This window comes from Pelmatolapia mariae, linkage group LG9 (assembly GCF_036321145.2).
Source record: "Pelmatolapia mariae isolate MD_Pm_ZW linkage group LG9, Pm_UMD_F_2, whole genome shotgun sequence".
Lineage (NCBI taxonomy): Eukaryota > Metazoa > Chordata > Actinopteri > Cichliformes > Cichlidae > Pelmatolapia > Pelmatolapia mariae.
This window is the reverse complement of record NC_086235.1, coordinates 36,248,361-36,320,449: the sequence shown is the minus strand read 5'-3', so window position 1 is coordinate 36,320,449 and position 72,089 is coordinate 36,248,361. Positions and strand designations below refer to the sequence as shown.

Sequence of the window (72,089 nt, the reverse complement as noted above, 5' to 3'; positions counted from 1 at the left end):
TGAAGGATTCCACCTGAAGTCCACCCTGAGGTTCTTGTAATGAAAAGAAAGAGAGCAAGGACTAGAAAGTGTCAGATCCACAATCCAGGATGAAACATTGAGCATTTATCCATACATCAGGAAGATACCGCCCAAGATGAGCTGAACCAACAATGGCTCAGGCAACTGAAGACTAATGAACGAACAGGAAGAGGAACTGTTGTGGACAATCAAGTCCCTATGTGGGATGTACCATCAACAGATAGAGGACAGGGGCTGACATCACGGAATCCTACCAGTGGCAGGAAAAGGTCATCCTAAATAACAACATAGAGGCTCTGATCACAAGAACAGGCCCTAAGCACTAAATCCATAGATCATCTGTAGAAGTCTACCAAAGGGAACAGGATTCATGGTACCCCAGAGACAATCAACACATACTTTCAGGAATTGAAAGACGTATAATCCAAGTAACCATGTAACTGTGTATACTGGGAGACACAAGCCTGGGATAGTGTACAGGAACATCTATGCCCCAAATGGACTACAAGTCCCAAAGTCCCGATGGGCGACACCACCAAAGGTGGTTTAGAACAACAGTCCTGTGTGACTTCAAGTACCAGACAGACATGCAGCTACTGTCCAACCAAACAGACACAGGCAAGGTTGACAAAGAGCCGAAGACTACAGCTGTGACAGCTTTGGCAATCCCATCAAATAGCAGCATCAGGACAAAGAAGCACGAGAACACAGAACTGTGACCGTATATTGTAAGGAAGGTGGGATTGAAAGAGACTGAAGTCCCCCCAGCTTACCTCTCATCACATCTGAGAGAGGATAAAGGTCTTAACATCAAGCTTTTTATGTTTAAAATGATACAGAGTGCAATAACAGATTTTATCTATGTGCTTGGTAATAGTTACCATCTTTATTCATTATCAAAGACATAATGAAAGTATATCTGATTAACATGTTGAATGAGAAATGAGTAGAGTAATAAAAGGTATTCGAATGTCTGGATTTCCTCTCTGTGTGCATAGACATGATCCAGTTTCAACCTCTGCATATCAGTGTCTGTGTGCGGCTGCAGAAATGCGGTAGATAAGAAAGGTGTCACCAATTCTGAATAAGAGAAACGGTATTAACTGCAGTAGTGGTTGATCACAGAACCGTCATTTATAATTGATTTTGCTGATAGTTAATTGTGGTTAATTGCTTAATACTGAACAAAATATAATCACATATAAGTTTAATCACTATAAGGACAACGAAAGTATGGTTCTAATGGTTCTAGTAATAGGCCTCCCCCTGAGAATCCGTATGAAGACAGCCTTGGATGCTATGCATGCATGTGTGTTTGTGGAAACGCTGGAAGGGGCAGTGAGTGAACGACACCAAGGTGCAACTAATCTTAGATAAATGTCTCAATTTAAATGTATGATTTAATAAAAGAAATTGTATCGAGTATATTGTGATCATCAAACACAGAGTTTTGAAGAGAAAAAGTAAAAGAAAGTATTCCTATGTAACTGGATTAAAAAGAGCAGAAATGGATGTTCATGTGAGAATGAACTGAAGATAAATTGCACGAGCTGAATGAAACATGAAGTATTAATATGTGAATTAATGACAAATTATGTTAAGTATAACACAAAATAGAAGAAAATGTAATGAAGCTATTTCAAAGTTTAAACTGTGTTTTAAGTTATGTATATAAAAAGTCATATAAGGAGCGGATTATGTGGTGTTGCTGGACATTGGAAGATTATATGTCGACAACTGTGATTGGATGTCCAGAGGGGAGAAGAGAGAGGGAAGGAAAATGGGCAGATGAGTATAAAAGATAGCACCTAGGAACACTCTGGGATACTTCCTCTAGTTCTCACAATGAGCAGACTCCAGAGAGTCCACAAGCCGAATTATAGCAAACAACGCCAGAGGGGTTACCAAAACTGTAAACCTGAAAATTATTTTTGTATTCATTCTTTTTCCTGTCTGCTCATTTTTTGCTGTATTTAAGTATAAATTCAAGACTCTGAGGATTTTCATTGTTCCCTGCTGGACTTGGCTTCTCTCCTATTGGAGAGAGAGAAGGCATTGGTGGCCAGGGCGTGTTCATTCTCTCAACCTGTCTCCTCACGACAATAAGAACAAGGTCAACACTGAGTCAGAGTAAGTTAATTAGATAAGTATAATTCAATTCAATTTCAGTTATACAGCACCAAATCCCAACAACAGTCACTTCAAGGCCCTTTATATTGTAAGGTAGGCCGTACAATAATAAAAAGAAACAAGAGAAATCCCAACAATCATATAAATATTAGAAAGAGGTTGCAGATATCGGTAGCTGAAATTAGCAAAGATGCTCTATATACATATATATAGCGCGAGGTGCCCACAGCAGCACCTGCTGCTTGTTGAGAGTAAGAGCAATACCTGCTTTCACATCAGAAAGTCGTCATAAGTCTCCAATAACACCAGCAAAAGTCGCCAGATTTGTCACTAGTTGCTTTTTAGAAAAAAAGTTGCTAAGGGGGTCTGAAAACTCGCTAAAGATAGCGACAAAGTTGCTAAGTTGGCAACACAGCTTGATGAGTTCCAAGACTTGGACAGTATTATACAGACCGAAAAGACAAAAGTCAAACTTTTTGGAATGTTTGAATCCCATTAGGAGGAATGGGAATTTTGTGCAACAGAATGGTATATAATGTGGTTGCATCACCCCCACCTAGGTCTTCTGTGCAGACTTTGCTGCTGTGCAGGACAATTTATCTTCATCACTGATTATCTCTGTCTTTGGCATTTTGGATACAGAAAATAGGTGATTTATTTTTCTCTTTCGTTCCTTTTTTGCCATGCTCTTACACCATCAGTCACAAGAGACACGCACACACAAACACACACACAGTTGTGTGTGTACCGAGCCCCCAAAAGGACATTGTTGCCCTTAATCATCACTAGTGATGCAACGCAGCTTTCATATCTTTTTAGTCATTTTTTTATATAACCATTTAAAACTATTTACAGAACAATCAGGTGTTCTGCATCAATTAAGCAGTCACACAAATTATTTGTGCGCAAATTACAAGCCTGATACCTGCAGAGCTGAAAGCAGGAGGTGTATCACTCCTCCTGCTTTCGAGTCTGACTTTGGTGGCTTTTTGGCTAGCAACTGTGACATTTAGCAGTCGCCTCACTGTTTTGACAGTTTTACTGATTTTACTGCTGGCAATACAGACCAGGTTCTCGGTGCAGTTGTGCAGGGACCAAAACCATAGCAACCCTCTGATCCTCTGGGGAAAACCCCTTATGTAGAGAGCAAATTGGGGGGGATACAAGAATACCCACCACTGCCTGCTGCCTCTCACCCAGGAGGCGTCCTTGTCAGATGCCCGAACCACCTCAGCTGGCTCCTTTCGATGTGGAGGAGCAGCGACTCTACTCTGAGCCCCTCCCGAATGGCCGAACCTCTCACCCTATCTCTAAGGGAGAGGCCAGCCACCCTTCAGAGGAAGCCCATTACCGCCGCTTGTATCCGCGATCTCGTTCTTTGGGTCACTACCCACAGCATGTGACCATAGGTGAGGGTAGGGGCGTAGATCGACCGGTAAATTAAGAGCTTCGCTTTTACACTCAGCTCTCTCTTCACCACAACAGACCAGTACAGCATCCGCATCACTGCAGCCGCAGCACCAATCCATCTGTTAATCTCCCCCTCCCTTTTTCTGTCACTCGTGAACCCCGGGATACTTAAACTCTTCCACTTGGGGCATGAATTCGTCCCTTATCCAGAGTGGGCACTCCACCCTTTTCCGGCTGAGGACCATGGCCTCAAATTTGGAGGTGCTGATTCTCATTCCCACCGCTTCACACTCAGCTGTGAACCGCTCCAAGGTGAGCTGGAGGCCATCACCCGATGAAGCCAGCAGAACCACAAAAAGCAGAGATGAGATCCTGAGACCACCCAAGTGAAAGCCTTCCGCCACTTGGCTACGCATAGAAATTCTGCCCATAAAAATTATGAACAGAATCGGTGACAAAGGGCAGCCCTGGTGGAGTCCATCACCCACCGGGGACGAGTCCAACTTATTGCCGGCCTGTAGAAATGGGCCAGACACCCCATACTCCCGTAGCACCTCCCACAGGACCCCCCAAGGGACACGGTCAAATGCCTTCTCCAAGTCCACAAAACACATGTAGACTGGTTGGGCAAACTCCCATGTACCCTCAAGTATCCTTGAGAGGATGAAGAGCTGGTCCAGTGTTCAGCGACCAGGATGAAATCCGCATTGTTCCTCCTGTATCCGAGGTTGGACTAACGGACGGACTCTCCTCTCCAGCACCCTGGCATAAACTTTCCCAGGAAGGCTGAGGAGTGTGATTCCCCTGTAGTTGGAACACACCCTCCGGTCCCCTTTCTTAAAGATGCGAACCACCACCCAGGTCTGCCAATCCAGAGGTACTGCCCCTGATCTCCATGCAACTTTGTAAAGGTGTGTCAACCAGGACAGTCCTAAAACATCCAGAGCCTTCAGGAACTTGGGGTGGACCTCATCCACCCCAGGGGCTCTGCCACCAAGGAGTTGTTTAACTGCTTCAGTGACCTCGCCCCCAGAGATTGGCGGGTCATCCCCTTCGTCCCCAGACTCTGCTTCCTCCATGGAAGACGTGCCAGTGGGATTAAGGAGGTCTTCGAAGTATTCCTTTCACTGCCCGACAATCTTCTCAGTCGAAGTCAGTAGCGCTCCACCCGTACTATACACAGTGCAGGTAGAACACTGCTTTACCCTCCTCAGTCGCCTGATGGTTTGCCAGAATCTCTTCGAGGCAGTCTGAAAGACTTTTTCCATTGCCTCTCCAAACTCCTCCCATACCCCAGTTTTTGCTTCAGCCATTTATGGAGCCGCGTTCCACTTGGCCTGTCGGTACCTATCAGCTGCCTCCAAAGTCCCACAGGCTAACCAAGCCCGATAGGACTCCTTCTTCAGCTCGGTGGCTCCCCTCACCTCTGGTGTCCACCTTTTGGTTTGGGGATTACCACCACGACAGGCACCAACCACCTTGCGGCTAGGGGTGAGTTTTGATTATCGATTTATCAGTTAAAATCGATTCTAGCTTGGATAACGTAAAATCAATTCATTACAATCCTGAATCGATTTTTAAATATAAATTTATTTTGCCCGAAACGCCAGAATCTCAGGTTAAACCTCACAAAATTTCAACAACCACCAAACAGCTAAAACAGTAAATGAGAGCAGGAACACGGATTCTGCACAAAGACATAAACGCAAAGCGCGGACCCGCCGACGGATCAGAATCAGTGAGATGTCGCCTTTCTCACCCGACGGCACGGACACGGTCGAGGCTGAAAGCCGACAGCTCGCTGATTCTGATGCGTCGGCGGGACCGTGCTTTGTGTTTACGCCCTTTTTGCGATAGATTCAGAAGCTGCAGGTTTTATCTCTCTCCAAACAATATTGACTGAACCAGCAGCAAAAGAAGATCCAAACTACGCTTCACATTTCGCTTCACGTAAACATCGTCATGAATTCACTCTTAGTTTTGCTGTTTTGCTTCCACCACAATAAAGTCACACTTCATGCAGAGCTCGCTGTCTCTCTCACTCTGTACTTCAAGAACTTCCATCTAAAAATCTTTTTTCTGCATTGTTCGCTTGCTTATTATGCACCAGTCTACCGTTGTTTACTGCGCTGTCGGACGCTGTTTTTTTCCTTTTACTTACTTCCGAAAAGAAAGCCTCATTTCTGCTGCTCAATACTGAACAAATTTAAACTTTTTAAAATTATGCAAAATTGCTAAACGCTTAGCTGTGTCTCTAATAAAACCTCTGTAACTTTGCTCTGCTTCACTTCAGCAGCATCAGCTAATGTTCATATATGTTGATTAATGGTTTTCTTTCGTTTTTGATCTACTGCAGAATATTTTTAAGGTTATTTGCTATAAATTCCCAGGCAAGGAAAGTCGCCTTCATGTTTTTCTGTGTTTTATCCTCAGTTACTTTGACACAAAGGCATCTGCTGTGATGCTTACACTTTTGATAAAGTCTCGCAAGTGTCAGCTTTCTTTTTATAGATATAAATATATGGAAATGTACTGATGCATGATCTGAATTATAATATTTCTGACTGAGGCAACATTTCCCCGATTCAAATCGAATCAAATCGAAACAAATCGAATCGTGGATCGAATTGATTCGGGACCTTGTGAATCGGAATCGAATCGATTCTAGAAATCAGTGATGATACGCAGCCCTACTTGTGGCCGCAGCTCAGTGCAGCGGTTTCAGCAATGGAGATGCTGAACATGGCCCCCAGTCTCCCTCGTAATACTGTTGAAGCTCTGCCGGAGGTGTGAGTTGAAGATCTCGCAGACCAGGGCCTCTGCTAAGTGTTCCCAGCAGACCCTCACTGTATGTTTAGGCACGCCAGGTCTGTCCAGCGTCCTCCCCCTCCCACCTGATCCAACTCTCCACCAGGTGGTGATCAGTTGATAGCTTGGCCCCTCTAATTACCCAAGTGTCCAAAACATATGGCCTTAGGTCTGATGATACGATTAATCGATCATCGACCTGTGGCCTAGAGTGTCCTGGTGCCACATGCACTTATGGACACTCTTATGTTCGAACATGGTGTTCGTTATGGCCAAACTGTGGTTTGCACAGAAGTCCAATAACAAAACACCGCTCGGGTTCAGACCCGGGAGGCCGTTCCTCCCAGTCACGCCCCTCCAGGTCTGGCTGTCATTGCCCATGTGAGCATTGAAGTCTTCCAGTAGGACAAAAGATTCCCCAGGTGGAGCACCTTATTCATAATTAAGAATAATTAAGTCATTCATTACGGAAACAGTGAAAAACAGCCGAAAACACATGAGCTGCTGCAACCAGCACAGTAGAGCACCATGGTAACTAATAGTGGTGCAACGGATCATGGTTGATCCGTAATCCAAACCGATCCCACTCCACGGTTCAGCACGCACGTGATCCGAAGATTCGAAAAAGAAGAAAGAAAAGTATGTGTATGGTGCGCGTGTTGGGTTTGTCAAGCGATAGTTATGGCCAGCGCTAGCGGTCCAAGTGGAGGAGCAGGGGAGTTTGCGGTATTTAAGCAGCCCTTTTCTGCCCAATTGTAAAGCTATTACAAAAGCTATTGGGGTGTTTAGCTGCAGACGGGAGGCCATATTCCGTTGTGCAAAACAAGGGGTTTAAACTATGATGAACGTGCTTGAGCCACGCTATGATATCCCGTTCGTGTCCATTTTAGTGGCAAGATCGTTCCAAGCATGTATGAGCAGGAAAAGATTTAAGTTGTGGCTGAACTGTCCCAGGCATCTTCTGTTGCCCTAACTACTACAAATGGGTGGACCTCCAGGGCAACGGAAAGCTACGTGACCATGACCGCTCATTATATCACAGCAGAGTGCGATGTAATGAGCGGTATGTACTATTGTATGGTCTACCTTACAATATAAAGCGCCTTGAGGCGACTGTTGTTGTGATTTGGCGCTTTATAAATAAAATTGAATTGAATTGAATTGAATTGAGTGGTAGATACAAAGCCCTGTATTGTACCATAATTTTTTTTTAATAATTGCGTGGAATGAGTCTTGAGTTTAAAATTATTCAATAAGTAAATAAGTAAACGTTAAATTTTTGTCTTTTTTCTTTTTTTGCTGATCCGAAAATTGATCCGATCCGTGACTTAAAACCGTGATCCGATCGGAACAGTGAGATTTTTGATCCGTTGCACCACTAGTAACTAATTTTATACATTTGTTGTATCAAAGTAATTGTAAATTGCACCTTTTCACCCACTTCCCTTAAAGTCTGAGGGGGCTCAAACAGCAGTGTTCAGCTTGCCTCTTCCTTGTCCTCTACAGCAGTCTTTTTCAAACTGTGGTACGTGTAACACTAGTGGTACTTGGGTTCTCTCTGGTGGTACGCGGGAAATCTCCAATTTTTTTTAAAGATTAAATAATATACCATTGTGGAGGTATGCAAAGACGATACAAGAGTTGCCGAGACTCTTCTGGAAGCCGGAGTCAACCAGAAAACATCTCCCTGAGTGTGAGTCCTCTGTGAAGAGCAGCCTTTCCTTATCGCCAGCGGCCGCGGCCCCTACAGAGCGCTGGCAGGCTCGTTTCCCTGGGCCTTAAAACTGCAAAGGCGGCGCTGTCACGCTGATGGTAAAAACACAACCCCTTTCCACTGTGCCGTCGTGCCGCGATCCCAGCCACCATCGATGAGTCGGAGGCCCAGGAGAATCATGGCGCGGGAGATGCCGTCAGTGAGTCGGGAACTATTGCCTGGATGCCGAAGCTCCTAGTATCCAGGAGAGTGCAATCCACTTCTTCTGCGAGTGAGCGGTAATCCTCCACGGCAAGCACAAAACCATGCACAAACCACAAAGGAGGGTCGTGAAGTCAAAAATCCAGCAGCTTAACTGCCACAGCACAAATTCAAACGTACAGCTCTGCTATCACTTCCAACATAAATGAAGACAGAAAACTAAACAGCAGTGACGTTTGTAGGGTTACTGAAGTTGGACTAGCTGGTATATAATGAGGTGCTGCGTGGTGGCTAGCTACACAGCTATGTTAGCATAACATAAACACAGTGAAGCTGGAGGATGAATGCTAACTTTTTTCCACTCGATGAGGGTTCCCGATGGTTAGGAACAAATGCAATCGCATGGCAAGATGCTGTAACGGACCAAACTTCAGTCAGGAGAACAACTGCAATATAAGGTTAGTCATTAATATACTGCTGCATGGGCTGGGCTGTAGTTACATCGAAAGGGTATAAAAACTGAGCTTTAAAATAATTAGCGGTAATAAAAACTGAGAGAGGCCGACAGTGATCACCAACAGTTTTTAGGGGCTTGTTGAGATTAAATAGAACAACACACCAAGCATTAAAACATGTTAAAAACACAACAGCCTTAATAAACACAGAGTAGTTTGGACCCGGAAGCAGGATTCACCAAGTCATCACTTAAAGATTGACTATCCCACCTAATATGAATGTTTTAATGCAGTACAGTTGTTATTATTATCACTCGTCACATCCTGTTTATGACACTTCAAACAAACAACATTCATATAAGAAACAAAATTGTCTTGTGTAAACTGTATGTGGTGTTAAATAGGCCCATACTACTGTACTTTAATGTCGGTCATAAGGGTGGTACTTCAAGAGCCATATATTTTATGAAGTGGAACCACTGCTCTACACTATGTATGTCAGAAAGCCTTTCTCCTGAAAATCAGCCTTGCACGCCCACGTTAGGGCCCTCCAACTCTCCCTTTACCCAGCAGCTTAGAGATGCAGTGAGCAGGTGGTTGAGCATTTGGATAAGATCTTAAAATCTATCATTCATAAGTTCATTTATAACAACAAACACAGTCAGAATTAATTGCTAGACCCTGTGTTGTTTGTAGTAAAGGAGATGAGCTGGTATTCAGTAGAAAACCTTGCGGGGCCTTTTTATGGCCTCTGACAGTGGACTTGTGCTCGTCCTGCTAGATCTCATTTCGATACTGTTGACCATAACATTTTATTAAAACGATTAGAGCACACTGTAGGTGTTGAAGGTACTTCACTACAGTGGTTTGAATCAAATGTATCTATAACAGACTTCAGTTTGAAGTTTCAGAGTCCTCTTCACACACTAAGGTTAATTATGGAGTTCCTCAGGGTTCAATCAGAATCAGAATCAGAATCAGAAAGACTTTATTTATCCTCAAGGGGCAATTAACATACAACAGAGCAGCATGGCGTTGAAGATAAGGATGCTAGAACCAATTCTGTTTACATTATACATGTAAACAGAATTATACATGCAGCATCATTAGAAGGCATAGCATACATTTTTACTGCTATGGGGATGACACCCAACTTTTTCTGTGCATGAAGCCAGATAACACACACCGATTAGTTTAACAGCAGGGATGTCTTGGCGTGACTTGAATGATCTCCAATTTTCTGCTTCTAAATTCAGACAAAACTGAGGTTATTGCACTTGGCCCTAAAAGTCTTGTCAGATGCTTACTCTGGTTCCTTTTTGATAAAGCATATGGTTAGGGATAGATATTGTTGTTACACTCTAATAGGCTGCTGGGGGATCCCAGTGATGCAATGAGTGTTTCTTCTTCTGTCACCTTTTTCAATCACTACGTATTTATACACCTCTCTGCATTTTATCATTAGTTATTATCAATCTCTGGCTCTGTTCCATAGCGTGGCTTTGTCCTGTCTTCCTTCTCTCACCCCGGCTGGTTGCGGCAGATGACCACGCCGCCCTGAGCCGAGGGCAGGGGTCTCGAACTCCAGTCCTTGATGGCCGGTGTCCTGAAACCTTTCCATGTGTCCTTGTTGAATAAAATTAGCAGGTCATTAGCAAGAGTCTATAGAACTTGACTGCATGCTGAAGTGGCAACCTCTAACCCTACTCAAGTAAATTTAAGTAAATGTACGTGTTTGGAAAAATGTACTTCTAAAAGTACTTTTATTGGACCATGTTCATTCACTCATGAGCTGCTATAACAGGAATCAAATGGCTGAATTGCCACCTCAGCATGCAGTCAAGTTCTATAGTCTTGCTAATAACCTACAAATCGTATTCAGGTTTGTTGCAGCAAGGAAGTATGGAAAAGTTTCAGGACAGCGGCCCTCGAGGACTGGAGTTCGAGACCCCTGGCCTAGAGGCAACTGTTGTTGTGATTAAGCACTATATTAATAAAATAAAATGGATGGATAAACACAGTGTATAAAAATGTAAAAATAATAATAATAACAAATGCATGCTCAATCATCCAGGTAAGTAAATCCCAAAAAGTTGACTTTCTTTATCCATCCTTTAACTTGTCTTTATCCTTCAAGCTTGGGTCCTCTAGCACAGAGGTCCCCAACCCCCGGGCCTTGGACCGGTACCGGTCCGTGAGTCGTTTGGTACCGGGCCACGAGAGTTGAGGCTCAGGTGTGAAATGTATGGTTTTCAGGGTTTTTATCGGTTTTCAGCGTTATTTTGTTATCGTTTTTATCGTTAACTCGGTTTTCCTGGGTCTTTTCACGTGTGTTATGAATAAACCTTCTTTTTTTCGGTACCGGTACTAGTTTTATTTTGTTGTATTTATCCGCGACACCTTAAAGGCCGGTCCGTGAAAATATTGTCGGGCATAAACCGGTCCGTGGCGCAAAAAAGGTTGGGGACCGCTGCTCTAGCAGACGAGTTCCTCTTCTTGCCAGAGATCTTCGATGATGACAGGATCTTAGCTTGGTTGTTATCAACCACCCTAGGGGGCGTATCCCAATTTGACCTCAGGTCTTCAGGCAGAAAAAAACAAGAAACATGAGGAGCAAGAAGCATAAAGATACCAAAAGCATCTTGCTGAGGTGTTACTTGCTATGGGAAACTTATTAGTGTGGGAAGGGTATATAGTTGAGCCAGTATATATTTGATCCCATGTAGATTGGAGAAAACCCCAAATAAATTCAAACTTGTGCACCCAGTTATTGTTTTTTTATAAACCCCCTGGAAAGAGAAGAGTAGGATGAAATCATTAATAGTGGATGCTCATTTATAGTGCTTTTCTACTCTATACAACATGCCACATTCACCCAGTCACACCCATTCACTTCCTTCTATTCCTTTAAGTGCTTACTAAGAAGCTAAAACAGCTTGTTTCATACAGTGGATGGTCTAATAAGCGGCACCAAAGCACAGAATAAAAATCATACAATGCTCTTCTACTCAAAATAAATACGGTGCCCTAACTTAATCATCTTAAGTAAACTTTACTCAATTTTTTTGAGGCAACGAGTTTGCATGGTTTTTTCCAGTCCTGTGAACTAATTAGATTTTACAGTGCAGAGTACAACAACACAAATATGAATCTGGGAAATTACAGATTATGTCTGTGAGATCAGATGATTTTCAGAGCTCACATAAAGCTCCTTTTTTGCTTTTCTTCTTTAACGTTTATGCATTTGTTACTACATGTGGTCAGAGTTTATGCTCTATCAGGCATTGTACAGTTTTGTGCTTTATGAGACATTGTCATCTCCCTTTGGAACAGAGATATGCCCCAGCCCTGCACACCTGCTGGGAATCAAAACAAATTTCTGTCCATTTGGGCAGAAACATTTAGGCCTATTGTACTACAGCGGGCCTGAATAATACACTATTTGCTGCTGCATTATCATTATGTGGGATGGTAGGCAGATGATGAAAAACAATGGGATAGTTAGGGAGGGGACAGCAATAGGAGTATGAAACAATTTGGTTTAGGAGAAAAAATGCGCTTCAACAGAAAAGGCCCTGTGGTCTGCATGTGGTCCTAATTAGAAGGCAACATTTTTTGACGGTAAATTGATTTTTAATTGTTCAGTCCCTGATTCATCCAGGTGGCCAAGTTCTCCTATTTAATCCCTCTCTCTATTTCTGTCTCCCTCCCTCTCTTTGAGTGGAACATGTTCGGAGCTGCCTGCCACGCTTAGCAGCAATTTCCTGAACAAGAGCAATTCATTCAGCATTAGACAGAGAGGAGGGTGGGAGGAGGGGGACACTGGAAACACACAAAAACAAGAGTTGATCCATAATTGTCAGTAATGCTTTTCTACTTTAGTCATTTTGGATGTGGTACAGGGGAAATAGTCACAGTGGATGTTTCCATTTACCTTCATTTTGTTGCCTTCTTACCAAGAAGCCACTCAGGCTTGTGCAGGCTAATGGCTGTGATGGTGTGTAAAAGCAGTTTGACTGCACTGATCTACATCAGCCATTGTTGAAGCAGGCCTGGGGATTTTCTGATCTGATTATTACACTGCCACTGGCTGCGCATGAAATCTGGTGCTGTGCCAGTTTATCTGGTGAATGGAGGGGAACACTGGGAGTCTGTGACAGTGGGGTGACACCAGTATCTCCCTTTGTCAACTCCGCTTTTTATTAAGAATCAGCTCTTGTCACGAAGTGATCTATGGTCAATACTTCTATTTTTGTGGTTACATACACACCATAGCGTGTAACTGCAGCCTGCTCAGTGTTAACTATGAATTACATGTATTTTGTCAGCTGCGGCATAACAAGTTACATTAGGATTCACAGCAGTTTCATAAATATATGAAACATAAAAATTCATTTTAAAGACTGGCAGCTTTTCCAGTCTGAATGTGACGTTGTGTCAAACACGTTTTGCTTTTCCAACATGAGCTCTATAAATTCTCTAAAGGCTCCACTTGTTTGTGTGTTACTTTTATTTGGTTATTTATTCAATTCGTGTTTCAATTTCAATTCGCATTATTTCTGTTATTACGGTGCATGAGCAATACGGCAATATCCAAGCTGACAGGCAGGAGGAGGAAAAAAAGACAGAAAAGGAAAAACATCATAATTCAACCTGGAATTCAAATGATTAAAATGACCCAAGCTCAGTTTAACTGTTCTATAAAATGAAGCTGCTATTAAATGTTTCTCCTTCGGACTAAACCTGGATCTACGGTTCAAAGGAGTTAGTATGACATGGCTGCATACTCTACATTACAGCCTGGATTCCCACCTACCCGGATGTATAACTCCATGTCACAGTAACATAGTAACACTGCAGTATATTGATTAATACAGCCATGAAACAGACTGTAAAATGAGGTGCATGCAAAAAACTCCAGGAGCAGCTCTCTGAATATCATGAGTCTTACTTCGTGGTAATCTTCTCAGCCACCTGTGGAACTGATTCAGTATGACTTCTATTTTTAGATCCAATCTGCGCATTTTCTCACTTTCAGTCTGCAGCTCTGAATACCCATGTGTTCAGCAACTGTTGTTAAATATTTATTGACCCCAAATCCAACATGACCTGCTCAGTATCCATTGCAATGGCTTTAAGTACTCGAAGGATGTACTTAGCAGCGGTGTGACCTGTCCCTCTGCTCGGACACACCGTGGCACCAAAATGAGGTTCATGACATCTGTAATCACTCATCTGCGTGCATTCCCTGGTGTTTAGGCTGCGAGTCTATTCTTTATATCGCTTTTATGTTCCCACCAAGTCAACCTCCAGTACAGTTCCTCATCTCTTATTATCGCTTTAAAAGTCGCAGAATTTTAAATTGTTAATTACGGTTTCATAGAAATTCACAGAAACTGTAATCCAGGTTCCTTTTTCCTAACATCTGTCTTGTTGAACATTCAGTGTTGCTCCATTATGATAGCAAAGATGTTGAAATGGAGACATGATTAAAAAGTGAGAAAATCCTTAGCAACGGCCAAGCAAATGACCCAAATCACCAGCTGCTGTCATCACAAAGCAATATAAGCACAATGCACAAACAAAAGAAACGAGTTCACACAACAGTTGGGAAAAAATGTCTGTAAAGCTGCGCTTCCATCTTTTCCTTCCACCACAACAAATCTCTCACTTTTTATACACCAGTGTTGAAGCCAGAGCGCCAACTGATGTGATGTTTGATTTTTACACCTGCGCTGACGAAACGCACAGCGAAACAGTGAACCCTGACAAAGCTCATCCACCCATACAGCAGGGAACGGTCATCACTGTCACCATCACAGGATTTCCAGTCTAACAGCCACAGAGCTACCCCCCCCACAGACTGCCTGTTTTTACTGTGAGAGAAAAGCAGCCACGCTGAGCCTGGGAGGACGTGCAGCTTTATTTTAAAAATCAATCAGACAGACAAACTGGTATGAAATGGCAGCGAGATAATGTGATGGTGTGGCGTGGTGACCTTTAAACACGGCCTGCCGCTACAGCCCAACCACCACAAAACCCTGACCTTTGTAGAAGCATTACAGAAGCCTCTAATCTGAGAGCTGGTTGGGGGATGGGGACACATGCACACATATGTACCTAATTTGCACAGGCATGGACACCACCTTGTATTTGTTTCATGCATATTTATGGATAAAGGCTGACACACGCGCAGCCGTGTATTTACAGGTAGACATACGGAAACATATCGTGCAGACACACACAAACACACACACACTCAGCAGCCTTCCAGTTGGCTGCAAAGGCCAGATGTGATAATGGCTTCCTGTATGTTAATGCTGCTGGCTGGAACGCCTCTGTCTGCTCCTCAGTATTCCGCTCAGGTGACGCTCGCATCATTTTGAATTGCAAAATGCCAGAAGTGGAATGACACATTGTTTTTAATGCCATTGCCAGTGTGCATTTAGAGAAAATACAGAAAAAATATCCTGTGGAGTGTTTGAATAGATAATTATGTGCAGCACTGTGTGTGCATATGTAAGTACGTACGTGTGCAGAGTGCAGACTGAGCAATCTGACCCAGGCAAGTGGAAGACTCGTGGTAATTGTTGGAAATGAGAAAATGGATCCATATGTATTGATTATCTTCGTCCATTAGGAAAAATTGGTGATGTTTAAGCAAGTGATGTGATGACACATCAATACAAGAGAGCCAGGCATAAAAAAAAAATAACATCTATGATTCCAAAGGAAGTGCACATTCTGGCAGTCTGTTTGACTGATGAATACAGTCTTATCAACAACTGCTTTGCTGAAGAGGAAATATGTGACTTTTTCAGCTGAATTATTTCTGCACAAACCGTCTGCAATTAAGAAACGGTAATTTATGGTTGGATGTCCTTTGGCAGAGGAGGGAGAAGAAAGAAGGAGGAGAAATGTTGTTTTACTATTTAAAAATGGGGATATTGATGCACATTGTTAGACAGTCTCCAAGGAGACATTGATAGTGCTGCACAGTGTTATTCACATGAATAGTGTCATGGTGAAAATGAAGCAGGATATATGACCCTGAGTGAACTACATGTGATCAGTGTGTAGAAGTGTCTTCCTGCACATTCCTGGTGTCATGGCAACATGAAGCCATCATTCATTATTTGAATACAATATCAGCAGTAACACTGCAAAAATTCCCAAGTGCTTCAAATAAAATACAAATAATCTGAAGTATATTTATTCGTAATGGAAGAACGAACAAAGAATTTCTTTGTAGTGGAGCGAAACTGTGAGTTTAAAACAATGAAAACTTTCTAGTGAACTCCACTGCAATCAACCTATTCTGCATATACACAGCATCATCACTGTGGTGTGCAGTGTTGGATCTGGGATTAAAGCACTCAGTGTCGTCTTCAGCTTCTGTGTTGGTTCAATACCTCTGGATACCTTCTCTACTTTTAATATTAGGCTGCAAGCTTTACGTTTCAATAAAGCTCATAGTTGGTGCTGGATCAGGTAAAACTGTCATCTCTCATTGCTGGCTCTTTGGTTCGTTGATCCAGTTCAACACAGGGCTGTGCATGGCTTTCCATTTACTTCTCCATCTGCTCAGAAAGCTGGTAGATCACAACCAGGAAGTGTGAGCAACTATGATGAGGATGAAGAGTGGCGATGACACACCTGTGGATGGAGATGCCTATGAGAGAGAGCCATGGACTGTTTAATTCACGCATGGAGAGAGTTTGCACAGGTGTTCCCCTGCCAGTAGGAGGTTCTCTAACATGAATGGGTGGGAGTAGATTGCCTGTGGCCCACTTCCCCCAGTAGATCATGCTCTCACCCCATTGATTGCACTCGCTAGCTCCCTTCTTGTGAAGGCCACATGCCTGAGCAGAGACTCTAAGGTTATGGATTCCCTGCTGGCTAGGCTACACAGGGCCATGTCAACTACTTCCCCCTTGACTTTTCTTCGGGCCAAGCCGGCCAGCCCTCTTCCCTGTCTGCCTTACAATGCAAGGCAGCTTGGTCTGCTCTGGGGGCAGAGCCTTGGTTTTAATTTTCCATGACCCAGGGGGACCACCTGCAGTTCCTCCGCAGACCCCGCCGTCATGACCATCCCAAACTTTACGATCCAGCGTCGACCACAGATCAGCCACTCTCCCCAGTAGTTCCCCAGACGAGGCTGATCAGCAGCAGGTGTGTGCCATCATCCCCCTTAGGTGTGACCGGCCTCCTGGGGGAACACACTCACCTGTGAGGACTGCTAGCCCAAGGCAAACCCATCAAATATATTCAAGTTCATAAACACTCATGAACCCTGGGTCACCAGACCCAGGCCCATGACACTCGGCTCTCCTGGGGAAATGTGCAATATGGGAGGTGGATGCTGGGGACCACCAAGCTGGGCTCTTCTCACACTATCTTTTGGTTCCCAAGCAGGATGCAGGACTGGGGACTCTGCCTGATTTTGGATCTCAGGGGCCTCAACCAATATCTTCAGTACCTGAGATGCAAGATGCTGAAGGTCCCCAAGGTAAGGCAGGCCATCAGTGCCAGGGACTGGTTTACCACCATCGACCTGAATGACAACCCTGCATTCCTACTGAAGGCCCTGTCTGAATTCCACCTGTTCCATTCAGGTGAGCTTCGAACAGCTCCCACTGAGAGGTTGGCCCAGGAGGCAGCTCAGCACCAGGCTGCCTTGTGCCCTGGCCATGCTTTGGCAGTGTAGTCAGTACCCGGCCGTCCATTCAGGGATCCTGAGCCGACAGCTGTCTAGGACCTGGTTGTCCCACTAGATCGTGGACACCATTTAGGAGGCATATGCTTCTTCAGGGTTTCCCCTCCCTTCTGGAATGCACGCCCACTCTACCCTGAGGGGTGGCCACATAGTGGGCCTCAGCCATTTGTGCGGCGGCAACATGGTCATCTGCATCAACCTTCCCTAGGTTTAACCACCTGAATGTGGCAGCCAGCCCCTCTGTCGGGGAGAACGTTCTGCCTCTTAGTGGTCGGTGGATAAGGGATCATTTGTGCCCAAAGCAGTCAGTATACTCAATAATGAGATGCTGTGACATATATTGTTTAATTGTTGTATTAAAGTTTTGTATATTAAAACTTATATTTCATTGTGTTATTTATTATATATATTTATGTTGGTTCGTATGAAGTAACTTGATTGCTTTATGACTTGGTGAAGCGAAGACAATTTTCCACTGATGTGAATAACAAAGTTATTCTATTCTAGTCCTCTAGTCAGGGCTGCTATGAAGAATGGTTTGGAGATGGTGGCTCTGACAGAAAGACAGGAGGCCAGCTGACGATGTTCATGTCTTCATGGGGTGTAAGAAGCATGGACATGACTAGTGTAAAGAACACACGGCAGATCCGTCCACACATTCATGCTATTCAGCATCTTGCTTTTATTCACTGGTTGCTGTTCACACGTGGCTGCAGCTTTCCAGTCGCCAGCCGAACATACACACCAACAACAACAATTCTCAGGACCCGGTACAGATTTTAAAGCCGGCAAGGTGTGATTGCAGATGGCACACTAGTGCGTCCGCCTCACTCGCAGGGGCACCTCAGACCACGCCCTGCCACAACTAGAAATTAATAGAAGAGCTGAGGCTGAGTGCTTTGGAGACAAAGTTAGAGAGGCAAGGCTGAGGTGGTTTGGACATGTGCAGGGGATGAATAGTGGGTATGTTGGACAAAGGATGATGAAAATGGTGCCAGGCAGGGGGAAAAGAGGAAGACCTCTGAGAGGTTCATGGATCTAGTGAAGGAAGACATGCAGAGGGTTGGTGCAAAACAGAAGAAGATGGTATAGAATGAGATGTGGGGACTATTAAAGGGAGCAGCTGAAACAAGTGGTTGCAGATAACAGATGACTCTGGCTCTTCCTGTAGAGTGCTATTGTGTCTCTACACAGACTCCAGGGATGGACACGGTTCTGGTCCTCTTCCTGTCCACAGCCCACTTAGTCTTTGGCAGGGTAACCTGCCGATGCTTCTGTTTGTATCATGTAACAGAGCAGACTGCAGCAGTCCTGCAGAAAGGTGAAATTTGGATATTGTGGTCAATTTTTCTGTACCCTTAAATTGTGTAGTGAAAGTAGACAGTAAAGGGAAAATCGAATCACAAAGAAAAAAATAAATTGCAGAGAAACTTATTTTTCATTGTGAATAAATGAAGATTCTCTCACATTCAAAAGGAAAAAAATAACTCTTTGTGCATGAGCTCCTTTTCTTCTTTCAAGCACAGCGTTTGCTGTAAAGTGTAGGGAGGGTGACTGTGTGAGCGTGCAGTAGTGGTCTAGCCTGAGTTGTGACACATTGTTGCACAGCCTTATGCAACACTGACATCTTTTGGTGCTGGTGGGGCTGACTGTCAGTGCAGCCTGTGTGCCAGCCACACTCCCCTAAATAAACACACAGTTTGCCTGTTTGTTGACAAAATTGCAGGTAAGTGAAAGTCTCGCTCAGACAAATATGCAGGAAATACGACCGTGTTCTGGGTGTAGTGCGGTGGCTGAAAATCAAATAAATTTTCACTGGTTCCTAAACACTGGATCCATAGTTCATAGATGACAGATCATAGTTAAAGGCAGGTGCAGGAATATCAGGAGGAGTCGAAGGTCTAACAGTATATCAGAGCTCACAACCTTTCTTCAACAGAATGATGACTTGAAATATATTTTGAAGCTAAGGCTTCTATATTGTTACTTAAGTAGAGCCATGGATGCAGAATTTACAGTAGTAATTGTTCTTTCATAAACTGTATAAAATTCAAATATGTATGCACTTCAAATAAATCTTTAAAAATCCATGTGAATGAAAATATAAATGGTATAAAAGTGTAAAAAAGGCTAAATACACAGAGACACATAAGCAAAGAAGACGTCATACAAAACAGGAGTCAAAGAGAAAACCACACTCTCTCTCTCTCTTGAAGACACGTGACAGCCCTGACCTTCATTATGATTATTATTGTTATTATTATTATTATCATTAGCACTTTATACAAATTGTCTTGTTTACCCATTCATACAAGCCATCAAAGAACAACTCGGAGTCAGTATCTTGCACAGGGATATTTGACATGCAGACTGGAGCAGCCAGGGATCGAACAAACAAACAGGTTGCTGTCAGTATTTTTCTTTCCTAGTTTTAAGTTTGAGTTCACTGGAATAAATAAGAATAAAAGGCTAAAACGATACTGCAGTGTTGCAAAACTAACTTGAATCAATCACATTATGGGGCAGCGTTTTTACGCTTTGACTTTGTTGGATCTGTTAAGCTTAACATTTAATAATACATGATAAATAGCACATATGTTATCATAATTGAAAAACTTTAAAACAAACAAACAGAAAATATAAAATGAAAAGAAAAATTAAAATGACTTAAAAATAAAAACTCCAGTGGTCCTGTTCAGACACGTTTCTGGCTAAATCATGCTCATGGCCTTTCCTTATGATATGAGGCAACACATTTACACTCAGCATTCTGGCCAAAAAACATGAACAAACTACAGCCAACACTCAACTTTACTGCGAACAACAAAGACGCATAACGAGAACTCAGCTTCCGGGCCAAAGTCAAACGTGACCGATCGCAGCTTTTACTTTGAAATCCGTTAGAGGAAGTGGCATCCTCGGCGGGCCTCTGAGTGCGGCTGCTGTGCGGAGTTGAGGTGGAAGTTTGTGTTTAGTTAGTCTCCGGAGCTGAGAGCGATGAGCGGGCACACGGTCCCCGCAGACTTCTCAGAACACATGCTGGACCTGGACGAGGACGAGGACCTGGAGGTTTTCACCAAGGTAACTCCCACAGCCGCGGGACTGCGCTTCCAACCGCTGCTCAAGTTTACTCTTTCCGAAGATTCACCGCCCACACTCACACATACACTCGTCGGGTCGAGGGGCAGCTTTTCGGCGCGTGTTTGCGCAGGCGCAAGAGCTGAAGAGCTCGAGCTTGAAACATAAAAGATGAAAGGTGGGGCTGCTGAAAGTTTCACTGTCATGTTGTCATCAGGTTAAAGAGTAGGAGACCTGTGGAGCCGGCTTCACGCGACTGAAGAAAACGTTTTTGATACTTCTCTCAAAATGTCGAGTTAGGATCTCAGACTTGGCAGATAATAACTCAAAACCGAGAAACTATCTTGAAATTTATATTTAGAAGTCGAAGCTTTCAGATAGCGTCACTTGGCTCTGTCTGTGTGGAAGCCTGTGAGCTCGCTTCATTTATGCGTGCAGACTTCCGGGCTCAGTCATGTGACGATCACTCTCTAAAAGTGTGTGATCGTCCACGCCGACACATAAAGTGCGCTCACTGTTAAAAATTGACTTGCATGATTGGAGGAAATCTCAGGTCCACGGAAGCAGCAGGTTCCATCTTCACTTACAGTCTGTGTACACTCAGCAGTCATGTGATCGGAACCTCCCAGGTGTGTGTTTTCTGACGCTCAACTGAGATTTTAAGATTTAGTGCTGCTGTGTGATGACTGCATTGTTATTCTCACAGCCACGAGAGCCTGAGCGGCAAGTCTGAAAGAAGTTCTATAATAGCTCTTAGTTATTGTGTTTGCAGCTCTCCGTTTGTAGATTTCATTTCAAATAAGAGTGAAGCAAAATGTGTGTGGTGGTCTGTGCTCAGGTGGTCTGTGCTCAGGTGGTCTGTGCTCAGGTAAACAGGGCTGTGTTCTGGTTGTGATGAAATCCATAGTAATAGTAGAACTCACTCCAGCTGTAACAGTGATAGTGCTGTGCACTTGAAACCTCAATTCATTGTACTAACCAGGTTCCAAAACAGTGAGACTCTGTGTAATCTGTAAATAAAAACCACATTTAAACATCTCATACGTCCACATTTTATTCACAAGAAAACATAAACAACATAACAGATGTTTAAACTGGGAAATCTTTTCTCAGGGCCCAGGGGCGGATCTAGAGGGGTGTTTTGCATATGACAGTGTTGTTTATTGAAATAAGATGGCACTTTGAGCCTAGCTACAGTTAACACTGAATATATTACATAGTGTTACCCCCCTCCATCATTAACAAATGGTTCAGCCCACAGTGCAGACCGGCTTTATTACTTGTTGTCAGTAGCAACCCATGCCTATGATTGTGCCAGAGCACATTTTGAATGAACACCATGGGCATTTCAGATTTCACACAGGTGGTTGGTTGTTACACTCTGGAATGAAGGTGAGAGTTATTAACCCTCTGGTGTCCACGGACACGCCGCACCTCCAGATCACATGACTGATTTAAGCTGACATAGCAACAAGCTGCAGCTACGCTGAGTCTTTCAGCCCGTGTTGAAAGTTCGGACTTCAAAGTAAACATCGGTTTTTAAATTTTAATGACAGGCCACTAAATCCAGAGTTATGATTCAAAAAATATATAAGCGATGCTTTTTTCTGAATACTATCGTCACGTTTGTGTGGGAAGAAACGCTAAAAAAAGCATTTTCTAAGAATGGCGTGAAAACGGTAAAGAAAGGAAAAAAGCCACCTCTTTCCTATTGGTGGAAAAATGCATGTCGACCAATTTTAAAAAAATGGCAACACGTGGGATTTTGTTTTTTAAGAAGAGGGGAAAGTTTTGGGAGTGACGCAGCGAGCCAGAACGAGAGAGAGAGCTTTTAGATGTGAGAGATTTGTGATGTTTAGCGTGGAGTGTGTAGTTAGTGTGCTGTGTAGTCGTTGTTTTGTTTGTGTGTCAGTGAGAGTACTAATGAATGTCACAAAGGCAGACTGCAGTGTAAACACTGTCTCCAGGTAAAAACTGGAGCAGTGATACACCTGCTGCTGTCAGGCCTGCAGGTTCATCCCTGTGGTGTCTCCTCTCTGCTGAGACGGACATTTTTTAAATTTTTTTTATTATGTTTTTCTTTCTGGCACAAATAATTTGTGGGACATCCTATTGTGACACCTGATTGTTCTCTGATTTTAGTTATAGTAGTATTTTTAAATGGTTGTACGAAAACAAAAAACACTGCATTTTTAGATAAATAGTTCTATGTGTTTAAAAAATTTGTGCATAAGTTTTCAGCATTGACAATTTAGATTCACATTTCAATTTATTAAAATAAGTTACTGAACATGTCTCTGGTTTTTACAGTAAAAACAAACCTATAACTACTTCTAGGGTTTTTGTGTGATTTCAGATCAGTTGTGTTACTACAGTATGTCAATGAAAAATAATTGTAAATTCAGACAGGTGAGGTTGAGCTGAAGAGAATGAGACCAAACAAGGCAAAAAAGATAAAATGAAACAATTTAAAGGTGAAATACAAATAGAAAATCAAAACTGGCCGCTTATGTTTTGGACCTCAGAGGGTGAACCCAACAAATCATGAAAATTTAGGCTTAATTTTTGTTCACGGTGCAGATTTCTGACACTTTGTGTAAATTAAGCAACAATTTGATTATTTCTAACAAACAAAGTGTGAACTTGTGTTTGTAAATGAACCGCTCCATGTTGTGTAGCTCTCTGGATTTTATACGTATTGGTAGGGATGGGTACTGGTATCCGGTGCCATTATAGCACCGGTTCTGATATAAACGGTAGTAACCAGACCGAAAAGCAGCGCACATTTCGGTGCTTTATTTCGGTGCTTTTTTTTTCCTGAGATGTCATACACTTTGGATTCTAGCCAATCATTTTACCTTTCCAAGGATAGTAGGCGGGCCCAGGTACGTACGTTCTTTTAGAGCAGAGCTACAGATTAAAAATGCCCAAGGCAAAGCGGTCAAAAGTCTGGCTGTACTTCACAGCAAAAGATGCAAACTCAGCAGCCTGCAACAAGTGCTTTAAGGTGATACTGTGCAAAGGAGGTAACACCTCGAATCTGATGAAACGCCTGGTGTTTTTTTAAAAGCCGAGAAATGCACCGTATTTGATAGCTTGCTGCAAGACCTCACACCGAGTACATCTACTGCGGGTGTGGTGCCTGTTATCGGACCCGGAGTTAGCAACATCCCTCAAGAACCCGAAGAGGAGAGTCCTGGCCCCTAGCCCTGCCAGTGTAGCAGAAATGATGAGGATGATGATGGCAGCAGCAGCCGTTCTTCTCTGCATGAGTAGCTTAATGTTGTTCGTGTGTAATTTACATTGTGTAGGCTAACCACGTTATTACATTAATGCACGTAAGGTGAACTAGCAAACACCGTCGTAGTTACATGCGGCTGTCTTCTTGTTTGATAGAGTGATGCCATATATGACCTATAGCTGCAGAAAAGGCTAACGTTATCTTTTTACAAAAAAAAAATAGCTAAACATGAGAGGTTTTAGGACAAAGTTTGTGTTTTCCATTGTTTAAGCACCGGTTTGAGCACCATTTAAGCACCGGCACCGTTTCAAAAGTACCGGTTTGGTACTGGTATCGGATAAAACCTAAACGATACCCATCCCTACTTATTGGGCTACATATTTATTTATTATACAGGCCATACAGTACATAATGTCAAAATACACATTTTATGCAACTGAAATGTTTAATTGGGCTACAGAGAATAATTAAGTTATTGACTGTATTTATATGTAACGTGTATGAGTGACATGTATATAGGGCTGTTCCATATAACGATATATATCGGATGACGTTATAAAAAACGTCTATCATTTGTTTCGTGGTGTCGTAAAATAAACTGTTTACAGCAATGCTTTTTCAGCGTTTTGATGGTCACTGTAGTGGCTTTATTAATTTCTTAAAATTCTCTTTTTCTCTTATATTTAATATAACCACACTACGGACGGACAAGCGCCTGTTTTTACGTGTCACTTCTTTGGTGGGAAAGGAGCATGAGCTAGTGCGTGAAGTTGGGAGATACTAGCTAGATATCCTTAGGCTCACCTCACTGTAATCCTGGCGACTAATTTGTTAGTCGATTAACTGTGGAAAAGAAATTAGACTAATTACCAGTCTGAAATGAAGAAACACTCAGATATTAAGTTAAATTCAAGAACTGTTTAATGGAAAACGTCGAAAACTAATAAGAAAGGCGTTTAAAAGGCGTTATTACGTTCTTATAATGACTCATGATGCTTAGCTGTGCAGCACGTTGCATTGTACACCATCAACATTACATGTTATACTGCAGACAGCAAAGAAGAAACACACCTGAAACAACCATGTTTACCAAACGTTAAATATGATATGTCAACATGAAAAACTCATAAATTGCGACTGTAATGTGTGGTGCATTGTGCCGTGCTGTGCTGTTTGAAAGAATATGACAACCGCTTCAATAAAAGCTGAAGTAACAAAACAATAAATCATCTAGCAATTTTCTTTGGTTTATCTGAATGACTGGTAAGTCTGGTACTGAATAGTGACAGCGAAGATTAGTTGGCTAGTTGAGTAGTCATGCACATCCCTTTGGGTTGGGGGACAGGTCCTGACTATCAGTTGCAGTCTTCTTGGAGTCACTGAGTGGGGTGCTCAAGGGTGCTCTGCCTGGTGACTCCATCGTCCTCCTAGGGGACACCTTGGCAAGGACGGTGTGACCTGGAGCCTAATGATGTCCTTCACTTGCATCAGCATGTCTTTGGACGGGCTATTTAGAGATCCACTGAACAGCTACCAAACGCAGGCTGAACTCCAGTTTCATGTAGAGTCCACTCTGGAGTACAGAGGTAAAATGACAGAAAATGTGTCTTTGTCCAAAAACCTATGGACTTACCTGTGTGTCGCTTCAGTTATTTCACATGGGCGTTACCCATGCAGGTATTCGTGTTGGACGCCGCAGAAAGAAAGAACAGCAGTTTGCACAGGCTCACCTATAAGAACCTTTGAGATCTTTGATCCCCAAAAACGGCTCCTCTCTTCTTGACTCCACACGAACTAAACTGAGTGATTGTGAGCTTACAGGAGAGATGACAGCATGCCGTAAAGAAAAAAGGTGCAAAAGAGCCTAGTCCTGAACATAAACACGAGTCGACATACACACTGATATGAAAAGCGGTTTAATGGAGGGATTTCAGTCAGGGCGAGCTGTGTGCATGAAGGAAATGAAGCTACCAACAGTCCTGTTACTATGACAACTGTTGCTGTCACAGTCCAGTGCTGCTGATGAGGATCTGAGCGTGTGCAGATGTGTCCTGCATGTGGCTCAGGTATTTTTACACATTTAACACACTGCACAGCTGTACGCTGCCTGCAGCCGAGCACACATCTATGCTTCCACATCATGTTACCATAACAACCAGTTCACTCACAAAGACATACAGGGAAGTAGTTGTGAATAGATGTTAGCCGAGGGCAGAAGCATTGCTGCTGCTGTTTCTGCTTTCTGCACATGGAGATAATGTAGAACTATCAACCAGCCAGAGACCAGAGCCATGGCATGTTTGTCACCGCACACCATCACTGGAGCCCGACGCTGACCTCAGACTGCTGTTAGAGGAAACACACCTGTAGGTAAAGCGTGTACACTTCACTACTATTTGCATAAAGTGGATCATTTGAATGCAGCAGCAATAATATCCATGGTAAAAGGGCGGAGCTTACAGATGACATGCTGCCATTAGCTTTTTGGGAGTCTGTTGTGAGATGACAGTTTGATGGAAGTGTGTAGATGCTGTTGATGTTGTTGCACTGTGTGGCTGAATTTGAAACAGGGAGCTGCAAAGCTCACATCGTGATGTGAATATGAGTTTGTTGTTTGGACACCAGCTTCTCTGGTCTGACGTCAGAACTGTGTGTGTGGAGCTGTAAAGGTAGCCAAACATGGAACGACGACTTCTGCCTCCAGACTGCTGTCGGCGTGTTTCAGGGGCCAGCTGTAATACCAAGGACGTGTCTGTCCATGAAAACCACACTCAACTTTGTCATTCAACTACTGGACAAGACATGAATGAAACACACTTTTTTAGTCTCATTATATGCACTATGCTACTAAACATAATATTGATGTTCTGAAAACAGTGCGCCAGGAGTCTGCTGTTCTCGCCGGCTCTAGTGACCTTTGACCTTTTGGATCATTTTTGATCAGCTCGTCTCCAAAAATGTTTCCACAGCTACATTCTCACCTGAAAATATCTTAAAAGTTTATTTGTGACCCAGAAAGATTAATAAGAGTAATATTAACACTAAGGAGCTGCTGCCATTGCTGGAAACTGGAATTGGCTGGGCCGCGCTATGAATTCTGGGATAGGTTGGGCCACGACGGATACACCCAACCCATCCTTCAAATCTGGAGAGTCTTCGTCGCGTGGCTGTGATGTAATCGGCCTTCAAATGCGGCCTCAGGAAGATGCTGACCTTGAATTTGGACACAGCTACGATACCAGAGACTACTGCTTCTTCTTCTTTGGTGTTTAACGGCAGCTGGTATCCTTGTAGATACATTGCTGCCATCTTCTGTTTCAGTCCGTTATTACACTCTTAAATCCTAATGCTTATTCCTGCGTCTTTCAGGATCTTACAAAGCTTCAAACGACGCGTCGACTATTAAATTAGTCGTTGACGATTCTGATAGTCGGCTAATCGTGGCAGCCCTAAATATAAAGAAGGAATCATTATAAAGCAGAATATTGCACAGCTGCTGTCAGGTGTGGGTAACATCAACACTTCACAGACTCATGTTCAGTAAGTCATGTTGTTGAGGTGGAAGGTGTTGACTATTGAGGGTGGAGCAGTTTAGCAGTCGGGCTGTAGGTTTTTTACTGGATGCAGCGCGGCCTCCTCCTACTAGGTATTAGAGCAAGCAGTTCACGTGCTTACAGGTGGTGCTTGTTCTACATCTAATGGTGTTGGTGTCACTGATGCGTGGTAAGTCTGCAGACTTTTACCTTCTGCAACTCCTTCCCCAGTGCATCTGCCATGCCACACAGTGAAGGCGTAGGTCAGGACGCGCTCCACCACACAGCTGTCGAAGGACCCGAGGATGTCAGCATTCAGTCCAGCACATGCTAGGTCGTCTTCTTAATAAGCGTAGTGTTGATGGTGTTAGTCAGAGGTACGTAATGGAGGAGCCATCTACTCTATCTAATTAGAGAGCAGGGGGAGTGCCAGGTTTGCTGAAGTCCACAACTATCTCCCTGGTCTTCTGGATGTTGAGGATGAGGTATTTGTCCCCACACCACGTGTCAGGTCCTCCACCTGCAGCATGAACACCGTCTCATCCTGTAGTGCAGCGGTCTCCAACCCCCGGGCCTCGGACCGGTACCGGTCCATGAGTCGTTTGGTACCGGGCCGCGAGAGTTGAGGCTCGGGTGTGAAATGTATGGTTTTCAGGGTTTTTATCGGTTTTCAGCGTTATTTTGTTATCGTTTTTATCGTTAACTCGGTTTTCCTGGGTCTTTTCACGTGTGTTATGAATAAACCTTCTTTTTTTCGGTACCGGTACTAGTTTTATTTTGTTGTATTTATCCGCGACACCTTAAAGGCCGGTCCGTGAAAATATTGTCGGGCATAAACCGGTCTGTGGCGCAAAAAAGGTTGGGGACCGCTGCTGTAGTGTGCTCTTTCAGTCACAGGTCATTGGTGTGGGCAGCTGTGGCTGTGCAGGCTCTGTGGCCTGCAGCTCAGGAAATCCAGGACCCAGCTGCACACGGATGAGGAGGTACCCGGTGGTGCTAGCTTAATGGTGCTGCATGCACAACTGAGCTCCATAAACATATGAGTCATTGTTATCTATGTGAGAGAGGGCCTGATGTCGTACTGAGCACTGATAGGAGTCCTCTGCTCCAGGTGCTGTATGCGCTTTCTAATGTAGTCAGAAAAGACGACGTGTTTTCCTTCAGTCCTCACTGCTGCCTGTCTGAACACCTGCCAGTCTGTAGTCTCTAACATGGACACAGCCCCTCACTGCATGTAGTCCTGCAGCTTGGACACAGAGCCCGTTATGACACCATAGTTTGATGTGGAGCCTGTCTACGCCTGTACATGGTCCTTTATCAGAGCACTTGATCAACAAACTCCAACATGAAGAAAAGTGAACTTTGTAGCTGCTCCATCCACCGTCGTTTGTTTTACACAGTGAACGTGCAGTGAAGCTCCAGACACTACAGTCAAACCTGCAGATGAAACGTTCACCCAGGCTGATAACTGGAATCAAATCAGGCAGCCTGCTGAAGGCTGAGGGCAGCCGGCCCACTCTCTGTCACAGTGATACCTGCAGCAAGCTGAGGCTGAAGGGGGGCACGGGGTGTACTACACCATATTTATCTCAAGGCTTTCATAACATTATTTTTCAGGTGAAATACAATATTACATTAATAACATTGAATATTTAACCCTCATAATGTCCTCCCGATTTCCATACACCTGTTGTCCTCAGGGGTCAAAAATGACCCGACTTCATTTGAGTGTTTTTTAAAGTACAAAGTATAAATTGTCAATCAATTCAGTGTTACACCTTAGTTTAACTTAAGACCAACACATTACCACAAAATTTACCTTTCATTTTGCAATTTAGGGCCACCAGACCTTGTTTACATAAAGTATAGTCTGTTTCTGAGCGAAAATAAAATGAGTCAATAAAATATTTAAATGTTCAGATTATTTTGACTATTTAACTAACTACAAAGTCCTGTATGTTGAACTTTAGTGAGAATTGTTTTTTTGAATCATTTAAAATTTTTAAATGGCAGCACATAATCACACCTGTGGTCCTCAGGGCTCAAACATGTCCCCATCTGGTTTGATTGATACTTCATTAATATGAAGTGGATTTTTCCTCCACTTTTAATTAAAACTTAATTCAAACATTTTGACACTATTTCTTTATTCCATTTCAAATTTATGTCTGATAAAACCTCATTTATACAAAATGTTTCTTTGTTTTCAGGTAAAAAAATAAATTAAATGATCAGTTATTGTGATTATTGTTTCACAACCAGAGTTTGTTGCTTTAACAGATGATCACAGACGGGTTTATGTCAAAGTTAATTTAGAAAGCTGTTTTTAAACTACTTCAAGTCTTAGTGAAGGCAAACTTTCATGAGGACAAAGGTGTGTCCATATTTGACACAAGTGCAGGAGGAAGCTCAGGTTTATTCCTCTGCACTGGTCCCATCATGGACAGCTTTCTTTCTGCAGTTGCAGGCCGAGGGCCTATGAAGTACACAAGTTGTTACAGGTGATTGTTTTCTTTTGGAAACCTTCTGCAATGTTAGGGACAACTCGCGTGTCCTGACTGCAGGACAGACGGTTTGCCATCGTACACTAGCATGTTCCATGTACAGCTGGACCTGCATCACATACTGCCCATGTTTTTATCTCATAGTTCCCGGGTTTACTTGGGATGTTCTGTTGGAATGGACAGAGTCCTCTGAAGGGGACTTGGTGCTCATACACAGTCACATCAGTACCAGGATCTTACATCACAGCAGGAGGAACACCCACTTGTTCCATACACCTCATGGGAGCACGTTTGTGTCATGAACGATGATCATCTGTTGTTCATTTTCAAGAAATTATATCCTTTTTGTGCTTCTATGATTAATCTTGTGTCAGCATGAAAACTTCTCTACCAGACTCAGGATGTCATAAACTGGTCGTAGCGACTCTACTGGATGCGCGGCAGTAAGAATCAACATACCCACATGTGCCTACAGCTGCATTCGATCCATTTTTCTTCATCTGTTGTTGTCCCTCCTTGTTTGTCATTGAGTTGGCTGTAGAGCAGGTCATCTGCTAATTGGATGGTTGTTGGTTCAATCTTTTTTCATTATCTTCTAATCCTGGATCCACCTAATTGTTGATTCTTGCTCCTCATTATATTAGAGGACAATATGTGCATTGTTCTACTCATTATTTTCCACAACATGGTAAAAAAAATTACTTTTTTCATACTTTCTGTGTATGTATTATTGTAGGGTCTACCTTACAATATAAAGCACCTTGATGCGACTGTTGTTGTGATTTGGCGCTGTATAAAAAAATTGAATTGAACTGAATGTAGAGCACCTGCCTCCTCATTGTGCTGCCTGTTTTGTTGTTGTTGTGGTTGTTATGACCAGTGCTTGACCCCACACATCAATGATCCAAGATCAAAGATGTTTAAAAGCAGTATGGTGTGAAAATACGGCCCTTTGCAACACTTTGTACTTTGGGGTCATTTTTGACCCCTGAGGACAACAGGTGTTAGTAAATCCAATAAAAACCTCATAAATAAACCAAATTACTTAAAACTTATTCCAATCATGCATAGCATAGTACTGAATAACTCCTGTTATTTTCAGACCATTTGATGAATAGAAAAAAAACATTTGTGATGGCAAAAGATTTCTTTTCGGGTCAAAAATGACCCGAGGACAACACAAGGGTTAAGAGCTTTTTTCCTGCAGGCTAATAAAAATGCTCATGTGCCAGTAAAACTCTGAGACACTGACCCGGGGCTGTGAAGTTATTATTATGAACGTGTCAGTGTCACATCTGTTTTCAGCAGCACAAAGACATCCCAGCACAGAGCAAACTTTACACTGCTGATGTGTTCACTTTTCATCACCGCAGCCATCACTTACTGCTGTGAAGGCTCACACACACACACACACACGGACAAAAAGACAGCACATCTGTGTCCCAACTCTTTCTACCTCATACTTGAACCCGCCTCTCCAATGTAGACCTTGCTTTATGTAAAATTTCTGGACTTGTGATTATTGATGTATTGTTGCATTTAAAAGCTTTCATTGTAATGTGGCATAGAGGTTTGTTGACAGATGTTTGCAGTAACACATTAAAACGCTGCAGTTTTAATATCTGAAAGCAATCATAAGTTTATTTTAAATGACTCTAATTTTTCTATTTTAAATATTTCTTATTACTCATCAAGAAGATAAAAATGATTGAATGATTACTGCTCATCTGGGTGTAGCACTGCTATGCTACTTAAATATGTTACTACATTGAAAATACCAGAGTAATGTAGTAATATTGAGAATATTAACTTTACGTTTTGGTTGAGACAAACTCTTGACGTAACAGTGTTTGCAAACATTGTTGATGTTCTGATTACAGGATGATCTTCATAACTCATGGTTGTTATCAGTCTGAAGCTCCTTTCTCTTCGTGTATGTTCTGCTTTCCTGCAGTTTCTCTTCTGATTTGCTACATTGTAACGTTCCTGTTTACCACAAACAGTTTGAGCCTTGATGGACGAGAATGCTGAGAGTTAAACTGATGGAGTTGGTCATCAGCTCTACTGTTATATAAGGCATATATTAGGTATCATGGTTATTGGTTATATATATATATATATATATATATATATATATATATATATATATATATATATATATATATATATATATATATATATATATATATATATATATATATATATATATATATATATATATATATGATGTACTGGTGTTTTTATTTAAACAGCTTGTGTCATTGTAAGATGGCCATCGCCCAACACCGCTGATTGTGATTTACATATAAACGATGATGAAACTGACCTCATGGGTCATCATTAGGCAGTGGTGCTAGCTTCTGTTGTTGTTCAGCTTCAGCCTTTATAAGGTTGGAGAAACCTGCAGTGAGCTGAGGCTGAAGAAGGCGCAGTATGTGCTGATTTTTGGGACCAGGGGTTCAGGTGGTGTAAACAGTATGACAGCTGCTGGTGGTGGGGTAGTGGTGCAGGGGTTATTTTCTACTGAATAAGCATAAATTAAAAGCCACAGACCCCGAGTGTTGTCGCTGACCACGTCCATCCCTTTATGACCACAGTGTGCCGTCTTCTGATGGCTGCTTCCAGCAAGACAATATCACAAAGCTCAGATCTCCTCAAACTGGTTCCTTGAATATTGCGATGAGTTGATTATACCCGGATGATGACCGGCACAGTCTCTAAACCTCAGTCCAACAGAGGATTTTTAAATTGTGGTGGAACAGACATTTGAGTCGTGGATGTGCAGCAGCTATGTGACGTTGTCAACGTGGACCAAAATCTTTGACGAGTGTCTCCACCTTCTTACTGAATCTGAGCTGAGAATTAAGGAGACTCTGAAGGACAGAGGGCTCAAGTCCAGCACTAGGAAGCGGTAGCTAACAAGTGGTCAGTGAGGTCTTCATCCCCGTCCACGGTGTTGATGGCAGAAGTGGTGGTTGTGGTGTGCAGCTCGCTGAGCTTGACTTGTTGGTACAGGAACCACAAGCTGCAGGGTCCTTCCTCTCCACTGACAGAACAAGGACTTCTTCTGAAATAGTGTCTACCATCCCGCTCATTCACCCGGTCACATACATGGCACACTCGGGGGCAATCGGGGTGTCTTACCTGAGGACACTCCTACACTTGGACTTTAAGAGCTGGAGTTCAATTTACTGACCTTCCGAATTTACTGACCTTCGCTAGCCCCAACGTCCCGGGGCTAGCGAAGGGCTACCAAAATCCATCTCAGCCCTGCCCATCGAGCTGTCATAGGAAGGAAAAATATGTTTCAATGCTTTAACATTCTTTCACAAATGTAGCTGGGTAATTATGTCATTGGCATCGATGAGCCACTTTCAATATGTGACATATTGAAATTGCGTTTGACTTTGCGCTTGTTTTTTGCTTTCACTTTGCGATCGCGCGAACTGTGTATAGAGAGCGGCAGCACTGATTGGTGAGTGACAGATTAATTGCGCATGAATTCCTCTGCCATCGTCTTATCAATTGTTAGCTTACTATTCAAACATGACAAGTGAAATCTCCCACAGCAAGCTTAAACATGTCATAGAGGTTGATTGCGCAGAGAATCGCTGACCGTTATGTAAGTATGTGTGTAAAAGCAGATGGATTTACGCCAAATAGTTCTGCAGAGCCAAATAAGACAGGTCAGGGTGAAGACGGGACAGCCAAAGAAAAGCCTACCACAAAACGGAAAAGTTATGACAAATCAGACTATGAGGCAAAAAGAAAGCATAGCTTTTTTGGTTTGATGGACAAAAGAATTTATGTGGCTGGAATATGACGAGCTAAATAACATGATGTTCTGCCGGGTGTGTTATGAGTTTCCCTCGATTTCTGAGTCGACAAGCGCCTTTGTTACTGGGACCAGTCATTTTAAGAAAGACCCCATCAGAACCCATGAGAAATGCAAGAAATGCATTATTGCTCAGTTTGCAGTATTTTTCCCAGAACAAACACCTATTGCAAAAAACATACTAAAAATAAACCAAGCACAACAAGAAGTCCTGAAAAAGCTGTTTAGAACAGCGTGCTATGTTGCAAAGAGTGAACTACCATTGGCAAAATGTAGCAGTCTTTGCAAACAAAAAGCAGATGTCCTAGATCTTGGTTCCACTCGCCTCTTACCCGTGATTTCAGTGGAAATGTCAGATTCAGGATCTGACACAGACTGATTCATGTTCTACGCAGTTCTTACAAGTTCATAGAAGTTTCTGTTCAATTAGAACCAAATATTTGAGTTAATGATTGTAATTTTTATACAGTTGTTGTAATTTGTGTTTTAACTATTTTTGGTTGGTGTTTTGTTTCCTTTACAATATTATACATTAATGTATGATATTGTAAAGGAAACAAAACATCAATCAAAAAATTGTCCTCTTTTTTTTTTTTTTTTTCGGGCTACTTAAATTTATTTTGGGCTACCAAAAACTGAAGAGTGCTGCCCGAAGGGCTACCAGGGATTTTGAAATTTTGCGAGCCCTGAGTCGTATGTTTTTTATTAGGTTTAGCTGTGGATCACTGGGAACTTTGAAGCAGCATCAACTCATTTGACCAACTGTCCAAATGAGCTGATGCTGGAGGCAGTGCACAGCCACACACACACACACACACTGTGATAGCGTGTGTGTCAACTTCTTTGTAGTTTTGTAATTGTAGCATATAATGGTTTTATGTAACTGAGTGTTATGAATGTAAAAGCCCAACGAGGGACAAAGGTTGAAAATCATCAGCAGCTATAAACTCTGTGTGGCAGCTTCATGCTTCGTGTTAAACTGTGTTGTTGACTAAAAATATAAAGTGTAAAAGTTTGTATTCTTACTGGTTAGAGGGGCTCCACAGTTTACAGACTCTCTGTTTGTCCTTCTCTTCCTCTCGAGTTTGACATTTTGTCATGTGGGGGAGCTCGATGGGAGCCCCGTCCTGTTTGTCAGGACCGTGTGTTCCTAACTTTGCTGCACAACAAGGTTACTTCTGATTGGATCACTTCCAAATTCGTCCTGTCTTTTTACACAACTTAATTAGTTCTGGTAGGATCTCATCTCTCCAGAATATTTTCATCTCCTTTTTATTCATTGATGAAGCGTCAGTACATTTCATCACAGTTATTGTCCTGTGCATTGTTATTTATTTAGTTATCTCATTTTCAGGCTCATTTTCATCAGGAAAAATGGTTTTTGAAGAAAGAAATTAACAATGCTGCCGCCTTAAAGGCCCGAGCCATCATGTTTAAGATGAAAGCATTCATTCATGGTACGACTTCTTTGAGCAGGTTTGGAGGAAGATTTTTTTCTCTCATGGTTAAAATTGTATTTGTGAAGACAGAGATCTGTGGAGAGAGCTCTCTTCTGTAGGAACAGACTTTAGTGGGTGGACAAGTTATATTCTTAAATTTGGGTACAGAGATCTCACCAAGACATCTACTGTAATGAAGTGTAAAACATTGTAAATTGAGATAAGAAATGATCAGTATTCAGTTTTTAGTCCTTGTGTCTGTGTGGATATTAAATTCACCCACAATAATTCTTTTATTTTAGCTGAGCACTAAATCAGATAAAGTCTGACAAATTCAATAGAAACTATGAGTGAGGATGGGTGATGGATAACAACAAATAAAATGTGTGTTTGAGTTGTTCAGACGCACAAGGCCAAGGACGCTAAAACACTCGATATCCAACACAGGACCTCGACTCCAGCAGTAGATCCTTTTGTTCCTTTGTTTTATTCATAGGCCTGTGTGACATGACGAATTACTGACTCAGGCCATTTTAATTTTATTGGATCTGTTCTCTGCTTTTGATATGGTAGACCATAAACTTCTTTTAGAGAGACTGGAACATGTTATAGGCATCACAGATTCTGCCCTTAATTGGTTTCTACCTCTCGGGTAGGACTTTCTCCGTCATGATTGGTTGCTACTCGTCCGCCGCTGCCCCTCTTTGTTGTGGAGTACCACAGGGGTCTGTGCTGGGCCCTCTACTGTTTGCCTTGTACATGCTGCCCCTGGGTTCTATCTTTGACAAATATCAGCTCTCCTACCACTGTTATGCTGACAACATTCAAATCTATTTCCAGTTGTCTGGTGACCTGCCAGCTTCATTGAATCGTTTGTCTGACTGCTTGAAAGAGGTCACAGAGTGGCTGTCAGCCAATCCTCTCATTTTAAATGAGAAGAAAACTGAGATTATGGTGTTTGATAGTCACACTCCACGAGACCAGCTAGCTGCCCGATTTGCTCCCTTTGCTCTCTTTCTTACAGATACTGTAAGTAATCTAGGTGTTTGCCTGGATAGTTCATTTAAGCTGGATAAACAGGTTTCCTCAGTGATTAAATCTGGCTTCTTCCAATTGTGCCAAATTTCCAAGGTCAAACGTCTAATACCTCACAAAGATCTTGAAAAACTGATACATGCCTTTGTGACCTCCAGATTAGATTATTGTAACTCGCTCTACTGTGGACTCCAACTCGCTCACCTCCAATGATTACAGCTGGTTCAGAATGCTGCGGCTCGTCTCCTAACTGGAGCTAGAAAGTTTGCCTCTATTACTCCAGTGCTCTCTGACTTACATTGGCTGCCTATTAAATTTCGTATTGATTTTAAAGTTCTGCTGCTTACTTAAAAATGCCTAAACAACCTTGCCCCTGACTATCTCACCGACCTCCTCAGTCTCTATACTCCCAGAGGTTCTTTACGATCTTCTGGCCCAGCCCAGGCACCGTCTGAAGACTAGGGGTGATCTTGCCTTTGCCTCTGTAGCACCAAACCTCTGGAATAGTCTTCCTGCTACCATTCGTGCCTCTGACTCCATTCAGTCCTTTAAAGCACGCTTGAAAACGTACCTATTCAACCTGGCTTCTCCGACTCGCTAATTCTCACCGCTCATTAATTGCTGTATCGTTACTCATTTCTCTGGATAATCATGATTTCTCCCTATCCCTACTTACTAATGCTTTTGTTTCTTTCTCTATTTTACCTTGTTTTAATGACTTACTGTTCAGTGTAGTGCTGGGCGATATGGAAAAAATATTTATCATGATATGAATTCTTTTATATCACGATAACGATATATATCACGATATACCACCTGACCTGTGGTCATCTGGAAAGTATGCAGTTTGTAAACAGCGAGTGGAGAGGGTGCAGTGTTTGTTTAGAGTTACCGTAAAGCATGTCGCAAATCCGGGTGCACGTAAAGCAGCACCATGTCGCAAAACCACAAGACAGAGTTTCTTTGCGAAAAATATAATTTTTTTATACTTTATTTTCTCTTGCATAAAGTTAAGAGCATGTATAGTGAGAAGACAACACTAATATATTTGCACAGGCTATTTAACCTTTTAAGACCTACCATAGAACCAAGTCCGCCAGAGCTTATGTTTACATTTTACATGCTGTAGTGCCATTTGTGGGAACATTTCAAGTTGCTATACATCAATACAACCGTTATAGCCCAAATTTTAATCATATGTATGCATTAAGTCCATAGTAACTACATAAATTGCAAAAAAAGTGCAATAAACTACAAAAAAATTGAAAATCGTTTTTGTTTTGTTTTTTAGATATATTTCTAGTTAGAGAAATTTAAGAGGTTTATCCCTCAAAACTGTAAATACAAAAAAGTTGCACAAAATAGTTTCCAACCACAAGAAATTTGTTTTGAGTGTCGTCATAGTTTTATGTTTGAGATACACTAATTTGACTTCTAAGCATCCCAGAAACGATACAGAAAAGCATAAAGTCAAACATGACTTTTAAAAACACCAACATAGGCTTTGAAGGTAAAAAACTAAATTTTCCGCGAAAATGACGTCACTTCCGGTTTCGGACAGGTAATGGCGGACATGCGATAGTTCGCGCTGACTTATATTCCAACGTAGGAAGTGTTATGAACAGCTGATCGGATCGGCAAAGCGTGTTTCTGGAATATTATGTTTTTGTTACTGCAAGTCTGGAATATAATGTTTTTGTTGCTGGAAGCGCTTTTTATGCAATTTTTGCAAAGCTATATGTGGAAGGAAACCGTGACCTAGGGCAAGCTAATGGAATAAGATGTAAGTACAACTCCTACGGTTTCATATGCAAAAACAATTATTGCGCTAGCTTATGTGGTTCCAGTTCTACAGGGGTTTAAAAATAGTTAGGCAAAACGGAGTGTGCCTGCTCCGACCGGTTGTAAAGGGTTAATGATATATTTTATGTAATAATTTATAAATTTAGGGTTAGAAACGATAGAAGACAAATGGCACGATAGACACTTTTCTATCGTCCACACGATATATATCGTCATATCGCCCAGCACTAGTTCAGTGTAATCATTTACTGTTTATTCCTCACTGTGAAGCACTTTGGTGTACCCCCTGGTTCTAAACGTGCTATATAAATAAAATTGTATTGCATTGTGTGACCAAATGAAAACATCTGTCGTTTCAAATTATACACAATCGTTTGTTTTGTGGTGTCGCAAAATCCACTGTTTACTGTTTTCATGGGGCGCAGAGAATACTGTAGGGCAGTGTGATATGACCAAACTCTCGATATAAGACATTTATCGTCCCAACAACGATATATATCAACAAAACTTTACATTTTCTGTGAATTCTGTGAATCTCGGGCAGCTCGACCTGCGTGAAGTGTTTTCAGCTTTCAGAGTGTTTTGACCGATGCATGAAACTGTACATTTTTAGGCATAAGTTGTAACAGCTGCTATTGTCTTTGTATTTATTACACAGCGTGCTGTAGGGCTGGGCCATATCATACCGTTCACAGTAACACCGGTATGATGTTGGGCAACGATAAGAAAATGAAATATGGCGATAGAATATGGGTAAAACGCGCATGCGCCGTACCTTTGTTTTCATACGCACATGGCGGAAAAAGCATGGCGGCGACGGAGAATGAGGAGGGCGAAAGCGGATCGTTGAGTGAAACGGATGAACCAGAACTGGTTTGTAAAAATGCTGCAGCTTCAGTGGTGTGGAACTGGTTTAGCTTTCATCCGTCAGATACACAACAAAGCACTATTTTTGGTAGAGCATGCTAGCGGGCCGTCGTTATTACCGTGTTTTTGGGAAAATACGGCACACTTAAAATCAATCCTTTGATTTTTCTGAAAATCGACAGTGCCCCTTATAATCCCGTGTGCCTTATGTATGAATTCTGGTTGTGTTTACTGACCTCGAAACAATTTTATGTGCTACACAGCGCTCGAAAATCTGTCAAATGTTTTAGTGCGACTTTGCTAAGCTACGAACCCGCACAGCTTGATGGACTGTCGGAGCATTACGGCTATCGTAGGCAGGAGCCTCGCGGAGTGATACGTACTGTGCTTCAACATAATAATACCGTATTGTGTGTGTATAACCTCTTTTTAAGTTTTGTGGATATTATACATGGTTATGCTCAGGATATGTCGGCCAGTTTCCACTGGAAATGCCTTTTGGTTAAACTGTCAGCAAGGAATTTACATTTGCACTGTTACATTTTTATATAACTTTAATGCACATAAAAAACAGCTGCTTGTTTAAGTGAAAATACATTGATGGGGATTTTTACACTAATAAAGTTGTGGAGTTGTAAAGTATTTTGTCTAGTGTCAATTATATCGTCAGTTATATCGTTATCGCAAATTTTCAAATGTATATCGTGATAAATATTTCTGGTCATATCGCCCTGCTCTAGCGTGCTGCATAATTTGCAGAGTACAGTTTTCTGGTCTGTGTCAGACTTTGCAGAACCAACCCGTGTCCGTGCTGCAGAGGCAGCCCCTCGTTTAGGAGTAAGGTCCTCGATTTGTTTGGACTGGTCATCATTTCAGTTTATTTTGAAAAATCTCAACAGCTTTATTGTGAAAGGTTTATTTGGAAAAGAAACAAGCGGACGGAGCCACAAGCTGGGTTTACCGTAGTTGTTGCTAACGACAACGTGTAAGAACAGTCGCCTGTCCGTGCGTAGTGTTTTAAATATAAGAGAAAGAGAGAACTTTAAGAAATGAATACAGCCACCACAGTGAGCGTCAGAACCATGAAAAATTATTGCTGTAAACAGTTTATTTTGTGACACCACGAAACAAACGATAGCGTAATACGAAACGATAGACGTTTTCATATCGTCATCAGATATATATCGTTATATTGAACAGCCCTACCAGCCTGTCCAGCGAAGATGAGGCAGAACCAGGTAGCTCTGCAGCATGGACACGATTTGGTTCTGAAAAGTCTGACACGGACCGGAAAACTGTACTATTGTACAAATGATGGCACAAACCGGCCCCACCTCAGACTCGAACACAGACCTCTTCTACCACCTACGCAAGAATCACGTGAAAGAGAAAGTAAACCTTAGACTCAAAGGTTGGAGCAGGCTTGTCCCCGCAGCACGCCGTGTAATAAATACTCACAAAGAAACAACTAAAAATACAAAGTTTCCACACTCCACTCCAGGTACACGACGCCCAGCTGAAAACGCGTCACACAGGTCGAGTTTCCCGAGATTCACTGATTTTACAGAAAAAGCACAGGTTTGTGATCTATATGGTTATCGGGATGAGAAATGTTTACATCAGGATCGGAGATTTTGGTCACATCGCACAGCCCTGTTTCTTCAGAAACTGCATAAATTGATGCATTTGTTTACTTTCTACAAACATTCATTAAGCCTTTCACCATCAAGCAAAGTCTTCCTTCTATAACAACATTCAACATAAACATGTTCGCCAGTTAAAAACTTCAGATGCTTTGGTGAAGAACAAAATCTCTCCTCCTGAATTCATTGACTGTGTTTCCAAAGCTGACAGGAGTGCACACACAGCTCACACTGATGTGTTGCTGACATATAAAGTGAGCGAGGCTGTGTTTGCTGTTAATATCCACTGCACTTTCTCTGTGCTCCAGAATACTTCCCTGCCAGATGGAAGCCCCTTACCCAACTCTCCCAGCTCCATGGTCAACCAGTACAGACTGGAGGACGATGATGAGGGCAAAGAGGATGCCAACACTAAGGACATCTTCGTCACCGTCGACCACCCAGAGAGCCAAGTGACGGCGATCGAGACGTTCATCTTGTACAGAGTGGTGACCAGGGTGAGGTGGTGGTCACATGGTGTCTCACACACAGCAGTGCTGTTTGGATGCTTTATGCCATTAAAAGCATTTAGTCTCTGTAGTGTGAACAGTTTGTAAAGGCAGACTGCACAGGTGCTGCATTTGATCTATGTGAGGGAACGGGACTGAAAACAGTTCAAGATGAAGAGTATGAAGAGTTGGCCCATGTGTGGCCCACACAGTTATAGGTGTGGGGTGTTTTCAAAGTGTTGACCACAGAAAGATCCTTACTGTGACAGTACTGCCACTTGTGAAAACCTCGGTGGTTTGTATGATGCAGTTTGATGTCTGATTGCACTCTGAAATGAAAGCATGGTATGAATAAGCAATTGGAGTTCAAAAAGAAATCATGGAATCAGTTTATAGACCAAAATGTATTCTAAGCTTTTGACTCATCAGTAGCCACCTTTGCAGGTATAACAGCTGAACACAGTCGTGGCTTCTTTCTACGATAGAAATCAAATCTTCTCCCATATCTGTGGCAGAAGTTCCCATAAATGTGGCACCTGTAGGCTGCTTTGCTTTCACTCTTCTGTCCAGTTCATCCCAAACCAGCTCGATGGGGTTTAAGTCTGGAGGCTGTGCTGGACCTCCATGTTTCAAGCTCACCATCTTGTTCTTTGTTCCTGAGGTAGTTCTGACACAGCTTGGATTTATGTTTTGGCTCATTATCCTGCTGTAGGATGAACGTCTGACCAACTAGGCTCATACCAGAGGGTCCTGCATGGTGCTGCAGAACGCTGTGTAGCTGTTTTGGTTCAGTGAGCCTCTCACTCTGTACAAGTCACCGACCCTGGATCCAGCAAACAGCTCCAGACCATCACACTTCCTCCTCCAGGAATTAGTAGCAGAAGCTTTCAAGGCTGGATCAGCCTCCATTGCTGCAGAACACATTTAAACCCATGTTGTGTTCCCTGAAAAAAGCCATTTTGTATAATTCTGAAATGTACATTATTTTTCAGTTGACCTTTTTTTAACTTCTGTCAGTTCACCACTTACCATTTCAAGTAATTTGTTGGACTTGAACAACTTGAATTGCAGTAAAGAATTGGCATGTTCAAAAACCTTTGAGCAGTAGTGTAAATGTCTGTATATATGTGTGTTAACTGATACTGTCTGTACTCATGTGTCTCTCTCTCTCCAGACCACTCGGAGTGACTTTGACTCCAGTGAGTACGAGGTACGGCGACGCTACCAGGATTTTGTGTGGCTCCGTAGCAAACTAGAAGAAAAGCACCCCACACTAATCGTCCACGTACGTATCAGCTCACCAGGTCACTGCTCTGCACAGCTGTAGGCTGCTGCACACTACTGCGAGGCATGTGCATGCATCAGTTCATTCATTCACAGTCACAGACTGCAGGACCATTTCTGAGCTTCCCTTTCTGTGTTTTTTGTGCTGTTGGAACATGAAAGATTGTTGAGGTCTGAAGTTCAAGCAAAGCCACCGTCCTCATTTCCAGCTCTGTATGTGTGTGTTGGTTAGGTTGCTGCTCTGCCAGGACAGAGATACTCTTAGGTGTGTTTGTCATAGAGAGGATATCTCTCATGTGGTCGCCTCAGGCGTGTAGCCCCACCCACCTGCTGCTCACAACTCATGCAAAGCTGCTCTGCTAGAATTGACCAATGAAAATAGACGGCTACGAAGAGTCTAATGCGTCTCGCCCTCTTCTGCACTCTTATGGACAAACTTGTGTAAATGGGGTGACGTGGAACAGCTTCCGGTCTGATATCGCCGTCTGTCACACTTCTATTGTTTCTGCCTCCAGCCCCTCCCAGAGAAGTTTGTTATGAAAGGCATGGTGGAGCGCTTCAACGACGACTTCATTGAGACGAGGAGGAGAGCCCTGCACCGCTTCCTCAACAAGATATCCGAGCATCCCATCCTGTCCTACAGCCAGCACTTCCAAGTCTTCCTCACTGCACAGGTGTGTGTCTGACGCACGGATGCACACCACACACACACACTTCTGGTTTTAGAATGAATTGAATTGTGACTCTGTGGTATTTTGACCCTCTGAATGGCTCCTCCAGGATCTGGCACCTCACAGGAAACAGGGACCGGGCTTCTTGAGCAGGATGGGGGAGACGGTGAGAGCGGTGGCCAATTCGGTCCGAGGCCTCAGAAGCCGGCCTGAGGAGTTCGCTGTGATGCAGGAGTACGTGGACGACTTCAGTAACAAGATGTGCTGCATGGACAAAGTCACCCAGAGGATCGTCAAGGAACAAAGAGGTATCCGTCTGTCTGTTCAGAGGTATTCCCAATCCAAGCTTAGTGAGCTCCAGGCTCTCCTCCCAGAAGGACATGGCTCTTATTCCTCCATATCAGAGGAGTCAGACTCAGATGCTTCCTGGCACCCTCTGTACATCTCATATAGTGCACACAGTTTAAGCTGCTTTAGCCTGCATACAGCTGCAAGCTGCTTTACAACCCAGCACAGCTCCTCCCCTCATGTTGACCCAATGAGCGATGTCTCTGTGGTCACTGATGGAGAGATGGCTGAGCCATGACTGCACATGACAATACGAGTCTTCTTTGGAGGAGAGTTCTTCTTATTGAGGGTACATTATCTCTGTATACAATATATTCATGTGCACATATTGTTCCACACTTTGTTCTTCTGTTACAGTGTCACCAGTATCCATGGTATCACTGATCAGCTGTGTAGGTGAATTGTGGGTAATACATGTTTTCGGTCCAAGTGAAAAACTCTATTTCTCACACTGTGTTCAGACACTTTTTACTGTCGAAACCTGCTTGTTTAAACTGGCTTACTCGCTTTAATACAGATTTTACTTGCTGTCAAATCGTGTTTTGTTTTTTGCAATTTGTTGTTTGTGGTTGTATTTTGCTGTTTTTTTTGTATTTTAATTTATTAGAAACTATTTTAATCTACTGTTTTATTGAAGTCTTTTTCTCTTTGTAAGGTGACCTTGGGTTTTAAAAAGGCGCCCTCAAATAAAATGTATTGTTATTAGTAGTAGTCAAGGTATGGCATCAAGCCAGGTAAACTGGTGTAGTGATCTGGTCCCATCTGCAGGGCTCCTCTGTGGCAGGACGAGCAGTGCCAGAGCTACAAATGACCTCCTGCATGCCACCGGTGTCAATGCCTCTAACCACACAATGAGAAACTTCATGAGGGTTTTCCCTCATGATTCTGCTCCAGTGTGTGTGCCAGATATCCTTGGGCAGCACGCTAACCCAAGTTACTGTCTGAGTGTAAATGTGTGTATGTTAGAGAGAAAAAGGATGTCAGTGGGTTAGTGAGGTAAGTTATAATAAGCACTACAGGCGTCTGTGGGCATCCAAACTACCGAGCAGCATTTTGCCACATCGTTTTCTCACTTTGATCTTCAGACTGTCGGAGTTGGATTCAGCCCTCTTTTCCATTTGGCACCCTCCTCTCCTAACACGTTACCCACTCCGTGTCAGTACAGACACCAGCCACTCACATGTGATGTGTTCAGAGTGTCTCACCCTTTAATTCTTTGCAACACTTCCTGTGACCTGCTTCTGTGTAGCTAACAGCACCGCCGGGTCTGAAAATGAGTCTTTGTGTTTTCCTCTGTGCTTCCAGAGTATGTGGACGAGTTGAAGCAGTACAGCCCCACCTACGCCCGGTGGGGGGAGTTGGAGGAGGAGCTGACGGAGCCGTTGAAGGGCGTGGCCAGCTGTGTGGTGGAGTGCAGTAAGGAAGCAGAAGAGCACGTCCAGCATCTGTCTGAGGTCCTGGTCCCTGCCCTGCACGAGTATGTCCTCTGCGCTGAAACGCTGAAGGTGAGGCATGAGCACGCTTCACCTGTGATGGTGCTCTGCAGGTGGGGCTTGATGCAGAGCAGCGGTAAGACAAGGTGTGATGTCAAAGTTGAACACCGAACACTCGAAGCGCTGTGCGCTCATTCAGGGGCTCGGGGGAACCCTGTGCAGCAGCTTCTCCTCATTGTGTTTCTCTTTAAAAGTGCAGTGTTAGTGGGCCTTAGCATGTAGCATGGAGGTGACACTCCTGCCACTAACAGTAGAGCAGACACAGCACAGTGTGTGGAGCAGATACTGGCTGTGACTCCACAGGTAACATCTGAGATTCACTGTGGAAAGGGAGCATGCAGCAGTGTGACCTTTAACCTAACAACTTAACCTTGTTCATCCAGCTCTGGGAAAGCACGTGTGTGACAGAGAATATGGAGACAAGAACAAAGTGCTGCTCTGTGATGCCATGTGTGTATTTGCAAATGTCACATTCTTTGTGTCACCTGAGTGTGTGAGTGAAAACGTCACAGCATGTGCACTGACAGCAGGTCTCTGGTGGTTTGTGGCAGGCTGTGATGAGACGGAGAGACAACATCCAGGCAGAGTTTGAAGCCAAGAACGAGGCTCTGCTGACCAGGAAAGCAGAGCAGGAAGCAGTAAGTTTAATTTGATCCACACATGCTGATAAAAAAGCACGCACACACTTTCCTCCTCCCCTGCACGTGTCTGAGCCAGCCGTGCGTTTGGCCGTCCTGCAGTCATCTCTGAGATTAGCTGTAATAAAGTGAGGTGTGCAGTGGGCCTCTCTCACAGGGCCGCCCTCACCTCATATCGGGAAGGAGGAGAGGGCTCCCGGGGAGGATTATCTAAATATCTCTGCTTGTAGGCTGGAGGTCTGTGCTGAGCTGAGAGTGAATAAAAGCTGCTGATATTACTTCCTGCTGCGCACTGACAGCTGATCGTGGCAGGAGCAAAATTCCTTCTCAGATGACGCTTCGCTTCGTAATGTCAGGACGCAAAGACCCGAGAAGAAAGGCATCTTTGTGTGTGTGTGTGTGTGTGTGTGTGTGTGAGACCTGCAGGTGTCTGTCCCCCTCATCAGGCCAACATGCAGTCCCATCTGTTAGATGTTAATTAAGAAGCTGTGCTTCCCCCACAGACCGCCGTTGTGCTCTTGCTTTGTGTGAGCTCTGATTTAATCCAGCCCTCCAGGTTCTGCTGTGTATCAGCCGCTAATGCCTATAACAGACCTGCACTAATGAGAAGTGAATGTCAGAGGAAGGCTGAAAGACATGCTTTCATTCAGCTTCAAGGTGTTGCTGTAGAAGGCGGCGGCGTTACTGGGAAGGAAACGGGTCTCGCTGCTCTGTGGGCGTGGACCCGGCAGGTCTTTGCGGCTGCTGTCAGTCGTGCTTGTGTTGCTCTCTGCTCTGTCTCACTCCTCACTGGGCAGCAGTGCTGCCTGTTTTCTCACAGCATAGTGTAACAAACGGTGCCTCTGTCACAGAAAGCGTGGTAGTCATGTGACTATACAGTCTCTGCTGGGGTCTACTGGTGTAATGGGCGATGAAGGTGAGGAAGACGGAGAGCGGGACAGATTGCTCGTAAAGTTGGCACCGCCCACAAATTCAGACAATCAAGTTATACGTGCAGAATGTGTCCATGTAATTCCAAACAGCCAGTGTTGTGTAGCAGTGTTACCTCCAAGTACACACTTTAAAGTACACATCACATCGACTCTCAGACCACATAAGCACCCACACAAACATGCTGTGTGAGTGTGTGTGTGTGTGGACATACTGGTGTTGTGCGTTGAAGAGAAAGATTTGATCAGATCATTGGAGATCAGGTCTAATCACGCTGTTCAGCTCACTTCCAAATATTTGTTGTTCTCAACAGGAAGCACAGAACAGTCTGTGGGAAAGTGTCCTAAATGTTTCTTCATGGCAATCAAAGAGGACGTCAGAAGGAGTCCAGCTTGTGCGGGCTAGCACTGATCTTCACATCTGTCAGCACATCTGGTCCTGACTCAGCTGCTGACCCACTGGCTGTGCTTCCTCCATGTAGCTGCTTTACATTTGACCTGAAGCCTGCGTCATTATGACCAAATTTCATCACTTAGTTAGCTGACAGCCAAATGCTGTGAGCGACTGGGCAGCAGCTGCGATACAGCCGAGCTCACTACATTACTGTGCAGTTTGTTGAGTAAATCCAAACTCCCTCTGAGCTTCTTTGCAGTTTTATTGGCCTCATAGTTTCTTCTGCGGGAAAATGAGGCCTCGAGTGATATTTTGTCTTAATGCAGTTATGAATGTTCTTATTGAAGGAGACTCTTTAAACACTAGTTGTTTTAAACTGCAGCTCATCCTGCTGTGAGGTTGTTGGGCTTTCACCATACGTTGTTATTGCTCTTACATTCATTAACCCACTTCCACTGACGGCCTCAGTGGAAGTGGAACTCCACTCATTTACAGTTGCAGGTGAGAACCTCAGAGCTGCAGGTTGTGATTCCTTCGTCCACTGAGCTCAGACTGGTCCACATGTGATCTAACAGCCTGCTCCTTCACCTCCCTTCAGTCACACAGGATGCTGCAGGAGCTGGCTCTTCATCACCATGGAAATCAGAACCTCCTGTGCACCCTTGCTCAACCAGCACCGGCAGGCTTTAAAGTGCTTGAATTTAAGCAGTGAGGTCAAAACAGAGGCTTGAGCAACCAGCCCTTACCTCTCACATCCTTTAGGTCTTTTATTTTGAAAGTGAATCCTGTTATGCTCTTTATTTGTCTACTGTGAACCCAAAACCACTAAAAGTGTCTGACACCAAGCAGCTTTGGAGCATTGGTGTTTGAACCCATCATATAGATGCAGCGCTGAGAAGTGATCTGATTGGTTAGTGGAATCTGTAGTCACATGTGACTGAGCTGCTGGACACAGCACGCAGTCTGTGTGTGAGTCTGTGTCAGCTGACTACACTGACCAATAAGACGAGAGGCTCCTCAGACATCGCACATTAAACTTCCTTCTAGAACGTCACCTTTGATGGGAAGAAATGCTCGACTTTATGAGTCACGTATTCCACAGGCTGTGTGTGTGTGTGTGTGTGTGTGTGTGTGTGTGTGTGCGTACGTATTGTGGCCAGGAGGGGGCACTGTTATCTAAGTGAAGTGCACACACTGACCTCTGGCTTTCATGTGCTTCACTGAGAGTGATGAGGTGAGTGTCTGTGGCAGGAAAACTCCCAGCATGCACTCTGCTCCCACAGTAACACACCTAAATATCATTTCACAGTGACATGAAGTTGTGCTGTAACTGCTTTATCTTCTACACTGATGTGTGTGTGTGTGTGTGTGTAAATGCTTTGCCAGGTGAAAATAGGTGTGGAATAAACAGCTTCACACAATTGCATACATGCACACACGTACACACGTACACAGGTACATGTTCCTGTGTACAGATACATGTACCTGTATAGGTAAGTGTAGTAGGTGCTGTATTGAACCAGTGAATGCACTGCCTGTTGTGTTAGCACAGAGGCGTGCTGTGGGAGGAGCACAGGGATACATCAGGACGTCATGTTTCCATAATGAACAATAATATGTCAATAAGCATAACGTGTGTTTGGCGGCAGCTTCAGGAGGAGGTGGATGTCCTGGCAGATCGGATGGAGCAGGCCAACAACAGCCTGAAGGGAGACTGGGTCCGCTGGCAGCACAGCATGAAGACTGACCTCAGATCAGCCTTCATCTCTGCTGCAGAGAAGAACGTGGAGTACTACGAGAAGGTGAGCTCACCTGAGAAGCTTAGACGCAGCACGCAGAGACACCTTTCATCTCACCTGACTTTGGTTTGTATTGAAGAAGGTTGTGTGCTGTTCAGGTGAGTGTGAGCGCAGCCTGAGCTGCTGTTGTTGAAGTGTGTGCTCATTTGTACCTACATGACACTCTGACTGTACTGATGACAGACTTCCATTCAATTCATTTTCACATCAGGCGTCATTAAAATGTGTGTTGTGCATGTCCAAGAGTACATGCTGACTGAGTGCATGCTCGTGGAAACTGAGTGAAGAGCACTGAGATATTATTGCAGATGGCTGAAGCAGAGACGCTGGTGGAGCAGAAAGCTCTTACAGCACTCACTCAGTTGGTTGTAGCCCTGCAGTCTCCACCCAGACACGCCCCCAGCTCCTCTGTGCTCCAGCAGAGGGCAGCAGCTCTGCCTGCAGCCCGCCTTGTGCTTACGTCAGCTCTTTGACTTCATGGTGCCACATCCTGCAGGTAGAACACTGACTCCACCTCTCTCACAGCTTTGGAGATGAAACTTCTCCCACTCGTCAACGTAACACATCTCTTCTGTGGATTCTTCTCGGCTCCACTGAGCAGTGGAACAAAGGCTGGACTGGTCTTACTGCTTTAGAGCGCCGTGTGCGCTGCTGAGCGGACCGTACTGGTCCTGGATCAGATACCGGGCTGGATTCTGGACTGGGATGACCTGTCCCGCCCTCCTGGTCTGAAGCCCAGTCACAACAGCAGTCGCATCAAGCTGCTTTAAATTGTAAAGACACTCCAACAAAACAGATGTGGAAGTGAAGAAAGGCTCAGACAGGATCATGAGTCTGAAGATGGAAATCAGAGTGTTGGTGTTGAACGCTGTCAGTGCGTATGCTCCACAGGTTGGAGGTCAGCGGGAAGAGAAAGGGGAATTCTGGAAAAGTTGGATAAAGTGGAGGAGAGTGTCTTGAAGAGGGGTCAAGACTGGAGTTTGGAGTAGACTTCAGTGAATTAAACAGAGGTGATGAGGAGGTGCTGAAGAGAGAAATGCAGAAGGAGACATGATAGTGGATTTTGTGAAATATCTACAGTGAACACTTCAAGAACAGGGAGGGAGATAGAAGTATGAAGGTAGAGCCGGTGACTAAATGATGGAAGCTGAAGAAGGAAGAATGTTGAACAGAGTTCAGCTCGGAGTGGTCGGGAAGAGTAACCAGATGATGTGCTGAGAGAAACTGCCAATAAGGTGTTTGGTGCATCCTCTGAACAGAGGAAGGAGGCTTGGGATGCTCCTGGTAGCTAGTTTTTTAACATCGGAGTTTCAGACTGGTCAGTTTGTCTAATGTTTTCTCTTGTTTACTCAGTTAAGTTACATTCGAGAAGTGTTTCATGGACAGTGTCAGAAACTAATAACAAAGGCATCTGAAACCAGTTATCATCTTCTTCAATAATGAACCATGTGCAGCACCTCGTATCGTGCTTTATGATCATTACACCTTATAAGAAAGTAGACCCGAGTACTGGGAGGCCCAGTATAAAGAGAGCTGACGTGTGTGTGAGCCTGGAAAAAAGTCCTTTTTCAGAATCCAGTGGAACCAGGAAGTCTGGATCAGGTCTCTGTTTAAAAAGTCCTAATGTCTGATCCTATCATAGACAATGCAGCTGATCGGGGAAAGGATTCACCCAGCTGTAACTGCCTCCTGTGATCTACTAAAGCTAATGCTCACTTTGTTCTGATCTTTCAGAGGAGAGAAACAGACATGCCTTGGCCACGGCATACCCGTCTCTGTGTGGGTATAATCCAATAGGGAAGGAGCCAAGTTATTGGAAGTTGTTTTGCAGTCAGAAACAGTGAGCAGAGAAAAAGCCAAAAGTCATAAATCCAATTAGTGCGTCCACAGTTTGGACAGTGTTTGCCTCTTTGGCTCACACGTCTCATTGGCCTTGTTTTCTATATTTATTCCACATCAGAGGCCTCTTCAGCAGAAGTGCTACATCACTGCGAGCACAAACTCCGCTGTGTAATAGCTGTGCACGGTTTGGTTTGCTGTGAGAGCAGTTTGTGTTGTCTTGAGGAACCGCAGCACGGGGAAGGTGTTGAGAAAGTAATGAGAGCCATTCTTTACAGGACGGGAGAATAGCCCGAGTGAGGGCATCAGTGGACACACAGTGATCAGAGTTGCAGTGGGATAAATGGGCAGGCCTGAGCTTCCTGAGCTGGGATCCTTTCACTGGCTCATTCGTGACTTTAGTGGAACTCTACACAGCGACGTTTAAAGAGCTTAGTGTTTGCACACTGTGTGCTCTGGGGTGTCAGTTTCCATCTGCGCGATCACAGAGGCTGTGTGCACATATTGTTATTCAGGTGCATACGTGGGCCAGTGTGGCCATGGGGGCTGTGAATGATTTATTGGTCTGGAGCCCAGAGAGGCTATAAGAATCTAATAAGAAACCTCCACCTGGGAGGATTTGATAGCAGCTAAGAGCGATGCAGGCAGGACTCAGAAATAGATGGAAGTAAATGAGTGAGGATGGAGAGATCAAGGAAAGAAGGGGTGGTGTTGCTACATCAAGTCAAAAACAGTCGATGTGATCCTTTAAGGCATCGAGTCCACTCAGTCATATGTGAAGCAGGACTGGCAAGAGAACACGTTCATTCAAGATCTATTCATCAGAGTCAGAAGTTACGTAGTCACACTAAGAATGTAACTAACCAGTTAAAGTTATAGTCTTATTAATGATGCACTGATTGTCATTGTGATACACAGTTATGAGGAGCTCTGCCTTCATTCTGGATGGCAGAGCCCATTTCTATGGTTACCTCATAGCAACAGTGTGCTGGAGAAGGGCTGCTGTAAATAGAAATATCATCTCTGAGCCTTCGGTACTGCTGCAGCGTCTCGTCTTCCTGATGTTGCTGTCACTCGGTATCGCTGTGTTTGTCACTACGGCCGTCTTCCTCTACTTGTCCGCTACCCATTGACCCATTTTGACTTCGGGATGTCCAGACGTACTCTGCACAGATCACCATAAAAAAATGTATATACATAAAAATAATATAATATTTTAAAAAAAATAACACCCTGAATCCTGAGTGGTTTCTGTGGAAGTACAAATTGAGCAAGTGCAAGCGATTAGTTGGGTGAAGTGTGCACAGTGAAGGAGGGGGTGACCATGTGACCTGATGAACAAATGCATGGAGATATTGAGATGACAGTTTGGTTTCTAAGTAGATTATCTTATTGGGCATCCTCTCTCTCTGCACTCACCAGGCATCTGGACAGGATGCATGATGGGAGAAATGAGAAGAATCTGGCAGAAGTGTACTAAGTAGAGAGGTCAAAGGTTGCACACAGAGGTGAGAGAGGAGCTTTGGTGAGGAAGCTGCGGGTGGTCGAGTGTCTGCGGGGCATGTATGAGGGCTGCAGTAAGCGTAACAAATGGTTCACAGCGGAGGTGGGATTACACTGAGGGATATGTCTAATTCCTGCTTCCAGTGGTGATGAACAGGCTGGTGAGACACGAGCATCTGTGTGAGCGGGTGGAGAGTGAGTAGGGGGGCAGCAGGGTGATGACGGCTCACCAGCTGGCCCCACATTTGTTCCTGACACCAGCTGAATGCCACCCCGCTCTGAGTTCTGGTACTTTTCTGTCTATGTTTTAAAGAATTATACGTTTTTGTGCTACAAGAGGACCAACACACCTGCCCATCTCTGTGTGTTTGTCCTGATTCTGGTCACCTGCTGAGCACCAGTGAGTGTGGAGGAGAGCTGTCAGCTGATCAGGTTTTCCTAATGAGCTCAGAGTTGAGTCAGGGCTGTGTTTCTGACTGTGCACCGTCCTCTCGTCCCATTCTTCACACTCAAAATGTGGTTTTAGTGTCAGGGTCACAGTTGGGTTATGGTTAGGTTAAAGGTTAAAGGGTAAGTGGCGAGGGAAAGCGTTATGCCAATTAGATGTCCCCACAAGCTATGAATACCCGACATGTGTGTGCACGCGTGGACAAGATGATGTGTGTGGAAGTAGAAAGTGCTCTGTGCTCGAGCAGGAAGCAGCAGCAGTCTGTTAGGATTGGTTGTCATGACGGAGTTTGTCTGAGGCGACGCCGTGCTGCGCTGTCGTGAGGCTCTGACTCTGCCTCGCATAAACTTTCTGTGCGCTGACCCTGAGATCTCACACGGGCGTTTGAGTGTGTCTGTTCGTGATGGTGTGTGCTTGGCATTTTCACTTTGTGGTTTCATGGCTTCTTGCTAACAAGATAACTGCTTTTTTTAGGGGGGAGGGGGGAGGGCTGGGCGATATGGCCTAAAATTCATATCTCGATGTTCTTTACCTGGATGGCGATATACGATATATATCTCGATATTTTTTAAAGTCATAAAGTAAGAACAAAAAGAGAGTTTAGTCACAGCTGTGTCCCAGATGTCACACAGGCACTTTTATTAACATACAGCGTAGATGTACATGAAAAAATTACTCAAAAGTAAATTATGAGCATTTATTAAATAATAATGCTCCATAAATAAAATAAAACAATGTTGTTTTTGTGCATAACAAAGAGCTCACAATTGTGCAGTCAAAATGTAAACTAACAGACGCTGAGCATAATAACAAAGACAGATTTCACAGCTGCTCTGTTCCCAACTTCTACTGCGTGACTGACAGCCTGGAGTTTGAAATCATCTTTGTAACCGTGTCTCTGAACAGGTGCCATTTATGGTCCTTATACACACACAATACGGTAATATTACGTTGAAGCACAGTACGTATCACTCCGCGAGGCTCCAGACTACGGTAGCCGTAATGCTCCGACAATCCATCAAGCGGTGCGGCTCCGTAGCTTACCAAAGTCGTACTAAAACATTTCTGACAGATTGCTGAGCGCCGTGTACCACATAAAATCGGTTCGTGGTCAGTAAGCACAACCAGAATTCATACATAAGGCACACTGTTGATTTTTGAGAAAATGAAAGGATTTTAGTGTGAGGTTATAGTCTGAAAAATACGGTATACGAGTTTTGTAAGTAGTTTGTTTCGAGGCAGGAGGCTGGGAGACTTCGCGGTCTGGGATACAGCACACAGTTTCACACACTCTTCATTTTGCACTTTATGGCGCGGTTGTAAATGGTGAAAATACTAGTAGTGCTAGCTGCACGGTGTCAACACGTTAACGAGGTAACCGCTAACGCATTGATGCCATGCAGCCCCACGCACGGGGTGATCTGCGGTAACTCGTTAACGGAGATTTGCCGCGTTAATACAGTTATGGTGTTAACGCCATTTTAACGAGAGTAACGCTGCAGCACTAAAATAGTAATCTCCAAATGTTTGCTTTTTACCGAGCAGCTCCTCTTTGATATCTGCCGTGTCCGTCCTGTCGCTGCCTGCAGGTGAAGCGATGGAGGAGGGGGAGTTCAGTGTTCAGTGAAGGAGAGAGGCGAGGCCGAGTAACGCAGCGTAGAGACAAAAGTGGACGAAAGAGGCAAACCTGCGACTCCACAAGTATAATTATAACGTAACATAGACTATATCGATATAAACGATATTGTCACATCTCGTATAAAAATATATCGATATTTTTAAAAACTCGATATATCGCCCAGTCCTAGGAGGGGGTATGTCACAGAGGGGGGATTCGCTGTGTCGAATCCGCTGCAAACCCCGTGCGCACACACACACACACAAACACACACACACAGGGACTGCACTGATGAGATGATGAGGGCCTTCATCACCCTCAGACGGTGTGCGATCACACTGTTCGGTGTGACGGGGCTGCCAAGAACCAACAACAGAGGTTTACTTTGATTTCACAAACATGATGTAGGAGCAGGTCATGGATGACGAGCTTGAGTGTTTCTTCTCATTCTCTCTCTCTTGACTGTGTTTAAAGATGGGACACACTCTGGGGTCAAATTGAAACAAAGGCAGATGTGACTTGAGGTCAGAGGTCAAATGTGATATCTTAAATCTGTTTTCAGTATGTTGAAGGACATAACTAAAGATTATCTTGGTGATTACTCGATGATCAGTCCCTCTGTCCATCTCTGCCTCCTGTGGTGGGCTTACAAAAACACATTTATGTGGTCTTAGAATGTGACATGTAAACATTAAAAATCCACATCGACCAATTTTTATAGTTGATGTCAAAGTGGCAATGAATATGTTGAGTTATAGTTTCTACGTTCACGCTTTTTGTCAATTTTCCACCAATAATGATGAAGCTGACTTTGAAGGCCTCGTGGATGGAAGGACTGTTAGTACGAGCTGCCGTTCCATGTGCACTGAAAACAAAGTTTTATTCTCCACCCAGTGTTCACGCGGCTGCTACTCATAGGAATATTAATATTGTCCGTCTTTATTTCAGTGTCTGGCGGTGTGGGAGTCGTTCCTGGTGTCACAGAGAGCAGAGTCCAGCGGAGGCCAGGAAGACGTTGCTTAAAATGTGGAGTTCAAAGGTCGACGCCGCCCCCACCCCCAACCCGCACACGACACACACCGCTCTCTCCAGCAAAACCTTCAGATGTACGAGGACTTGAAACCACTGTCCATCTGCTTTCTGTCTCTCCTCCTCTGACAGCAAACTGCTGAATCCCAGTCTCACCATTCCAACATTACTAAAACCAGCACTGTAATCCACACACACACACACACACATGCAACAACCGTGTGATTGGCAAAGGTTCTCTGGTTTGTGTCGTTGTTGTGCTGCATGTTTCCTACAGTGACGGCCATAGCTAGCAGCTGGCTCCTGTCAGGTGACAGGATGCCCTCAGGTGTCCTTCGGTAACTCGTGGATTTGGCAGCAGGAGGCGTTTTCACACAAAGCAGGGACGATCAGTTAGTGCCTCAGAAAATCCTGCTCAGTGATTTTGCCACAACAACAAAGTTGAAGTTTAATTTGTAATAAATGGTACATTGATATTGATTTCTACTTTAATATTTAAAGTTTATAATGAAATTCTGATGTTTATTAGTCATTAGTGATGCAGTAGTTTTAGTAAGTTCTGAATTGTATAGAAGTGATAGTAGACAACAACAGACACGGCTCATGATGGTGATGATGACGATGAGCCTGTGGCAGGCATGTTTGCTACATCAGCCCGATGTTGTTGTGCAGATTCACCAAAGAGCCGTGTTTCCTCACAGCTGCTGCTGTCTGCACGTGTGCAGCAGCGTGTTTAAGCCAAACGGACATCTCGTACTGAAGCGACCAAAGTACCTGTGAGCTGAAACCTAATCAGTCAGTAATTGAAAAGCAAAGCAGTTTTCAGGCTCAGTCTTTACTCACCTGCTTCTGTCCTTGTAACAGCCATCCATCTGTTACTATTAATCATTAAGATGAGGAAATGATGGGTTTGCAGGAAACATCCATACGTAGCACTACAGTTTTACAGCCCTATGTTAAAATAATAATAATGATAAAACGTCAGTCTTTCGGAGATTATAAATGTGATGGTCTGAGTCATGTGTCCATGCTAATGGTAACAATAGTGAACCAGAGACATAAAAACACAGCTGCGATGGCCTCGTCAGAGCGTGACCGTCTACTTTTATCAAGACGAGTTACTGAAAGTTGAAAATCTGAATCCTTCTTATTGCCAACTTTGACTGCAGGTGGGGAGACAGCTCTCTGCTAAAGTTATGCACCAAACAAATGTCTCACATTTCATTAACAAACCTCACGTGTGATGAAAGTTGAATCAGATGCATGTGAGCTGCAGACAACACTACTGGTTTGCTCATCTGCACTACAGCAGCCCCGTTCCAGCTGTTCCACCCACCGTTTCATACTGTGGACCTTCTGCTCACTGCTTTTATCATTGTGAAAAATAATATGTAATAACATGATTTGAGATACTGACAATAAAGACTGATGTGATGCTACAGAGTTTGTCTTCTTTTTGGAGTGTAGAACAGCAGCAGGAGTTCTGTTAGGTCATCAGTCAGCGGACCATCCATTGACAGCATGGTCCCTGCATCATCTGGGCGTGCTCCTAAGTAGTTTTGTTCTCAGCAAATTAAAATGCATATCAATAAAGATTTTCAGCGTGAATATTCAGTTCATCGTGATCCGGTGTGTGATTTCAGTTTAGACATGCTGCCTGTTAAAGTTCATTTCATTTTGTGCAGGCCACAAGCTGAGGTGATGCCCACTTCTGTGTCATCAGGCTCTGGAGCAGTGTCGCACATGAATGACTTTCCTGTGTTTAAATGGGAACATGTAGCACTGAGAGTGCTGATGATGTACAGATAAAGTCAAAGATTAATGTCTTCCTGCTCCTGACTTGTGAAGTTGTTTAAATATAGTATAGATCTCTGTCACCCTTCCTCTGACGATGTCACTGACTGAACTGATTAATCCACTTTGTACAAGACTCCACTGATCTTTTTTATGTGGAGCTCTTAAGAGACTGAGGAAGAGGGGCGGGGTTAGTCGTCTCTTTGCTCATGCAAAGACGTTCTCGTGTTACCACACTTGTTTGAAATTCACCCCCGTGGCTAAAGTGTACCAACTAGTACCTACACATCCATTAGATACAAAGCAGCATCATTAGCATTTGGTTTCCAGTTCAAAACTACAGAGTAGGAAGTACTGTCATCAGCTCAGGTCAGACTTTGAAGCACCTTTGATGACAGCATCATCAACGCACATATTAAACAAATATGTAAGACTGCTTTCTTCCATTTGTCCAACATCTCTAAAGTTACAAATATCCTGTCTCTTAGTGACGCTGAAAAACTAGTTCATGCATTTATTACTTCCAGGCTGGACTACTGTAATTCATTATTATCAGGAAGTCCTAAAAACTCCCTGAAAAGTCTTCAGTTAATCCAAAATGCTGCAGCAAGAGTCCTGACAGGGACCAGAAAGAGAGAGCAGATTTCTCCTGTTTTGGCTTCCCTTCATTGGCTTCCTGTTAAATCCAGAATTCAAAATCCTGCTCCTCACATACAAGGTCTTAAATAATCAGGCCCCATCTTATCTTAATGACCTTGTGGTACTGTATCTCTCCACTTTGCCCTCAGACTGCAGACTTACTTGTGGTTCGTAGGATATTTAAAACTAGACTGACAGATAGCAGCAATTAGAAATTAAACAGATGGTGTGGTGTCCTTGTCTATAAAACTGAATCTTGGTTTCATCTGTCCAGATATTTTTTAGTTCCAGACCCATGAAGGCCGTGGCAGAGACCGTGTTAAGGTTACTTTATTTATACCTAAAGGTAAATTAGCTTTGCAGAAAAATGACAGCATTTTCATCTCTTCACAAAACACACACAATGAAACCTGACAAACACATATTTGATAATTCAACAAAATGAATCAAATCAAAACAATTCTTATTGAGTTCAGTGACAGCAGCAGGACAAAGCTGGTTTATAACGCTTTGTCCTGCATCTTGGAGCTGGAAACCTCCGTCCTGAGGAAAGAAGCTGGAATTCACCCCCGAGGAAGGAGACCATTTTAAATAACTGTTAAAGCCATCCTCTGTTTAGAGTACAGGGAGGCTGAACAGGACTGTGACTCACCTGTGGAGGAGAACACTGGGTCAGAACCCCATTTATTCCCACCAGGATTTTCCTGATTTAAAAGTCTTTTGATTTAAATATGGAGCTGTATTGTATTAGCAGAGGACAAATCGATGAACTGAAGTTTTACTCTCTACGTGTTTGAGAATCAGGGTAAGTAGAGTCCTCTATTGGGCCACTATACAAACTGCAGTGGATCCAGCTCGTGTTCAGTCTCTTCCATTTCTGAAGATTTTTTCAAATACTTCCATCACGACAGGCCTGAAGTCATTTAGAAACTTTGGACGACTAGATTTGGTGACAGGAACCACAACAGCTTCTGTCCAAAGAGAGGGCACATGTTGTATTTGCAAGGATTTATTCAAAATAACCTGAAATATAGGACTGAGTTCTTTAGCACAAGGTTTAATTAGGCGGCCACTAATGTTATCAGGACACAGCTCGGCCTTTTGGACATCACTGAGTACAGTGATAAAGTGCTGAGTATGTTTCAGTTTCTGTTTCAGTTCCAAAATATCCTCGTTAAAATCAGAAGAACTAAAATGATAATAAAACATATTCAAAGCATTTGCAAAATCTCTGTCTGAATTAAACCCGTCTGAGTTGATCTGACTGCTGCTCTGGGGATTTTAAAGCCCTGCTGTGGTTTTCATACAAGTCCAGACAGACCCCAAATTTTTTGCAGCCAATTTGCTTTCAAGAAGGTTTTTGTAGCTCTGTTTTGCTTTCAGGATTTTGGTTTTCAGGTCTTTGGTGGCTGCATGAAAGTTAGTAACAGCCCCCTCTTTAAAAAAGCCAGTTTCTTTTTCCTTAAACAGGATTTAATGCTTTTGGTGACCCGTGGCTTATTGTTAAGGTACACTTTAACAGGATTAGGGGTATAATCATGTCTTTACAAAAAACTGCATATGAGCTAGTAACATCCACCAAAGATCATCTCCACAAGATTAGATAAAAACTTCCCAATCTGTACGTTTACAGTTTTTGCCCGTTGCTTGAACACATTTTGCAAAACTTCGCTCATTGTGCCAAAACTCTAAACACAAGTAAACATGACACAACACTGGGAAATATACCAGTCACATCTGTGCCAAATTGAAACTCTACTCTCAAAACCTAAACTCTGCTATCAAAACCTAACATTCCTTTGTCAAAATGTAACTCTGCTGACAAAATGACACATACTTGCATCATATACAAACACTGTCAGATCAGGGGGAACACACTAGTCTACTTTATATAAAACACTGCAGTCTTTGAGTTTCATTGTTTATTCAGAAGGCATATTTTCAGGAGACACATTTTCAAACAACCAAAAAAGCAAATAGGCCTACTCAATATTGTACATTGCAGCACTGTACATTGCAGTAGCATGAAGTCAGATAAAGCAAAAAAAACAAAACAAAACATAATACAGTAATAGAAAAAACACTATACTGTAAACACAAAAAATCTTGACAATTGTGCATACGTGGGCTCATGGATCCCGCCGTCTGTTGGGGTCTGGCCACAGGACCTCATCGACATCGCAAGCAATGTCTTCTCCTGCTAGGCACCGGGGAAAATATCCCCTTGCATGTCGAAACCATCCATGGATTGCTGTCACCTGAATGTCGCCGCAGGCCTGTTCCATTGCCTGCAGAAGAGGCATGCGGGCATGTGGTTGGCGGTCATATACACGCCATCTCCAAGCTGAAAAAAAATCCTCTATAGGGTTTAAAAATGGTGAGTAAGGGGGCAAGTATACCACTTCAAGTTGATTGTGGTTGGAGAACCAGGCCTGGACCAGAGCAGCCCGATGGAAACTGACATTATCCCATATCACCACAAACCTGGGCTGATCTGGTCTGTTCTGTACAACTATATTATGGAGAGCATCTAGAAATGTGAGTATATGTTGGCTATTGTATGGACCTAGTTTTGCATGATGATGCAGAAGCCCTCGAAGGCTTATGGCGGCACACAATGTGATATTTCCCCCGCGCTGCCCTGGGACGTGCACAATTGCCCTTTGGCCAATTACATTACCACCCCGTCGTCTTGTTTTGCACAGGTCGAATCCAGCTTCATCAATAAAAATGAATTCATGAGGCTGTGCAGCTCCATCCATGGCCAAGATTCTCTGTAAAAAAAAAAAAAAAGAACATATTACCGTACTACAGTGCTACACATACAGAACCCTCACCCCATCACACAGGTACCTGTGTAGCTCTCAGAATGGATCCATGTGGTACTGATATGGTACATATTCAGCTGCTACTGGATTTCACCAATACTGTATTGTAAATGTAAAGGACAGTTACACTTACCTGTACATATTCAGCTCGAAGTCCTTTGACCCTGTCACTGTTCCTCTCAAATGGGACTCTGTAGAGCTGCTTCATGGTGATGCTGTGTTTTCCCAAGATGCGTCTGATGGTGGTGATGCTCACATGGTTTATGTTGTTGAACACTTGCCTGTCTGCAAGTATTGTCTTTCGTAGCAGGTGGAGACGGATGGCATTGTCTGCCCTCACTAGGTCCACAACGGCAAGTTCCTGCTGTTGTGTGAACAGGCATTGGTGTCCTCCCCCAGAAGGTCTTCGAGTCATTCTAGAGACATACAACCACATATTGTCATCGGTTTGCTTATTTTTCTTACAGTACTTTACTGTATATACTGTATCATCCACTGTACAACACTGTACTTCAATATAAGTAATCATGGTATGTTTCACAAAAACTACCACTTTGGCTGCAAAAGGAGCATTAGCACCCTGCAATACCCTGTACACTTGATATGGTAATGTGATATACTGTAGAACAGTGCTATGAAAACCATCTGAGCAGAGTAGAAGGTAGAGAGGTGAAGACATACCTGTTTTCTAGTCGGAATGTTCTTATTACAGATGCCACTGTGAAGCGGCTTAGATGTGGGTGGACTCTCTGCCCAGCTTCCCTCATAGTCAGGCCATGGTTGATGACATGGTCCACCAAAGTTGCTCTTATATCATCAGAAATATGGGTCCGTGCATGGCCTCTTCGGCCTCCTCCTCCTCTTCCTCTTGCTCTCCCTCCATCCATGCTTGCAAAGTTCTTGAAATGGCTAAACTGAGGGCTTTTTGTAGTTGGCTAATTGGTGTTCAGTTTTGCAAGTAAGTGCCTTCAGGTGTGTATTTGAGTGGTTGCAATTACCCGATGTGTTTTGTATTTTGGATACATGTGTTTTCCAAATGGCACCCTGAAATTTCATTTTTGAACGAAGTGTCTTATGTATGAAATAGAGTGTAGTATGCAGGACCATGTGTGTTGCATAAAGGAGTAAGTGTGTTGCATAATTGCAACTAGAGTGCAAAGCAGCGCTTTTGTTTAAGGTATGGGTACATGTGTTTGGGGTATGGTAACAAAAGCTTCAAGTTGTGTTACTTTAGTCTAAGCATGGGTTTATAGTGTTCAAGCAACGGGCAAAAACTGTAAAACATTCCTGCAAAGTAAGCACAGATTCTTCTGACCATATAACAACAGTCCAGCGGAGGAAGTGGGAGGGATTTATAAGTATTCTTCACCGATCCATAACAAAGGTCCAAGATTTTATCCCGTCTGGTAGGACAGGACACATACTGATAAAAATTTCCCAAAGCCAGTGTGAAGGTGTTTCTTGAGGAAAGAATGGTGGAGTCTCCCTCTGCTGGTGTCTCCATGCTCCCACAAATTGCTCCTTTGTAACACTGATTGTACCAGACTGTTCATTGGGCCACCCTTTAGCCTTAAAGCGCCTGTACCCCCTACGACAACTGAGGAAGTTCAGGGTCTCGCCAGTCGTCTATACAGGTGCTGTGGAGAGCATCCTCACACAGGACATCTCATCCTGGTTTGGGAACAGCTGTGTTAAGGACCAAAAAGCTCTTCAGAGAGTGATGCGCACAGCAGAGCGCTGCTGCAGGACTGCTCCCCCCCTTCAGGACATCTACACCAGGAGTTGCTGGACCAGAGCAGCTCAGATACTGAGGGACCCGTCCCATCCTGGCAACAAACTGCTCAAACTTCTGCAGTCAGGCAGAAGGTTCTGCACCATCCAGGCAAGGAGAGAGAAACTGAAGAGAAGCTTCTATCCCCAAGCTACCCGGGCCCTAAACCATAACACACACGCGCGCACACACACACACACACACACACACACACACACACACACACACACACACACACACACACACACGTGACTGAGACAGGACTCTCTTCTAGACACTTTAACAACAATGTACATTTCAGATTTTTAATTTAAAAATTTCAGATTGTCTATTTTATTTAATTCATTTAATGTACACAATTCACCCACTTGCTGCACATAGTGCTCCCCATGTATATATTCACTTAATGTATATAATGTTCTTCTCTCCCCTTTTGCACAGTCGAGGAGCGTGTCAGGATACATTTCACTGCGCGTTGTACTTGTATAACTACGCATGTGACTGTTCAATCTTGAAAACAGAAAGAATCCAAGCATACGTATCAAACAAGTGAAAAAAACAACTAAGAGAGAGCTGTGTGAACAGACAAAAATCACACAATTCAATACATGATACACTTTAGGTAAAGCAATAGTAAAAGTTTCTCTACTGGTTAAAATTTTATTTGTGAAGAAATTCATGAAGTCATTACTAGTTAGCGTTAAAGGGATGGTTGGCTCAACAGAGCTCTGACTGTCAGCCTGGCTACAGTGCTGAAGAGAAACCTGGGGTTGTTCTTATTTTCTTCAATCTGTGATGAATAGTAAGATGTTCTGGCTTTACGGAGGCTACAGTTTTCTCTAAATTAGTCTAAATTAGTGAGACACTATTTAGTCTCCATCTAATGAGCTTATAGAAGGACATGTAGTGTGTCTGCGATCTGTTCCCCACTGCTTTGCAGTCCAGAAAAGACAAAACAGGGTTTTCATGAAAACTGTTAAATGTTCAGTTTCTATGCCAGATGTCAAAAAAAGATCTAGACTCTAGAGTCTCATTACTGTGGTGGGTGGGCTCTTTTACATTTTGAAAGAAGCCAATTGAGTCTAATAACAGATTACATGTCTTTCTGCTTCCTGTTCCCAACACTGGACAGTCATGTTTTGGGTGGTTTAATAAAACTGACCAAATTCAAATTGGGATGGATGCCATCTTTCCTAACAAAACTGCGTTTTCCCCAGAAGTTTCCTAATTATCTAGAAATTATTTTTTGGACACCACTCAGACAGCCAGCAGTTTAAGGAGAACATGCGGCTAAACATGTCACTCCTGGTCTGATTGGGGAGGGGACCAGAGAAAACTACAGAGTTCCACATTGTTTTGGCAAAGTTACACACCGATTCAATATTGATTTTAGTGACCTCCGACTGACGTAACCGGGTGTCATTACTGCCGACGTGAATTATGATTTTACTGAATTTACGTTTACCCTTAGCCAGCAGTTTTAAATTTCCCTCAGTGTCGCCTGCTCTGGCCCCTGGAAGACAGTTGACTATGGTTGCCGGTGTCTCTAGTGTCTTGATGCATGCTCAGTCATCAACATTTTGGGACTTGTGTCAGAACAGATGTGCCGATTACCAGAGTTTGTTCCTCAGCCGGTGTGTCGCTGAGTGGGGATTACACACACGAACAGGCTGGTGGTGTGCCAGGGGCTTCTGTTTAGGACTGTGCTTCCTCCTCAGCCTGTTTTACTGGCTGCTCGGGACAATCTGCAGGGGGAGAGGTAACAGGGGAGCTAGTGAATCCCTAACGACACAGTGAGTGAATACTGTAAACACAATCAGCAGGTGAATCACCAGATAGTGTGCTTTGGTTAAAGAATGTGAAGATCACACTATGAAATAAGATGTTATCTATGAGTTTTTAATTAAATTGGCTACACAAAAACACAACTGTGTGTGTGTGTGTGTGTGTAACAGGAACAGGAAATGATACTCTACCACAGAGGGAGCCATCACCACACAAAGAAGGGGTGCTCTGTCTCACACTTCATTTCATAACAGGTGATTCGTTTCTCACTCCTTATTGCATCTTTATTAAAGAGTGTGATGGTGTATTTTAGCAAACAGAAGAGAGCAGACTGTTTTTCCTCCCAAGGCCTTCTGAGAGGTTTTTATTTCCAAACATGGCCACTTACCTCTGAGCTTTGCTTCAGGTGTCAGGTCCGCCTGCACCACTCACTCTCACTGAACGTGGAAACACCAGCTTCAAATATTTGTTGACTGTGAATAGAACGAGCTACAAAAAGTACAGTGGCTTGCAAAAGTATTCGGCCCCCTTGAACTTTTCCACATTTTGTCACATTACAGCCACAAACATGAATCAATTTCATTGGAATTCCACGTGAAAGACCAATACAAAGTGGTGTACACGTGAGAAGTGGAACGAAAATCAGACATGATTCCAAACATTTTTTACAAATAAATAACTGCAACTCCAGCTCAGTCAGATTAGATGGACAGCGTTTGTGAACAGCAGTTTTCAGATCTTGCCACAGATTCTGGATTGGATTTAGATCTGGACTTTGACTGGGCCATTCTAACACATGGATATGTTTTGTTTTAAACCATTCCATTGTTGCCCTGGCTTTATGTTTAGGGTCGTTGTCCTGCTGGAAGGTGAACCTCCGCCCCAGTCTCAAGTCTTTTGCAGACTCCAAGAGGTTTTCTTCCAAGATTGCCCTGTATTTGGCTCCATCCATCTTCCCACCAACTCTGACCAGCTTCCCTGTCCCTGCTGAAGAGAAGCACCCCCAGAGCATGATGCTGCCACCACCATATTTGACAGTGGGGATGGTGTGTTCAGAGTGATGTGCAGTGTTAGTTTTCCGCCACACATAGCGTTTTGCATTTTGGCCAAAATGTTCCATTTTGGTCTCATCTGACCAGAGCACCTTCTTCCACATGTTTGCTGTGTCCCCCACATGGCTTGTGGCAAACTGCAAACGGGACTTCTTATGGTTTTCTGTTAACAATGGCTTTCTTCTTGCCACTCTTCCATAAAGGCCAACTTTGTGCAGTGCACGACTAATAGTTGTCCTATGGACAGATTCCCCCACCTGAGCTGTAGATCTCTGCAGCTCGTCCAGAGTCACCATGGGCCTCTTGGCTGCATTTCTGATCGGCGCTCTCCTTGTTCGGCCTGTGAGTTTAGGTGGACGGCCTTGTCTTGGTAGGTTTACAGTTGTGCCATACTCCTTCCATTTCTGAATGATGGCTTGAACAGTGCTCCGTGGGATGTTCAAGGCTTGGGAAATCTTTTTGTAGCCTAAGCCTGCTTTAAATTTCTCAATAAGTTGATCCCTGACCTGTCTGGTGTGTTCTTTGGACTTCATGGTGTTGTTGCTCCCAATATTCTCTTAGACAACCTCTGAGGCCATCACAGAGCAGCTGTATTTGTACTGACATTAGATTACACACAGGTGCACTCTATTTAGTCATTAGCACTCATCAGGCAACGTCTATGGGCAACTGACTGCACTCAGACCAAAGGGGGCTGAATAATTACGCACACCCCACTTTGCAGTTATTTACTTGTAAAAAATGTTTGGAATCATGTATGATTTTCGTTCCACTTCTCACGTGTACACCACTTTGTATTGGTCTTTCACGTGGAATTCCAATAACATTGATTCATGTTTGTGGCTGTAATGTGACAAAATGTGGAAAAGTTCAAGGGGGCCGAATACTTTTGCAAGCCACTGTATGAAGCTCCAGTCTTGTAGAACATATTAAAACCTTCAATCAAACAAACTTGTTTCCATTGTTTCATTACCTGCATAACGTACACACCCCTCCTGAAAAAGAGATGTCAGTGTCAGAGACAATGAAGAGGATCATAGAGGATAAAGGGATTGGTCGGTTGTACTGAGTATTGAGGAGCAAAGTTATTTAGGATGTGATTGAAGTGATACTAACACAGGCATATGAGAACGTTCACTGACTGTACCGCTGCAGCACAGTAATGTATTTCTAAAACATTTGATCTTAGTGCCAAATGATTGTAAAGTGTTTAAAGTTGGATAACATATTTCTGAAAACCTGTAAAGATTTGATCATTATTTCTAGAAGGCAGCCTGTTAATTAATTTCAGGATATTTTCCTTTTGCTTAAACAGGATCTGCATGACACTGTGACACCTGCAGCATATTAACCTCCACAAACTGTTTTTATCTCACAAACAGAGCAGCAGTCTGCAGGAAAACCACCCCAGGTAATGTTAGATCTCTGTGATCTGTTCTACTGTTGAGCTGAATGTTTTTTATTTTTATCCTCACACCTGATGCAACATAGTGTCAGCACAGCCCAGTTCTAGAGCAGCCTAACAGCTGCACTGCTGAACATGGTTACATAATGCAGGATTCTGCTGCAACAAGCACGATGCATGAAAAGTGGTGACGCAAACAAAATCCCTGAAATGTGATACAGACATGCTTTTCTTCATGATGCAATCTATTCAGTCTGCACCATGAAGAAAAGTGCATGCTGATGATGAATCAAGCATTCATCATCATCTTCATCACAGGAAACACAGAGTGTGTACATTCACTGAGAGCCACAGCTGCTACAGGCTTGTAGAACTGTCAGTTCAACAGAAACAACAAACCTGACTATCAGGTAGGAAAACCATTCAAACAGCTCTCCAACCCCCCATAGAAGCCAACGACGTCCAAACCCACAGCCCGGCTGTGATTTTACCACACGGCAGTCTTGCAGAAGTCAGTGACAGAAAATATTTACAGAGCACTGATTTAAAATAATCCTCTTCTATATATCTTCCCAAACTTTATGACAATTTTAAAATGAAGGAATTTTGCTTGTTCAGATGGGCAACATTTGCATCACATTGTATCTGTTGTGACCTTGAATAGGCTTCCTTCTACAGACAGCCAGTATAGGGCTCAGTACAACTCTGACATCAGAGTGTGAGCCGCATTAAGACATACATGCACCCCACAGTCTATGCCTGTTATGACTCTATACTGGAGATGGATTCCAAAGATGAATAACTTTTACTACAGAGGTGATTTAGAGAGCCTGCTCTAACCTGGTCGGCTTTAAAACCTGAGAAGATGGGACTGCCACCTTCTGGTGACTCTCTTGGATTCTCCCAGATTATATTACACCAAAAGCATCTTGATAAGAAGAGAATTTTGTACCATCAAAGGCACATTAACCTCCTTTTGTACATGATATGCAGGTAGAATTATGTGTTCTAACCCATACTATATATGATATATAAGAAAACCTTACAGTGGTCATTCATGAAGTTTGAACCACATCTCCTGTTCTCTATAAATGTGTCTATTATTATATTAATATAATAATAATTTGTTTCCCCAGAGGGAAGGGACCCTGAATAAGATAACTTTATGCATCAAGCAAAAATTTAATTATCTGCAACATTCTCTGACTGGAAGAAATTTGTTTAACATTTAAAGTCAAAGGAGTTTGCAAAGAAAAGCGTCTGGACTTCTTAAAGTTGCTTGAAGACGTTTCACCTCTCATCCGAGAAGCTTCTTCAGTTCTAAGGTCAAATGGCCGAGAGTCCCAGATTTAAACCCAGTGGGAGTGTCCCCCCAAAGAGGGACAAAGGACCCCCTGGTGATCCGCTTTCACACCTTGGCTCATGTGATTAGAGGATCACCAGGGGGTCCTTTGTCCCTCTTTGGGGGGATACTCCCACGGGGTTTAAATCTGGGACTCTCGGCCATTTGACCTTAGAACTGAAGAAGCTTCTCGGATGTTTTTGTCACTTTTTATCAAACTCAAAGTAAGGTCAGTACTTCCACGCTTTAAACACTGCATGCTCATACTCTCTCCCGCACTCGATATATTGTCCATTGTTGATCTGCACACAGCTGTTGTCATGAACGTCGCACTCGCTTACGTCACTGTCATGAGACACTCTCGCAAAAAAATCACGGTTTTAGTAACACAGTAACGCAGCGTTCCTACGGGAACGTAACGGTAATCTAATTACCGTTTTTGCAATAGTAATCCCTTACTTTACTCGTTACTTGAAAAAAGTAATCGGATTACAGTAACGCATTACAAGTAACGCGTTACTGCCCATCTCTGCATGCTACAGCTCACGGTTAGGTCCACACACAGAGAAAGTAATGTTCAAAATGAGATAAATATACAGTCAGGTCCATAAATATTGGGACATCGACACAATTCTAACATTTTTGGCTCTATACACAACCACAATGGATTCCAAATGAAACGAACAAGACATGCTTTAACTGCAGACTGTCAGCTTTTATTTGAGGGTATTTACATCCAAATCAGGTGAACAGTATAGGAATTATGACAGTTTGTATATGTGCCTCCCACTTCTTAAGGGACCAAAAGTAATGGGACAATTGGCTTCTCAGCTGTTCCATGGCCAGGTGTGTGTTATTCCCTCATTACCCCAATTACAATGAACAAATAAAAGGTCCAGAGTTCATTTCAAGTGTGCTGTTTGCTTTTTGAACCTGTTGCTGTCAACTGCCAGGATGAGATCCAAAGAGCTGTCACTACCAGTGAAGCAAGCCATCATTAGGCTGAAAAAACAAAACAAACCCATCAGAGAGATTGCAAAAACATCAGGCGTGGCCAAAACAACTGTTTAGAACATTCCCAAAAAGAAGGAACGCACTGGTGAGCTCAGCAACACCAAAAAACTAGGAAGACCACAGAACACAACTGTGGTGGATGACCAAAGAATCCTTTCCCTGGTGAAGAAAACACCCTTCACAACAGTTGGCCAGATCAAGAACACTCTCTAGGAGGCAGGTGTATGTGCGTCAGAGTCAACAATCAAGAGAAGACTCCACCAGTGTGAATACAGAGGGTTCACCACAAGATGTAAACCTTTGGTGAGCCCCAAAAACAGGCAGGCCAGATTAGAGTTTGCCAAACGACATCTGAAAAAGCCGTCGCAGTTCTGGAACAACATCCTATGGACAGATGAGACCAACATCAACTTGTACCAGAGTGATGGGAAGAGAAGAGTATGGAGAAGGAAAGGAACTGCTCATGATCCTAAGCATACCACCTCATCAGTGAAGCATTGTGGTGGAAGTGTCATGGCGTGGGCATGTATGGCTGCCAGTGGAACTTGTTCTCTTGTATTTATTGATGATGTGACTGCTGACAAAAGCAGCACAATGAATTCTGAAGTGTTTCGGGCAATATTATCTGCTCATATTCAGACAAATGCTTCAAAACTCATTGGACGGCGCTTCACAGTGCAGGTGGACAACAACCCAAAGCATACTGCAAAAGCAACCAAAGAGTTTTTGAAGGGAAAGAAGTGGACTGTTTTGCAATGGCCAAGTCAATCACCTGACCTGAATCCGATTGAGCATGTATTTCACTTGCTGAAGACAAAACTGAAGGGAAAATACCCCAAGAACAAGCAGGAACTGAAGACTGCTGCAGTAGAGGCCTGGCAGAGCATCACTAGGGATGAAACCCAGCGTCTGGTGATGTCTATGTGTTCCAGACTTCAGGCTGTGATTGACTGTAAAGGATTTGCAACCAAGTATTAAAAAATGAATGTTTGATTTATGGTTCTTATTCTGTCCCATTACTTTTGGTCCCTCAAGAAGTGGGAGGCACATTTGCAAACTGTTGTAATTCCTACACCGTTCACCTGATTTGGATGTAAATACCCTCAAATAAAAGCTGACACTCTGCAGTTAAAGCATGTCTTGTTCGTTTCATTTGGAATCCATTGTGGTGGTGTATAGAGCCAAAAATGTTAGAATTGTGTCGATGTCCCAATATTTATGGACCTGACTGTAATAAATAACTGAAAAAGAAGATAGAGAAGAAGATACTAAGGCCAGAAAGGACTATTTAGCCCCTCCTGGATGTCAGCTCACGAGGTTTGTGGACTTTAAATGTTTTATTTTCTGTGATTAATGACTTTTTGACCAGAATAAACCCTGTTTAATAACTTTACATCATGCCTACGTCAATCTTTGAGGGTGCTACAGGCCAGAATTGACAATCAAGCAATGGCACTGGATTTGATGCTGACATCAAGTGAACTCTGGGAAGTCCTGAAAAGTATGCCCAATAATAAGGATACAGGTCCAGATGGATCCAGCAGAACTCTCTAAAGAATTCTGGACAATTTTGGCACCAGTAGAATGTTGTAGGAAATCAAGGAAAATGGCAGACTACCACCAAATATGAATTCTGCCAACATTAGACCCTGTATTTCCCATGAGCTATCGTCCAATATCCCTTATTAATGTTGACCTTGAAATATCCTGCAATGCTCTCTCAAAGAGACTAGAGAAAATAACCCCCCTTTTAATTCATCCTGACCAAACTGGTTTCATCAAAGGTAGGCACTCATCAACAAACACACGTAAATTACTTAATTTGATAGACTACTCATACAGTAAAAACATTGAAACCACAATATTGTCTCTAGACGCAGAAAAAGCGTTTGACAGAGTTAACTGGAAATTTTTATTTGCAACTTTACACAAATTTGGTTTTGGAAACTCTTTCATAAACTGGCTAAAAGTATTCTTTAACTCCCCGACAGCTTGTGTCAGAACAAATAACCAAACATCTTCCAGCTTCTGTCTCCTGAGGGGCACCAGGCAGGGATGCCCACTCTCCCCTTCATTGTTTGCATTTTTTATTGAACCACTAGCAGCAGCAATTAGACAGAATACAGTAATTAAGGGCATAAAATGGGCATAAAATGCAAGAAAGTACAACATAAAATCAGTCTTTATGCGGATGATGTGTTGCTTTGTCTCCAAAACTCACAAACCTCTCTCTGGGGTAATTGCATTAATAAACTGTTTTTCAAGAGTTGTTCAGATTATTCGATAAACTGGTTAAAATCTACAGTTCTTCCAATTATTCCTCTGTCCATAATTCTTCGTTTGCCTCACTACAATCTGGAAATATTAAATATTTAGGTATTAATATCTCTCCTAAGCTTGCAGTATTAACTAAATTAAACCACATTCCAGTTCTAAAGAAAGTAGAAGGCGATCTGGCTAGATGGAAATCTCCACCCACTCCTTTCCTGATGGGTGCCCAAAGTGCCATTTTGTTGAGCCAATTTTTTTTATTTAAAAAAAATAAATAAATAAAATGTGTGCATGCGGAGTCCTGTCTGTGCCCCTCAACAATAATATTTAACTATTAACAGTTTTGCTAAATAAAAGGATCTGGCTTGCATCAGTCACATGATGACCATTAACCAATGATCGCCCTTGACGGCAAAGCGCGCTGGTTAAGAGCCGGGAACGAGCTCACAAAGAGCACGTGCATTTTTTCTGCCTGGGCGGTCTGGAGTTGTAGGAGAAACACAAATTAACTCCGAGACGCAGACTTATGTGACAAAACCAGTAAGTAGGTGTACAGCGTACACTGTAGTCTATAGCACACAGGAGTATTAGCTTATCATGGACACGCTGGTAAGTTGTCTTGTGGCAACTGACAAATTGAAACAAATGAGCGTGCTGTGTGTGCAACAGCGCGACATCATTACCTGTCCTTTTATTAACTGTACGAGTAGTGCTGGTCATAGCTGCTGGCTAACTGGGTAAGGCTGTCATGGGTCTGTAGCTCTGTCACCGTTTTAGGGAACATATTTAGTTTTAAAGTAAGTTACAGGGCTTTTCCTGCCTTTCTGGAGGGATTATATTTCACTCAAAACGATCTAATATGCATATCCACAAAATTATGGATTATTATAATTATAATATTTAAAAAACACGCTGTATTTTAAAGAACATACATTAAGAAACAGATTATTTTAGATTTATATTTCAAATATGACAAAATGCTGATTTTACAGCAGTAAAATTATTGTATCTCTACAGTTTAAACATTTAATAAGCTTTCTCCCTGCACAGAGTGGATAGTGAAACAAATGGAATCATCATAAATTATTTCATATTTATTACTTTTTTTTCTCATTGCTTGTGTGTGTGTTTTATGTGTATAGATTTTTTAAATTATTACTCGTGATGTAAGATTGTTCAGACATGGCTGGTAAGGACATGAGGAGGAAGCAGTAACAAAAGGAGCTGTGTGAGGCTACTGAAGGCAGTGGATCCCTCAGCAGCTGGATTACAAA

The 72,089-nt window shown here is 43.2% G+C and overlaps 1 protein-coding gene across 1 annotated transcript; it reads left to right on the top strand.

Moving 5' to 3' along the window:
• The first annotated feature begins 20,292 nt into the window (after positions 1 to 20,292).
• LOC134634919 (sorting nexin-7-like) lies at positions 20,293 to 56,345 on the top strand. The gene is made up of 9 exons (XM_063484378.1): positions 20,293 to 20,536; positions 40,742 to 40,930; positions 42,096 to 42,206; positions 42,721 to 42,879; positions 42,986 to 43,184; positions 44,530 to 44,729; positions 45,269 to 45,355; positions 48,328 to 48,480; positions 54,834 to 56,345. Exons 1-9 carry the CDS (start codon positions 20,453 to 20,455, stop codon positions 54,906 to 54,908), a joined length of 1,257 nt encoding a protein of 418 aa, XP_063340448.1. The 5' UTR covers positions 20,293 to 20,452; the 3' UTR covers positions 54,909 to 56,345.
• The last annotated feature ends 15,744 nt before the right edge of the window (positions 56,346 to 72,089 follow it).

Coding starts and splice junctions, on each gene's coding strand:
- LOC134634919 (XM_063484378.1), top strand. CDS start 20,453: ATGAGCGGGCACACGGTCCCCGCAGACTTCTCAGAACACATGCTGGAC. Junction 40,931..42,095: donor TGTACAGAGTGGTGACCAGG/GTGAGGTGGTGG, acceptor CTCTCTCTCCAG/ACCACTCGGAGTGACTTTGA. Junction 42,880..42,985: donor AAGTCTTCCTCACTGCACAG/GTGTGTGTCTGA, acceptor TGGCTCCTCCAG/GATCTGGCACCTCACAGGAA.